This window comes from Neomonachus schauinslandi, chromosome X (genome assembly GCF_002201575.2).
Source record: "Neomonachus schauinslandi chromosome X, ASM220157v2, whole genome shotgun sequence".
NCBI lineage: Eukaryota > Metazoa > Chordata > Mammalia > Carnivora > Phocidae > Neomonachus > Neomonachus schauinslandi.
The window spans coordinates 19,027,898-19,097,348 of NC_058419.1; the positions used below are offsets into that span (position 1 = coordinate 19,027,898).

Below are 69,451 nucleotides of genomic sequence, written 5' to 3' on the forward strand. Positions count from 1 at the left end.
TTACCTTTCGTTTCCTGGTTGGGTTTGGCCAAAGGGAGACATAGGCAGGATATTGGAACATGGGGAGGAATTGAAGTAAGAGTATTTGTTCCTCTGGCTCCTTCCTTGTGGAGTCACTATTGTTGACTTCAGTTTGCCTACTGAAGGCCACAAGCTGTTGTTAAGTTGCCTGAATATATAGCTACCCATTCTGGGTTCCAGTTATCATCCTCATATCTTCAGCCCTAGGTTTGGTAACCTCTTCCCTCTTGTCGGTAGTGGAATACTGCACTAAACCAGGTACATTTCTCTAAATCTTGCCCACACTTTTATTAATGGTCCCTTTATTAAAGTATTCTCAAATTATCCGCTGTGAGTGTGATTTCTGTTTCCCTCAAGGATCCTGACTGATACAATAAGGCATCCAAGGTCAAGAGTAGTCTTGAGCAGTGTATGCACTATTACAAAGTAGAACATAACCCTAGACTGAATGAAAATAGAGTTCAGGGAAAGTGTCACCTAGGGGCCCTTGGGAATCATAATTGGATAAACTTAAGTGTTTGGGTTCTTTCCCCTTCATGTTTGTAGATCATACATTTCCATAACTTGAACATACTGTGCTAGATGCAGGCCACCCAGTCTTTGTACATCACTTGAAAATATTTTGAAATTTAGTTCCTATAACAGTGGCTCTTTCTCTCCCCTCCAGCTTTATTGATATATAATTGACATATAACATTGTGTAAGGTTAAGATGTACAACATGATGCTTTGATACACGTATATATTGCAAAATGATTACCACAATAAAGGTTAGTTAACACATCGATCACCTCACATAGTTACCTTTTCTTTTTTTTGTGGTGAGAAGTTTTAGGATCTCCTGTCTTAGCAACTTTCAACTGTACAATACAGTATTGTTAACTATAGTCACCATGTCATACATTACATTTCCAAAGTTTATGTTTTATAACTGGAAATTTATACCCTTTGACCACCTTCACTCATTTCTCCCCCCCAACTCCTGGCAACCACCAAACTACTCTCTGTTTCTATAAGTTTGTTTTTTTAAGATTCTACATATTAGTGAGATCATACACTGTTTGTCTCTCCCTGGCTGACTTATTTCACTTAGCATAAGGCCTTCAAGTTTCACCGGTGTTGTCACAAATGGCAGAATTTCCTTCTTTATTATGGCTGAATATTCCATTGTATGTGCACACATTTTCTTTATCTGTTCATCTGTTGATGGACACTCAGGTTGTTTCTGTGTCTTAGGTGTTATAAATAATGTGGCAATGAACATGGAAGTGTAGATATCTCTTCAAGATAGTGATTTCAGGGGCACCTGGGTGGCTCAGTTGTTAAGTGTCTGCCTTTGGCTCAGGTCATGATCCCAGAGTCCTGGGATCGAGCCCCGCATCGGGCTCCCTGCTCAGTGGGAAGCCTGCTTCTCCCTCTCCCACTCCCCCTGCTTGTGTTCCCTCTCTCTCTGTGTCTCTCTCTGTCAAATAAATAAATAAAATCTTAAAAAAAAAGATAGTGATTTCATTTCCTTTAAATAAATACCCAGAGTGGGATTGCTGGATCACGTGGTAACTCTGTTTTTAATTTCTTGTGGAACCCCCATGCTGTTTTCCATAATGGCTATACTATTTACATTCCCACCAATAGTGCACAAGTGTTCCCTTTCATCCACATTTTTGCCAGCACTTACCTGTTGTCTTTTTGATAATAGCCATCCCAACAAGTGTGAAGTGAAACCTCATTGAGGATTTGATATGCATTACCCTAGTGATCAGTGATGTTGAACACATTTTCATGTACCTCTTCACCATTTGTATATCTTCTTTGGAAAAATATCTATTCAGGTCCTTTGCTCAATTTTACTTTATTTATTTATTTTTAAAAATATTTTTTGAAATTTAAATTCAATTAATTAACAAATAGTGTATTATTAGTTTCAGAGGTAGAGATCTGTGATTCATCAGTCTTGTATAATATCCAGTACTCATTACATCATGTGCCCTCCTTAATGTCTATCACCCTGCCACCCATCCCTCCCACCCCCTTCCACTCCAGCAACCCTCAGTTTGTTTCCTGAGATTAAGAGTCTCTCATTGTTTGTCTCCCTCTCTGGTTTCATCTTGTTTCATTTTCCCCTCCCTTCCCCTATGATCGTCTGTCTTGTTTCTCAAATTCCTCATATCAGTGAGATCATATGATAATTGTCTTTCTCTGACTAAGCAACTTATTTCGCTTAGCATAATACCCTCTAGTTCCATCCATGTCGTTGCAAATGGCAAGATTTCATTTTTTGATGGCTGCATAATATTCCATTGTATATATATACCACTACTTCTTTATCCATTCATCTGTTGATGGACATCTAGCCTCTTTCCATAGTTTGGCTATTGTGGACATTGCTGCTATAAATATTGGGATGCACGTGCCCCTTCAGATCACTACATTTGTATCTTTGGGGTAAATACCCAGTAGTGCAATTGCTGGGTCGTATGGTACCTCTATTTTCAACTTTTTGAGGAACCTCCATACTGTTTTCCAGAGTGGCTGCACCACCTTGCATTCCCACCAACAGTGTAGGAGGGTTCCCCTTTCTCTGCATCCTCGCCAACATTTTTCATTTCCTGACTTGTTAATTTTAGCCATTCTGACTGGTGTGAGATGAGAAAACCTCATTGAAGTTGTGATTTGTAGTTCCCTGATGCTGAGTGATGTTGAACACTTTTTCATGTGTCGGCCATTTGGATGTCTTCTTTGCAGAAGTGTCTGTTCATGTCTTCTGCCCATTTCTTGATTGGATCATTTGTTCTTTGGGTGTTGAGTTTGGTAAGTTCTTTATAGATTTTGGATACTAGCCCTTTATCTGATAAGTCATTCACAAATATCTTCTCCCATTCTGTCAGTTGTCTTTTGGTTTTGTCGACTGTTTCCTTTGCTTTGCAAAAAGGTTTTATCTTGACAAAGTCCCAAAAGTTCATTTTTGCCTTTGTTTCCCTTGCCTTTGGAGACATGTCTAGCAAGAAGTTGCTGCTGCCAAGGTGACAGAGGTTGCTGCCTATGTTCTCCTCTAGTATTTTGATGGATTCCTGTCTCACATTTAGGTATTTCATCCATTTTGAGTCTATTTTGTGTATGGTATAAGAAAGTGGTCCAGTTTCATTCTTCTGCACGTGGCTGTCCAGCTTTATATGCTGTTCTTTCTCCAGCTTCTTTAGGTGTAGGGTTAGGTTGTGTATTTGAGACCTTTCTTATTTCTTGAGGAAGACCTGTATTGCTATATACTTTCCTCTTAGGACTGCCTTTGCTGCATCCCAAAGATTTTGAACAGTTGTGTTTTCATTTTCATTTGTGTCCATGATTTTTTTTTTAATTCTTCTTTGATTTCCTGTTTGACCCATTCATTCTTTAGTAGGATGCTCTTTAGCCTCCATGTATTTGAGTTCTTTCCGACTTTCTTCTTGTGATTGAGTTCTAGTTTCAAAGCATTGTGGTTCAAAAATATGCAGGGAATGATCCCAATCTTTTGGTACCAGTTGAGACCTGATTTGTGACTCAGGATGTGATCTATTCTGGAGAATGTTCCATGTGTACTAGAGCAGAATGTGTATTCTGTTGCTTTGGGCTGGAATGGTCTGAATATATCTGTGAAGTTCATCTGGTCCAGTGTGTCATTTAAAGCCTTTATTTCCTTGTTGATCTTTTGCTTAGATGATCTGTCCATTTCAGTGAGGGGCATGTTAAAGTCCCCTACTATTATTGTATTATTGTCAATGTGTTTCTTTGATTTTGTTATTAATTGGCTTATATAATTGGCTGCTCCCATGTTAGGGGCATAGACATTTAAAATTGTTAGATCTTCTTGTTGGATAGACCCTTTAAGTATGATATAGTGCCCTTCCTCATCACTTATTATAGTCTTTGGTTTAAAATCTAATTTGTCTGATATAAGGATTGCCACCCCAGCTTTCTTTTGATGTCCATTAGCATGGTAAATAGTTTTCCATCCCCTCACTTTAAATCTGGGTGTCTTTGGGTCTAAAATGAGTCTTTGGCAGACAGCATATCGATGGGTCTTGCTTTTTTATCCAATCTGATACTCTGTGTCTTTTGATTGGGGCATTTAGCCCATTTACATTCAGGGTAACTATTGAAAGATATGAATTTAGTGCCATTGTATTGCCTGTAAGGTGACTGTTACTGTAAATTGTCTCTGTTCCTTTCTGACTCTCTCTTTGCTTAGAGGACCCTTTTCAATATTTCTCGTAGGGCTGGTTTGGTGTTCGCAAATTCTTTTAGTTTTTGTTTGTCCTGGAAGCTTTTTATCTCTCCTTCTATTTTCAATGACAGCCTAGCTGGATGTAGTATTCTTGGCTGCATATTTTTCTCATTCAGCACCCTGAATATATCATGCCAGTCCTTTCTGGCCTGCCAGGTCTCTGTGGATAGGTCTACTGCCATCTAATGTTTCTACTCTTGTAGGTTACAGACCTCTTGTCCCAAGCTGCTTTCAGGATTTTCTCTTTGTCTCTGAGACTTGGAAGTTTTACTATTAGATGTCGGGGTGTTGACCTATTTTTATTGACTTTGAGGGGGGTTCTCTGTGCCTCCTGGATTTTGATGCCTGTTTCCTTCCCCAAATTAGGGAAGTTCTCTGACATAATTTGCTCCAATATAACTTCTGCCCCCCTCTCTCTTTCCTCTTCTTCTGATATGCCAATTATTCTAATATTGTTCTGCTTTATGGTATCACTTATCTCTCGAATTCTCCCCTCATGATCCAGTAGTTATATATCTCTCTTTTTCTCAGCTTCTTTATTCTCCATTATTTGGTTTTCTATATCACTAATCCTCTCTTCTGCTTCATTTATCCTAGCAGTTAGAGTCTCCATTTTTTATTGCATCTCAGTAATAGCCTTTTTGGTTTCAACTTTATTAGATTTTAGTTCTTTTATTTCTCCAGAAAGGGATTCTCTAGTGTCTTCTATGCTTTTTTCAAGACCAGCTAGTATCTTTAAAATCATTATTCTGAACTTTAGTTCCAACTTCTTACTTATGTCTATACTGATTAGGTCCCTGGTATTCAGTACTGCCTCTTGTTCTCTTTTTTGAGGTGAGTTTTTCCATCTTGTCATTCTGTCCAGAGAAGAATAGATGAATGAGAGAACAAAATACTTAAATGGTAACAATGACCCCAGAAAAGTATACACTAAACAAACCGGAAGAAATCTGAAACTGGGAAAAGAAAAAAAAAATAAAAAAAAAAAGAGAATATAATCAGACAGGTGAGCAGAATAGAACAATACACTGGATTCTGTGTGTATTTTGGTCTGTTTTTTTAGAAAACTAGGTCCCAAAATTTAAAGAAAGAAAAACTTATATATGTACAAAAATAAAGTTAAATACAATGAAAGGATAGAATGTAACTATAAAAATGGAAATTAAAAGGCAAGAAAAAACAAAAGAGAAAACAACAATAACAAAAAGGAAGGGATATAAACAAATAGGTGAACAGACAGAGTAATACATTATCTCCTGAGTGTATTTTGGTCAGTTTGTTAGAAAAAAACTACATCTCAAAATTGTAAAGAAAGAAAAACTTATATATACAAAAATAAAATTAAATACATTAAAGGATAGAATGTAAACATAAAGATCAAAATAAAAAGAGAATTCAACAAAACAAAACAAAAAAACAAAAAAAAAAGGAAGAAAAAAAACAACAGAAAAGAGAATATGATCAGACAGGTGAATAGAACAGAGCCATACACTAGATTTTGGGTGTATTTTGATCAGTTAGAAGAAACTGCATCCCAAAATTGTAAAGAAAGAAAAACTTATATGTATACAAAAATAAGATTAAATACAATGAAGGGATAGAATGTAACTGTAAAAATGAAAATTAAAAAAGATTTAAAAAATGAGTTGATAAAATAAGAAATTGGTTGAAAAAGGAAAGAAAAAAATTTAAAAAAATTAATGTTGAAAAACTAAAGAATTATGGGGAAAAAAACCATGAATTCTATGTGCTATATTCCCCTAGTGCTGGAGTTTTGCAGTTCTCATTGATTGGTACACTTGGTCCTGGCTGGAAGTTCTTGCTGATCTTCTGGGGGAGGGGCCTGTTGCATTGATTCTCAAGTGTCTTTGCCCCAGGTGGAATTGTACCGCCCTTGCCAGGGGGCCAGTCTTAGTAATCTGCTCCTTTTTACTCTCTGTGGCTTTTGTTCCCTGAAAGCTTTCTGCACAGCTTTAGAGAATGAGAATAAAAATGGTGGCCTCCCAATCTCTGGCCCCAGGGCCGAGAGCTGGAGCCCCACTCCTCAGTGAGCCCTCAGAGAAAAGCAGTCAATCACTCCTGTATCCCTGGTCTCCAGCAGCACTCTGTGCTCACCCAGCCTGTGACCAAGCATTTCTATCTCTGGCACTTGACCCCATTTGAGCCTCCAAACCCTGCAGACTCCTGCTGCGCATTCCCATGCCACTCCTCCTGGGGGGAAGGTGGGCTCTCACTGGTTTTGCCCCTTGTTGGGCCCTTGCTCAGAGAGCAGTCGCCCATCTGTACTGTGGTTCAAGATTTATGGCAACCCCAAGCTGAGAGTGCACTCCTAGGCTCACTCTTTGCAGCTGGCTTTCCCGCTCTGATGCCTGGGAGCTCTTACGCACTCAGACACCCCCAGTCTTTCTGTGACCCTGAGGATCCTGAGACCACACTGTCCCAGCAAGTGTTCCACCCCTACTTAGCCACCTGAGTGACACCCCTCACTGGAGCAGACTTCTAAAAGTTCTGATTTTGTGCTCTGCTGCTCTATCACTTGCCGGTAGCTGGCTGAAGGAGGCTCCTTCCCCCCGTGGTCTATCTTCCCATATATTACCTCAGAATCACTTCTCCACACCTCCTAACTTACAGAAAGTGGTCGCTTTTCTATTCATAGAGTTGCAGCTATTCTTTTCTTAGATCTCCTGTTGAGTTTGTAGGTGTTCAGAATGGTTTGATAAATATCTAGCTGAATTCCTGGGACCAGACAAAATTAAGGTCTCCTACCCCTCTGCCATCTTGGACCAGGGACTCCTTTGCCCAATTTTAAAATCTAATTATTTGTTTCTTTGCTACTGAGTTGGATGAGCTGAGTGCTGCTTGCTGTAAGCCCTGCCCCCTTTCTCAGTCTATCTCTAGTGGTTGAGCCTCACAGATTCCCCCAGTGATCCCCATGAGGGGATACTTGAGTGGGCCTCCCTGGAAGTGTCATGCAAACTTGGGGAGCTGGATGTCCATCTTGGGCTCTTTTCCCATTGGATAAACTGTAGGCCCAGGGGGCTCTGTCAGTGTACCACTGTGTTAGCCTGTGGGAAGGGTGATGTGGTCAAAGTGAAACTTCTCCTGCTACCTTTCCAATGTGGTATTTCTCAGTCTCTGTGGTCCAGGGACGTGCTTCAGCCTCACCCCTGGGGTTTGGGATTGTCACAATGGAGTCTTTTCTATGGATAGCTGCTAGTCAGTCTTCTTGTAAGGGAGACTGAAATCATGATAACCTATGTCATTATCTTGATGATGTCACCTTGACAGTGGCTCTTTCTAAAGCACTGGGTAGCTTAGTCCCAAGGATGTTTACATAGAAGAGAGGCAAGCACAATATAACAGTGCACCATCTTGCAGATTCTTTTGGCATCAAATTGTCTCAATTATGAATGGATGAGTGGGCCCATGAGTCAGGGCATTTCATGTTTGGGGGATGGGAAAAAAAAGCTATCAATTCTCAAAACTTGTTCCTCTTTGAGAGTTAGCTAGTTGAATAGCAGGGAAGTTTGTGATAATACTGTCAGTTGGTAGTAGTATGGCAAATTGAGAAACCTCAGGGTGACCTTTGATGGTTGACTGGGGAAAAGCAGGTCCATCTAGGACTTAGCCTGTATCACTGTTACTTGAGTCACTTTCACCTGCATCATTCACCATGGAAAATATATATGCCACAGGGACTTGACCTCAGGCTGCTCAAAATGCATACTTTTTCTGGTTTCCATGGAGATGGTTGCAGTGGGCCAGCTCGGGTCATGTATGAGGCTATGTCTGGGGAGTATATTAAAATTGTGCCTGTGACCAATTCCACTCCTTTTCCAGGACAGAGCATACATTACTCTTATTTGGTGCTAGAATAGTTGGGGGTATGGAAAAGGCCAAAGGGCAGGCCTTGGTTTTTGAAATGGCCAAGCCTTCTCTGAATTGTAGGAGAACACTAGCCAGGATACAGATATAAAGCAGGAATAGTGAGAGCTGGAAAGGAGGGTAAATTTTGTCATAAACTGGAAAAGCTAAGCAAGAGGGGAGCCAGAGACTGCAAGGAGCAATGTGAGCAATAAAATACCCAGAGGCTTAGTGATCAAGGGGTTACCCTGTCCGAATTGCCTCAGAGACACCTGCCGCCCACTGGAGAAAGGGACATTCAAGGCACTGCTTGAGTTCCATTTTCAAGATGAGAACAGGAGCTTTCAAGGGGCATAAGATATACCTGGAAGTGGCAATTAAGAAATTGGGGATGGGAGGAAAGAAGGGAGCACCACCTACTGGGGGCAAAGACCCAACTCAGAAGGGAGTTTTGAATGATAGAAAATGGGGATGGTGGGCGCCTGGGTGGCTCAGTCGGTTAAGCGACTGCCTTCGGCTCAGGTCATGATCCTGGAGTCCCGGGATCGAGTCCCGCATCGGGCTCCCTGCTCGGCAGGGAGTCTGCTTCTCCCTCTGACCCTTCCCCCTCTCATGTGCTCTCTGTCTCTCTCATTCTCTCTGTCTCAAATAAATAAATAAAAATCTTTAAAAAAAATTAATAAAAAAAAAAAAAAAAAAAAAAAAAAAAAAAAAGAAAATGGGGATGGTGAAAACTGTGTTCTGTAACACACTGATACTCCTCCAGGTCTATTACGGTTCATGTATTCTAGTTTCCAGTACGATCTCCAGTAAAACCCTTAAATAGGGAAGATCCTGTTTCTGCAGTATTCTCTTGCCATGCTTGAAAGGAGAAATAGAAGACATGGGAGAGAGAGAGAGAGAGAGAGAGAGAGAAGACTAAAAACCCCAAGGCCTTAAGCCAAAGAAGGGAATGTGGCCAGAAGAAGTTGATCAACAAAAACACCTCATCAGACTGCCCTGACACCTGGTTATTAGAAGAACTACGAGGCCAAGCAACTACAAAAGATATAGAAGTGTCTATCAGAAACTAATTTTTATGAACACAAACCAAAAATCTATCCCTTTCATGAATGGCCTATGGTGCTTTGGTGTGCTGAAAAGTAACTTCTTGTAGATCTGTGTGAAAGTAGACACTAATGTGAACCTGAATAGCTTCATATTTGCTAATTCATTGAATTCCAACAACAGTTCCAGGAAATGGGTACTGTATTTATATTATCACTTTAGATATGAAGAAAACATCATCAGACAGGTTAAGAGTCTCAGATAGGTGAAGTGATTTACTGTATGTGATATAATGAATAAGTAACAGAGCTGAATTTCTCTGGACATTTTTCTCGGGATTCCTGGTTAAATGCTCTGTCCTTTTGACCACAGCTGCCTCATACTGTTCCCTGTAGAAATTCCAAATGTAAAAGACACATTTAATGAAAAGACGTTCCAACTGGCATAAGTGGGCAGGTTGGCCACCTAAGACAGGTTACTATAAGAAACCATTACCTTGTTTTTTTCATGTTTAAGACCTTGTCTTACCCCTCAGACTCAATGGTGGGTACTGCTTTTCTGGCTCTGACTTCCAGCTTTCCTCATTGATTATAGTTTAAATTCTTCTTCACTGCTTTGCTTTAGGCTGCTCTGGGTAAACACCTTAATGGATCCAGACAAGTCTCAGAGCTCTACAACCTAAACACACTGGCTCCCTTCGCCATGAGCTCTGCTGGATTCACTCCAAATCCGTATGAAGCACTTGTGAAGGTAGGGCCTTGGTAGACATGCATCTTAGGTGACAGATAAGCTTGAGTTATTCCTGACAATGCTATTGAGGTTTCTTAGAATAATGAGGTAGACACCCTCTCCATAGCTCCTAATTAATCAGGGATATCTGAGATCTAATGTGGAAGTAGTTGGAACTAGCTCATAAACAAGAAATTAAAATAAGATATGATGCTAGAGGGATGGACATGAATGAAAATTGGGGGAAAGAATGTTTAAGGAGGAATGGAGCAGGTTGTTATATATATTTTTAAGTTTTTATTTGAATTTCAGTTAATTAACATACAGTGTAATATTAGTTTCAGGTGTTCAGTATAGTGATTCAACACTTCCATACATCACCCAGTGCTCCTCACAAGTGCCCTCCTTAATGTCCATCACCTATTTAGCTCATCCTCCACCCACCTCCCCTCTTGGTAACCACCAGTTTGTTCTCTGTAGTTAAGAGTATGTTTCAGGCGCCTGGGTGGCTCAGTCGGTTAAGCGTCTGCCTTCGGCTCAGGTCATGATCCCAGCGTCCTGGGATCGAGTCCCGCATCGGGCTCCCTGCTCTGTGGGGAGCCTGTGTCTCCCTCTCCTCCCCACTTCTGCTCTCTCTCTCTCACTATCTCTGTCTCTCTCAAATAAATTTAAAAAAAAAAAAAGTATGTTTCTTGGTTTGCCTCTCTCTCTCTTTCCCTTTGCTCATTTGTTTTGTTTCATAAATTCCACATATGAGTGAAATCATATGGTATTTGTCTTTCTCTGACTGACTTATTTCACTTACATAATACTATCTAGCTCTACTTATGTCACTGTAAATGGCAAGATTTCATTCTTTTTTATGGCCGAGTAATATTCCATTGTATGTATACCACCTCATCTTTATCCATTCATCTGTCAATGGACTCTTGGGCTGTTTCCATAATTTGGCTATTGTAGGTAATGCTGCTGTAAATACTGGGGTGCATGTATCCCTTCAAATTGGTGTTTTTGTATTCTTTGGGTAAATACCTAGTAGTGCGATTGCTGGATCATAGGGTAGCTCTATTTTTAAGTTTTTGAGGAACTTCCATACTGTTTTCCACAGTGGCTGCACCAGTTTGCTTTCCCACCAACAGTGTGAGAGGGTTCTCCTTCCTCCACATCTTTGCCAACACCTGTTGTTTCTTGTATTTTTGAATTTAGCTATTCTGACAGGTATGAGTTGATATCTCATTGTAGTTTTGATTTGCATTTCCCTGAGGGTAAGTGATATCGAACATCTTTTCATGTGTCTGTTTGCCACCTGTATGTCTCTGGGAAAATATCTATTCATGTCTTCTGCCCATTTTTAAATTGGGTTATTTGTTTTTTGGATGTTAAGTTTTTTAAGTTCTTTATGTATTTTGGATACTAACCCTTTATCAGCTATGTCATTTGAAAATATCTTCTCCCATTCTGTAGGTTGCCTTTTGGTTTTGTTGATTGTTTCCTTTGCTCTGCAGAAGCTTTCCCCTTTGATGTAGTCCTAATAGTTTATTTTTGCTTTTGTTTCCCTTGCCTCAGGAGACATATCTAGAAAAAGGTTGCTATGGCCAATGTCAAAGAGGTTACTGCCTACGTTCCCTTCTAGGATTTTTATGGTTTCAGGTCTCACATTTAGGTCTTTAATCCATTTTGAATTTATTTTTGTGTATTGAATAAGAAAGTGGTCTAGTTTCATTGTTTTGCATGTTGCTGTCCAGTTTTCCCAACACCATTTGTTGAAAAGACTGTCTTTTTCCCATTGGATATTTTTTCCGAGTAGGTTTTATATTAACACATGAATACCATAGTGGATTCTGAGTGTGCTGTCCATATTCCCCATTTCCCCTCTCAGGACCAAGGTGCTTATTAGCATAGCTGCCAGTAGTCCTGCATGTTGACAGCTCAAACCTGAATTCTTCCCCACAAATTGCTTTCAAACAAATGGAGTGACTGATTCTAATATTATGACTTCCTCTCCATGGGTAGTCTGTATCCACTGACTGGTTGAAGTAGGAGTCCATAGGCCCAGCCCCCTTGCCTTAATGTATGCCAACTTTCCAAGTCCATCCTAGTTCTAGAGGACCCAATAAAATTGGCTGAGTCCTCATTGTGAGTGTATCACAGTTCAGCTTTTCTCTCTCCTCAATCGATTTTCCTCACTCCTTCACAAGTGTTGTTAAGCACACTCCCCAGTAAAGGTCCTGTGTGCAAATCACCTTTTCAGAATCTGCACTCTGGGGAACCCATCTTGTGGGAGTTAGTTCCAGGTGTGGTCCTGGGAAGCAGCACTAAAGTAGGATTTTCAGTTAGACACTTGCTGGCTATCTGACAAATAAGAACCCATCACTGATGGTAGGTGGAGCACTGATAGCCTCTGTCATGCATTTGTTAAAACTTTTAGCGGTGGTAAACTAGGAAGGGATATCAATGCAAGGCACCTACTAGTAGGTAAAATGTCTTCAATATTTGAGAGATATGGGGGAAATAGTAAATGTGAAGACTAACATTGGATGGCTATTACTGGAGTTACTGATGTTTGGAGAAAGATACTCAAAAGCTGAAAAATGATTAAGCACTAATTAAAGGCTTGGGTGCCTGGGTGGCACAGTCAGTTAAGCTTCTGACTCTTGGTTTCAGCTTAGGTCATGGTCTTGGGGTTGTGAGATGGAGCCCAGCATGGGACTATGTGCTCAGGGTGGAATCTGCTTGAGATTCTCTCGCCCTCTGCCCCCTCTCAAAATAATAATAATTAAAAAAAAAATCTCTAAAGGCTAAGTGTGCAAGCCAGAGATCCTCCTTAGCAGTATATAAAGAAACTCTCATCTCATTTAGCCTGAGGACAGACAAAAACTGAAGATCAGCCCCAATACTGAATTATAAAAGTAATCTGCTGTGGCAGATGGTGAAAAAAGGAATCAAAGCTCAAAGAAATGAGCATGCTAGAGTACATTCTACATATACTCTAGAGTATACATGTTATGTAGGCTGGAAAACTTATCACATAATTATGTTCTTTAGGAGAGCCCTGAGAACATTCTATCAACCAAAGCAAAAGAGTTGCACTGACAGCCACTTTGAAAAACAGTATGGATGTTCTTGAAAAAATTAAAAATAGAATCACCATATGATCCAGTAATTCCACTACTGGGTATTTACCCAAGGAAAACAAAAACACTAATTTGAAAAGATATATGCACCCCTCTGTTTGCTGCAGCATTATTTACAATAACCAAACTATGGAAGCAACCCAAGTGTCCATCCATAGGTGAATGGATGAAGAAGAGGTCACACACAAACACGTACACACACGCACACACACACACACACACACTGGAATATTGCTCAGCCATAGAATCAATAACATCTTGCCATTTGCAACAACATGGATGGATCTAGAGGGTATAGGCTAAATGAAATAAGGAAGTCAGAGAAAGACACATACTACATGATTTCACTCATTTGTGGAATTTAAGAAACAAAACAAATGAGCAAAGTGAAAGAGAGAGGGAGAGAGAGAAATCAAGAAACAGACTCTTAACTATAGAGAGCACACTGATGGTTACCAGAGGGGAGGTGGGTGGGGGGGGTGGGTGAAATAGGTGATGGGCATTAAGGAGTGAACTTGTCGTGATGAGCACCAGGTGATGTATGGAATTATTGAATCACTATATTGTACACCTGAAATTAATATAACACTGTATGTTAATTATGTCATAATTTAGAAAATTAATTAAAAAATGAAAAAAGAATGTGGGGGTGCCTGGGTGGCTCAGTCGGTTAAGCGTCTGCCTTTGGCTCACGCCATGATCCCAGGGTCTTGGGATCGAGCCCCACATCAGGCTCCCTGCTCAGTGGGGAGCCTGCTTCTCCCTCTCCCTCTGCTTCTCCCGCGCTCATGCTCTCTCTCCCATGCTCTCTCTCTCAAATAAATAAATAAATAAATAAAATCTTTAAAAAAAAGGAATGTGTGTTTTGCAATCATTGTATGTGGTGTCTTATAAATAGCAAAGCTACTTCAAGACAATGTTGATCAAGTTTTCTATATCTTAATGAATTCATGTCTTCTTGTTCTATTAATACTGAGATGAGAGTGTTGACATCTCCAAATTTTTTTGGGCATTTGCTTTATCTCCTTTCAGTTTTGCCAGTTTTTGCTAAATATATTTTGAAGTTTTGTTTTCTGGGTGTATACACATGCAGCATTTCTAGATCTTCTTGATTAATTTACTTTTATCATTATGAAATTCCTTCTTTATCTCTGGTAATAATTCTTGTCTTGAACTCTATTTTGTCTGATATTAATACAGGTGCTTCAACTTTTTTGAAAAGATAGGGGTATGAATGTGAATAGCTTTTCCATCCTTGAAGTTTTTTTCTAATTGAGGTATGATTGACATACATTATATTAGCCTTAGGTGTGCAACATAACGATTTGATATTTGTATATACAGCAAAATGATAATCACAGTAAGTCTAGTTAAATATATTCCCATATGTATATGCAGAATTCTTTTCATTGTGATAAGAACTTTTAAGATTTACTGTCTTAGCAACTTTCAAATATGCAGCACGGTATTAACTATAGTCACCATGCTGTACATTATATCCTTGAATAACCTGTGTCTTTATATCTACAGTGTGTTTCTTGTAGATTGCATTAATTGTCTTTTCAAATCCAGTCTTAAAATACCTACCTTTAATTGAAATGTTTAGAATATCTACGTCTAACATCATTTCTACATTGTTAGCTTAATTCTTTTTTTTTTTTTAAAGATTTTATTTATTTATTTGACAGAGAGAGAGAGAGAGAGGGAACACAAGCAGGGGGGGCAGGAGAGGGAGAAGTAGGCTTCCCGCTGAGCAGGAAGCCCGATGAGGGGCTCGATCCCAGGACCCTGGGACCATGACCTGAGCCGAAGGCAGACGCTTAACGACTGAGCCACCCAGGCGCCCCTCTTTTTTTTTTTTTTAAGATTTTATTTATTTATTTGACAGAGAGAGACACAGCGAGAGAGGCAACACAGCAGGGGGAGTGGGAGAGGGAGAAGCAGGCTTCTCATGGAGCAGGGAGCCCAATGCGGGGCTCGATCCCAGGACCCTGGGACCATGACCTGAGCCGAAGGCAGATGCCCAATGACTGAGCCACCCAAGCACCTCTGTTAGCTTAATTCTTACCATATTGCTGTTTCCTTTCTTTTTTTTTTTTATTATGTTAGTCACCATACAGCTGTTTCCTTTCTAATTGTTTTGCATGTTCTTTGTTCATCCTCCTTTCCTTAATTTTTCTTGATTCTTTTTTACTATTCCATTTTATCTCCAGTTGGCTTATTACCTATAATTCTTTTTTAAAAAAAATTTTAGTGGTATCTCTGGGGTTTAAATATGCATCTTTAACTTATCATAACCTACTTTCAAATACTATAATACTATGCCACTTCATGTATAATATAAGGAACTTGAAACAGTACATTACCAACTCTTCCTTCACATATTTTGTGTTATTTTGCATTTTATAGTTACACATGTTATAAATTCAACAATAAACTGTTCTTAGTTTTTATGTAAACAGCCAATGAAATGAAAAAAAACACCCACCTTTTTAAAATAGTTACTCATATAGAGATGACCCCTAATTTCTGATGGTATGACTTAAGATTTTTTGACTTTACCATAGTGTGAAAGTGATATGCATTAAGTAGAATCTGTACTTCAAATTTTGAATTTTGATCTTTTCTTGGGCTAGTGATATGTTGTACAATACTGTCTTGTAATGCTGGGCAGAGGCAGCTAGCCACAGCTCAAGTCAGCCACGTGATCACAAAGGTAAACAACAAATAAACAGACGACCATTCTGCACCCATACAACCATTCTGTGTTTTACTTTCAGTACAGTATTTAATAAATTGCATGAGCTATTCAACACTTTATTATAAAGTAAGTTTTATGTTAGATGATTTTTGCCCAACTGTAGGCTAATGTAAATGTTCTGAGCACGTTTCAGGTAGGTTAGAATAAGCTATGATATTCTGTAGGTTAGGTGTATTAAATGCATTTTTGACTTACAATATTTTCAACTTATGGTGGGTTTATCAAGACGTAACCCCATCAAAAGTTGGGGAAAATCTGTGCACTATTTCTGGTGCTGTTCATTCCTTTGTATGTATCTGAGATTTTAATCTGCTATCATTTCCTTCAGACTAAAGGCCTTCCTTTTATCATTCTTATAGCTCAGGTCTTATGATATCAACTGATTCAGCTTTTGTTCATCTGAAATATTTCTTTCTTCTTGCCTTCACTTTAAAAAATCAATTGTATTGACATATAATTTACATATCATAAAATACATTCAAAGAGTTCAAAGAGTTTTGATGAATGTATATGCCTGTGTTACCAACCCTGCAATCAATACATAGTAAATTTCCATAACCCCAAAAGTGGCTTTGTGCCCGTTGCAATCAATAATACCTCCCAACCCCAGGAATGCATATCCATTGATCTACTTTCTGTTACCATAGATTGTCCTTATTTTTTCTAGAATTTTACATAAGTGAAGTCTTTCTGTATGTGAATTTTTCTTTTCATTAGCTTCTTCTACTCAGCATGTTTTTGGATCTACCCACATTGTCAAGCCTATCAGTACTTGTGGTATATAGAATTCCAAGATGGACCCCAAGATTCCTGGCCCCTAGTGTACATACAGCTTTTTCCAAGTTCTGCAATCAAGCCCTCATCTAGGTGCTATTTTCAAGGGATTTTACAGATGCAATTAAAGTCCCAAATTAATTCACCTTAAGACAGGGAAATAGGGGCGCCTGGGTGGCTCAGTTGGTTAAGCGTCTGCTTTAGGCTCAGGTCATAATCCCGGGATCCTGGGATCGAGGCCCGCATCGGGCTCCCTGCTCAAAGGGAGGCCTGATTCTCCCTCTCCCACTCCCCTGATTGTGTTCCTTCTCTCGCTTTGTCTCTCTCTGTCAAATGGATAAATAAAATCTTAAAAAAAAAAAAAGACAGGGAGATAATACTAGATGAGCCGGCATTTTATTTAAATTCCACTTTGATTCCAATTGACTGTTGTTAGTATATAAAAATACCGTTGATTTTTGTATATTCAACTTGTATCTTCTGTCCTTACTAAAGTCACTTGTTAATTCCAAGAATTTTTTTTTTTTTGGTAGATTCTCTAGGATTTTCTAAATCCACGATTATGGTGTTTGCAAATAAAGACATTTTGCTTCTTCCTTTCCAAACACAATGACTTATACTTCTTTTTCTTGTCTTGCTGCCCTGGTTAGAATGTCTTGTTGAATGCTGAAAGGAAGCAGTAAGAGTGAACATCTTTAGCTTTTCTGATAGGTGGACAGCATAAAGTCTTTTATCATTAAATACGATGTTAGCAATACGTATTTTATAGGTATTCTTTACAAAGTTGAAGAAACCTCCTTATATTCCTAGTTCACTGAGAGTTTTTATCAGGAATAGGTGTTGAATTTTGTTAAATGACTTTTTTAATCTTTAGAGATGTTATTTTTTTCTCTGCCAATGTGGTTGTCATAGTTTGAGCTGCTATGACAAAAATATTACAGACTCCATGGCTTATAAACAACAGAAATTTATTTCTTATAGTTCTGGATTTAATTACCTTTCAAAGTCCTCACCTCCTAACACCATCACAATGAGGGTTAGTTTTCAACAAATTAATTTTTGGGAAGCACAGACACTCAGTCTATAGCAATGATGAATTACACGGATTGATTTTTTTGTTGAGATATAATTCACACACCACAAATTAACCATTTTAAAGTGTACAATTCAATGCATTTAGTATATTCACAATGTTGTGCAACTATTACAACTAATACCTAAACATTTCATCACCCCCAAAAGCAATTCCATACCCATTAGCAGTCACTCCCCATTGCCTCCATCTCCCACTCCTTGGCAACCACTAGTTTACTTCTTGTCTCTCTGGATTTGCCTATTCAGAATATATCATATAAAAGGAATCATATAATATGTGGTCTTCTAAATTTGTGATTTCAATTTACGTTTTAAATTTTATCTTGACATATAAAAAGATGCACATGATTAATATATATACCTTCATGAGTTTAGAGGTAATTATACTGTGAAACAATCACAACAATCTATCCAGCTCATCCTTAACCATTTATCTGTTGATGGACACTTACGTTGTTTCCATATCTTGACTGTTGTGAAAAATGCTGCAATGAACATGGGAGAGCAAAATGCTCTTTAAGATACAGATTTAACTTTCTTTGTATAAATACTCAGAAGCGGGATTGCAGGATCGTATGGTAGTTCTATTTTTAATTTTTTGAAGAATTTCTATACTTTTTTTTTTGTAAAGATTTTATTTATTTATTTGAGAGAGAGAATGAGATAGAGAGAGCATGAGAGGGGGGAGGGTCAGAGGGAGAAGCAGACTCCCTGCTGAGCAGGGAGCCCGATGCGGGACTCGATCCCAGGACTCCGGGATCATGACCTGAGCCGAAGGCAGTCGCTTAACCAACTGAGCCACCCAGGCGCCCATTTCTATACTGTTTTTGATAACAGCTGCAGCAGTTTACATTCTCACCAACAGTGTGCAAGCATCACCTTTTCTCCATGTCCTTGCCAATACTTGTTATCTTGTGACTTTTTGGTAAGAGCCACCCTAACATGTATGAGGTGATATCTCATTATAATTTTGATTTACATGTCCCTGATGATGAATGATGTTGAGCATCTTTTCATAAAGCTGTTGGCCATTTGTATGTCATTTTTGGGAAAAAAATGTCTAATCAGGTCTTTTCCCCATTTTTTTGATTGGGGGAGATTATTTCTCTTACGTATTTTTCTTGCATATGGTTGATTAACCATAACAACCATTACATTAGTATTTAATAACCAATGTATTCTGGTTGCAAATGTGGAAAAATATAAGCAAAACAATCTGCTAGGCAGTCAGCTCAGTATATCATTATACTACAGATTTCATTATGGATTATTTTGAATGAAAATGGATACTCAGAAATTCTCCGTTAACTTTGGCTTTCTTACTAGAGTACAGTTGACCTTATTTTCCCCCCAGCTTCATTGAGATATAACTGACATATAACATTGTGTATGTTTAGGGTGTACAGTGTGTTGATTTGATATGTGTATGTGTTGCAGAATTGTTACCACAGTAAGGTTAGATAACACATCCATCACCTCACCTCATAAAGTTACCTTTTCCCATGTTTGGTAAAAACTTTTAATATTTATATCTCAGGTCCATAGTCTCTCATGAGAAACAAACAGAGTTTTAGAGGGGAGGTGGGGAGCGGGGATTGGTTAGCCTGGTGATGGGTATTAAAGAGGGCACGTACTGCATGGAGCACTGGGTGTTATATGAAAACAATGGATCGTGGATCACTACATCAAAAACTAATGATGTATTGTATGGTGACTAACATAACATAATAAAATTAAAAAAAATATTTATACTCTTAGCAACTTTCAAGTGTACAATACAGTATTGTTGACTATCGTCACTATGCTGTATATTACATCCACAAAACTTACTCATCTTATCACTGGAAGTTTGTACCCTTCAACCAGATCACCCATTTTCTCCACCCCTATGCTCTGGCAATCCCCCATCTACTCTCTGATTCTATGAGTTTGATTTTTTAGATTCCATATATAAGTAAGATCATAACCTTATCTGTCTTTCTACATCTGACTTATTTTGCTTAGAATAATGTCCTCAAGGTCCATCCATGTTGTCACAAATGTCAGGATTTCATTTTTTTAATGGTTGAATATTTTACACACACATACACACACATGCATATGTGTATAACCACATTTTCTTTATCTATTCATCTGTCAGTGAACACTTAGGTTGTTTCCATGTCTTGGATATTGTAAATTATGCTGCAATGAACATGGAGATGCAGATACCTCCTTGAGATAGTGATTTCATTTCCTTTGGATATATATTCAGAACTGGAATTGTTGGATCATATGGAAATTTTATTGTTAATTTCTTGAGGGACCTCCATAATGTTTTCCATAGTGGCTATACCAGTTTACATTCCCACCAACAGTGTACAAAGATTCCATGCCCATTTTTAAATTGGGTTATTTGTGGGTTTTTTGTTGTTATCGAGTTGTAAGGGTTACTTATATATTCTGGTATTAACCACTAATCAAATATATGGTTTGCAAATACTTCCTCCCATTCTGTAGGTTGCCTTTTCATTTTGTTGATTGTTTTCTTTGCCATGCAGAAACTTTAAGTTGGTATAGTCCCATTTTATTTATTTTTGCTTTTGTTGTCTGTACTTTCGGTTTCAGATAGAAAATTGAGGGGGTGCCTGGGTGGCTCAGTATCTTGAGCTTCGGCTCAGGTCATGATCTCAGGGTCCTGGGATCGAGTCCCACATTGGGCTCCCTGCTCAGCAGGGAGTCTGCTTCTCCCTCTCCCTCTGCTCCAACCCCCTGCTTGTGCTCTCTCTCTCTGTGTCTCTCAAATAAATAGAAAACTTTTAAAAAAGAAAATCGAGTGAATTTTTTTAGAGTGATAAGTGTTTATCCCAAGTTCAAAGGAATGAGTTAACTTTTGTATAAAGTGTGAGTCTTTGGTTGAGGTTCACTTTTTTCCCTTTGGATTTCCAATTGTTCCAATACTATTTATGAATTGCTTTTGCACCTTTGCCAAAATCACTTGGGCATATTTGTGTATATCTATTTCTGGGTTCTCTATTTTGCTTCATTGATCTATGTGTCTATCACTCTGCCAATACCACACAGTCCTTATTACTATAGTTATATAATAAATCTTGAAATTGGATAGATTGATTGTTCCCATTTTGTACTTTTTCAAAACTGTTCTTAAGCTATTCTAGTTCCTTTGACTCTTCATATAAATTTTATAATAATTCCTACCAAAAACCTAGGCAAGATATTTTTGTAGATATATTGTTTATATCTTTATATACAGTAGATATAGTCTACGAAAGATCTTGCTTGGGTTTTTGGTAAGAATTATGTTACATATGGATATCAGTTTGAGGAAGATTGACACCTTTATTCTTTTGAGTCTTTCAATTCATAAACATGCTATATTTTTCCATGTTTCTAGATTGCTTTTTATTTCCTTTCTTGTGTAGTTTTTAGCATACAATTTCTTTACATGTTGTTAGGTTTACATCTAAGTCTTTCACTTTTTTCATGATGGTAAATGATATTATATTTTTAAATTTAAATTTTGATATCCACTTGTTCACTAGCTGTTTGATAGGAACAGTGTTTTGTCCTTACTGGAATAGACATTCTGGATAGGGTTTGCCTTCTCTGTATGCCATGCTTCTGCCAAAACTACCATTCATGGACTTAGAATTCCTCATGTACCATAATGGTATTCCACACATCATTGCTTCTGATCAAGGAACTCACTTTGCAGCGAAAGAAATGTGGCAATGGCCCCTGCTCATGGATTTCACTAGCCTTATCATTTCCTCACCATCTTGAAGCAGCTGGCTTGATAGAATGATCAAATTGCCCTTTGAAGCCTCAATTGCAGTGCCAACTAGGTGGCAATACCTTGCAGGGAGCAAGGTTCTCCAAATTCTCCAGTAAACTGAATATGCTCTGAATCAATGTCCAATATATGGTGGTATTTCACTGATAGTCATGATTCATGGGTCCAGGAATCAAAAGGTGGAAATAGGAGTTACACCACTCATTATTACCCCTAGTGATCCACTAGCAAAATTTTTGCTTCCTGTTCCTGTGTGCCAAACCAGGAGGGAAAGCTATGGCATTTGCCAACCTAAGCTGCTGTCTGTGTTCTCCCTAGCCTACTAGACTGTGATGGACCCACCCAAATTCCAAGACTGGCAGGGCATAAGTCAGTCCTCTAGGGAGGCTTCTCAGGATTGGGGTGCTGGATGTGCAAACCATCTTTTTTCCTTCCCCCAGAAAAGCCGGGAACCTGAGGGTCTCTTTTTGATCATATGGCATTGCACCAGGGGCAGGGACTTGGGCAAGGTGTCTCAAATCTCCCCACCAGCTTCGATGAGTCTGGTTTCACAGTCACTCAGAGTACAGTAACCTTTCACTTCATTTCGGGATTTCTCACAAATCAAATTTATCCATGAATTGTTGCTAAATTGGTATGTTTGTCAGGGGAAGGATGGTCCAGGGCTTCCTACTCTGCCATCTTGCCATCACTCTCAAGGCTTTTTTAAAGCTTTGTTAGGCTGGATCAAATATAAGCCCTACTCTAGATTTATTTTACCCTTACTACTAGGGTAGTATAGGCTGAAAAATGCTGCCCTTTCCAAAGATATATTCACTTCTAAATCCCCAGAATCCATCGATATTACCTTTTATGGTAAAAGGGTGAATATTACTGTATATGTAAAATATGTGATTGAGTTTGGGATCTTGAAAGGAGGAGCTTATCTTGACTTATCTGGAAAGATTCTAAATGCAATCACATGTAGCCTTATAAGAGAGAGACAGAGGAAGTTTACACACACACACACACAGATTGAGAGAGAGAGAGAGAGGAGAAGGTGATGTGAAGATGCAGGCAGAGATTGGAGTGATGCAGCCACAAGCTAAGGAAAGCCAAATCATCCATTAGCCACCAGAAGCTAGAAAAGGCAAGGGACATACTCTATAGAACCTCTGGGGGGAGTGCAGCCCTGATGGCACATTGATTTTGTGCTACTGGCCTCCAGAACTGTGAAAGAATAGATTTCTATTGTTTTAAGCCTGCAAGTTTGTGATAATTTGTTACAAGAGCCATAGGAAACTAATTCTTCTGAAATCTGAGTGCTCCAGGTTTCAGTAAAATTTATCCACTTTAGCTGGATGGAAGTCAAATGTGTCCCATCCCTGTGTGTGAGCACTAGAAATTATTCAACTGAAATCTCTCTATTAACTGTTATTTGCCTAGCCTTTTGGCATTTCACCCTATGCACGCACATCTTAGTATTCAACAGAATAGTCCCAGGGAACCCTTAGATTTCTGGTATGATTTCTCTGCTCTCATACTCTGCTTTGAAAATTCTAGCTGCCTTAGCTTCTATAAAATACAGTCTCTGTCTTCTCAACTTATTTGTACTATTTCACTCTACTTGGCTTCCCTCTACGTATGCCACACTTCAGAAAGTGCCTGCAGACAAAAAATAATGGTGTGATTATAAGGCTCATCTCAGGGTCAGTTGGGGAACTTAATATTATAGCTTAAAAACTAGCACATAATGGAATTATAGCAGAGATATGCAAAGTCATCTTAAAGTGAATATAGGCAGAAAACTTACTGAAGGCATTAATAAGGAAAATAAGGAAAAAAAAATGTGTCAGCCCAGAGTTGGTTTGATCCTGTTGAAAGCACCCAAAAGAAGATGAATTAAAAAGGAAACTGTTGGCAGGGACAATTCTAAACTTGTTCAGGAAAGAATGTGTCCAAGAGTTATATATCTTAACTTTTGGTAGTTGTAACCAAAATGAAAAACCAAGAGCTTCAGGGACCAAAGATAGCTAATGCAAGAGGAGGTTATTTGAACTAGAATTCAGATGCTTGCTGTGTCTTTTTTTCCCAGAGCTCTTTGATGCAGGTACAGACATGGTAGGTAGGTAGCACTGAAATATTTTGACATTATCACACTACTTCATTACCTTTTTCTTTGGAAGAGGCAGGTCAGAAATTTGACTTGTGGAAAAACAGTGCCTTTTGGAAGATTTTTCTGAAAGTATGTTTCTATGGCTCCTTCTGTGGACCATAGTTTTCTCAATTGGTTTGGTAGTTTTCCTGCTAAAAGTCTAGCCCTTTCTCTGTGATGTACTCTGGTTCTCCTTGCGGTTTGTTAGATCTGTTTGGGGGTGGGTAGTAAGCCTAGGTTCCCAATGAACAGACATTCTAGAAAATGGTGGAAAGTAAAATGTATGCAAATGAAGAGGGCAGTTAGCATCAAAAGAGCATGGCAGTTGACTATCACCTCAAAATTCTGAAGTAATCATCCTTCAGCACGGATGGTAGGTACTTGCTTATATGCAGTTGTATAGAATTTCTCATATGAATATCCTCCCCCAATATATATATCAGCCCTTGGCTTCAAGCCCTTGTGAAGATCTTGCAGTTCTCATAGTACTGACCAGTTAGTGGGTATTAGTTGTTTTGGGGGTAGAAAACACGGTTGCTTTGTAGGAGGTGTTTCATGTAAAAGAATGTTTTATGTTGCAGCCAAACTCTTCTGAGTTGTCAGTAGATAGAACATCAGAAGTTATTCCTCAAAAATTTGTTGTGCTCCATTTAGTCATTAATAGTGGATGCCATTATGAAGGACTTTCAATAGTACTCTTCAAACTTGATCTTAGAGTCAGAAACTTCAAAGATCCTGGAAGCTAAATAGATCAATAATTTAAATTATTATAGATGCAAAAGGATTGAGAACCAGAATAGGGATAAAGTGTACCATCTTTAGTGAGGAATTCCATAATCACCAGATTGAAGTTATGGCAGTGGAAAGGGAGCAAGTTAAAGATAAATTCTAATGTTGTGGAATCCTAGAGACACATATAGGGGTTGTGGGTGGTATATTATAACCTTGACTTACCAAAGGTATTTCTTGTTTTAGCCACAGGACTCCCAGATGCTATTATATTGGAGGATGTTATAGTAGATATAGATCCCTCCAGAAGTCTATGTAAACTTTAATCAATATCTTGAGTGATCACTGGACATAAAAGTGTCTTTGCACAGTCACGGTATTTGAGGACAGGCTTTCTTTCTTTTTCTTTTTTTTTGTTTCTTCCCCCCCCCCCAGCTTTATTGGGGTATGAGGGACAAATAAAAATTATATATATTTAGGTTGTACAATGAGATTTATTTTCAAGGTTTACAATGTGACGATTTAATATACATATACATTGTGAAACAATCACCACAATTAATTAACACATCATTGCCTCACATGGTAGCCTTTTGTTTTAAAAGCTCTAACCCCTGCAAGGTATTCTGCTAAACCCTCTATATTGTATGATGTTATTTACTCCTTCATATTATATTACCCATTTGCATCTTTTATGTTGTCTCATTTACTCTTCACACCAATCTATGAATTAGGCACCATTCTTATGCCCATTTTGCAGATAAGGAAACCGAGGTACAGAGTGCAATAAACTTGCCAGGTACTGTGTTAAAGATTCTATACCAGTGGCTATCAACCAGCAGTGATTTTGTGCCCCTGTTCCCCCCAGGGAACATTGGACAATATCTGGAGACATTTTTTGGTTGTCACATGATGTTGGGAGTGTTGCTTCTGGCGTCTAGTGGGTAGAGACCAGGGATGTTACTAAACATCCTACAATGTACAGGACAGCACCCTCAGACCTACCCCTGACAAAGAATTACCCAGCTTGAACTGTCACTAGTGCGCAGGCTGAAAAACCCTGCTATATACAAGTGATCTACTTTACTTCAAAAATTTTTTTTGTGCCAGTCATAAAAGGCTCTTTATTTTTTTCTTCCAAGATTTTATTTAAATTCAAGTTAGTTAACATATAGTGTAGTATTGGTTTCAGGAGTAGAATTTAGTGATTCATCACTTACATATAACACCCAGCGCTCATCACAACATGTGCCCTCCTTAATCCCTATCACCCATTTAGCCCATCACTCACCCACCTCCCTCCATCAACCCTCAGTTTGTTCTCTATAGTTAAGAGGCAAACCATAAGAGACTCTTAACTATAGAGGACAGGCTTTCTAAATAGAGGGAAGCCTATTAGTCTGTTCTTTCCATTTTTGTTTTTGGGTATACCTGACTTTTAGTCCAGCACCAGCATGGATTTCTTCTGCCAGATCATTTTGTTTAATTATAGCTGGAGATGGATGCCCCCTAAAGTTATCAGTTTGGGTAATCTACCAGGGCATGCTTGTTAGGGCAGATGATCTGACCTCAAAACCTGATGATCTGGGCTGTTTGGTAAAATCAAAGGATTCCAGGAATGTGATCTACCTAGCATTGGCACAAGCTGAGCTTCTGGGTCTGCCTAGTACAGGGGCCTGACGTACTTCTGCCACAAGTTGTTATCTATATATAATTGGAAGGACTTGCTCTCAGGCTTAGGGAAACAATTCAAGTGTTTGTTGTAACAATGAGTCCTAGATCCCAGATTAACCATATTCCCATAGCGTTTTGCCTTAAATTCTGAAAATGCCTTCTGGCAAGTGGCGTATTTGTCAGGAATCCCACGTAAGGAAGAGACAGATGGTGTAGGGCCATAGTGAGCATAGCTAGAACTTAAGGTGGAAGTCCAGTATAAGATGAAGAACATAGATTTCCTTACGATATAGTGAGGTACTTGGATCTTACTCTGTAAAGGCAATAGACCAAGGAAGTGGATATGAGCAGTAACACACTGATAATACTATTTTTTCATGTTATCTCATGAGCATGTCAATTCAATTATCTCTGTCCCTCCCAACATGGGACATCTAAAAGAGTGTCCATTTAAACTAGGATGACCTTGGTATCTGGTTACCAGTATAAAGGCCAGAGCATACCACCCAGAATTCTGTTATAAAATGCCCTCCTCACTGCCTTTCACAGGTAAGGGTAAAAGATGAATCTTCCACTCTCACCTGAGACCCTAGTTAGTATACCAACAAGTTTCCAGTGGTGGAGGTGATACCTGTGAACAAAGTGATTAGCCTTGCTTTAGTATGCATTCAGAGGCTAGTGTGTCCAGGGGGCCTGTGGCATGGGTTCCTTTGTTTCTCTAGTTTTGCAGACACATCTGTGTTCATGCCACAAGGCTTGTTATTTCTGAAAAAATAATAGGACTCTGACCAATCCATCTTGTAGTTTCCCCTGAGACTTGCTGAGAACCCAGACCTGCAGGGTTTATTCTTTCCACTCAACAAATGGCATTATAGGTTATCTTCTACCTGGTGAGGCTACTGAAAAAAATATATTGCAAGCTCAACTCTCCTCATTCCCTGCCAGAATCTGAAGTACCTACAGTCTCTCCTAATCTGGGGTTCCATGTTGTTTGTGAATTTCCCCCAAAAGCGAGAGAGACAGGGCAACAGTGCTGGTAGAGAGCAAAGGTCCCTAATTCTGTTCTCTTTGCCCCTGAATGCATCATGCTGAACACTGGAGGGCACCCTTGTGCCATTAGAAGTTCAGAGTTCCAGGTAGCAGTAGAACCTGCAGTAACTGTGTGGAATGAGAATTTTCCCAGGTTTCCTGAAGGATTTATCAGATGGTGCCATTGAGGCCTGGGCTGGGTTTGGTAACATGAGGAAGAAGATTACTGCTTAGGAATTCAGGAAATGGTGGCCTAACTTTTTAGGCAGAGCTCCTTGGGCCACGGGCATGAAAGGAGACATTAAAGGAGCCAATTAACAGGGAGATATATACTTTCAACTACCATCTGCATGCAGATTTCAAGATATATATTTCCAGATTTTTCTTCTGAGCTTCAGATATATATGCAATCAGCTCCTGGATATTTAGTCACCTGAATGTCTATCAGACATCTTCAACTCAAAGTTTCCAAAATGAAATTAGTGTTTTCCTTACTCCCCTCCTCACACTTACACCCCATGCCAAACCTTACCTACCATACTCCTTCTTTGCCTCACAGACTTGTTCATTTTCCAGTATTCCCCAACTTAGTAAATAATACCACCTTGTTCAAGTCATCAAACTGGTGGTATCATCTTTGACACATTCTTCTTTCCATCTTCTTTCTCATCAGATTACCCCATTCATTTCATTCTATTTCCTAAATATCCCTTGAATTCACAGTTTTCCAAATTCCTCATCACTGGCTACCATCTTCTCTCACCTGGATTACTTCTATGGCCTTAAAGACATTCTCCTCCCATGCAGTGTTGACTTCTCCCATTTATTCTTCACCCAGCAACCAGAGCTTATCTCAAACGTAAATCTAACCATGTTACTTCTCTGCTTGAAATCATTTAATGGACATTCTTAGCCTTCAGGATAATGTTTAAATGCCTTAGCATGAGATTCATTCATATTTCTTTGGGAGCATCTATTCCGTGCTGTGTACTATGTTAGAGACATTGAGGATGAATTCATGAACGAAACATACAATCTCTGCTTTCACAGGCTTCATTATTATGGTCATAACGTGTGGAGCTTACAGTATAGTGCCAGTGAAGGCCACATGTGATCTGGTTCCTGCTCCCTGCTCCAGCCTCTTGTCTTGCCATTCTTTCTTCTGTCCTATCTTGCCATCTCCTCACTACTCCTTCAAACTCTGTAGTCCAGCCAAGCAGAGCTACTTGGAGTTTGTACATGCTTCTCCTCTTTCATGCCTTCACTCCTTTGGACAGGCTATTTTCTTTCTATGTGGAATACCTGCCACAAATTCTCTATCAGATAAAATCTTATTCATCCTTCAAAGCTCATTTCAGATGTTATATCTTACAGGAAGCCCTCCTTGGTTACCCTTATCCTCCAAGCCCCTGTTGGATGTCACTGTAATCCCATAGAATCTTGTGTTTACCGCTGTCATAGCATTTTCCATACCACATTGTAATTGTTTACTTCTTTTTCTGTCCCCTTTTTGTGAGAACCTATTTCACACAGACCTTACCCCAGAGTATATGTAGAGGGCTACTTTAAGTTTCTCATGTTTGCTATCTCTCTCTTTGTTGCCAGCTAGTACTTGGCCTTATCCAACTCAAGCTCTTTGACCTAGTTGTAACTTGTGGCCCTGTGTTCAGTGTCTTTCATTTTAAGTTACTTCCCCCAGCACTGTTTTTTAGAAGTGCAAAGGATAAACCAATAACAGGCTATGGAAAAGATTTATCTGCCTGCTTTTCAACACACCAGGCTGGGGATACTTTTCCCAACAACTAGAAATTGAACAATGATGATGTAGGACTGAAAATGGTACTCCTTCATCTCTGACTTTCTGAACAAGCTCTGGGAGACCCAGTTATTCTTCAATTTGGAATTTTAGGTAGACATACAATGACTTCCTGTACTCAAAAGACTACAGATGAAAGCAGACTTTTCCATTTCAATTACAGTGTCATACCCTTTGGCCTATGCAGGGTTCCAGTCATATTTTAGTATTTCTTGAATGATATTCTGTATGACCTCCTAGAATTGGGACAAAAGTTATGTTTGAATGACATGCTCATTCAAACTTCCATGTATAGCCTCACACCACCTTCTACTCCAGTTGGTTTCATCTAGTTCACCATTAGAGCAACTAATTTTAAGTCTGCTACCAGAAGTAAATCTTTCAGTGTCCCAGTAGTTGAATTTCTGGGGTCCAGCTACTGAAGCCAATATATTCAGGAAATTCTAGCAAGTGTTTGATGACTCTGGAGTGGAAGTGCTGTGTAATTTCATAGATATTAGTGGTTATTTAACTTTGGTGCACAGGAGGGGCACATGATTCACCCTGGAGTGAGGATAGAGAGTCATACTCAGTAGAAACTCACTGCTCTAGTTCCTTTAGGATACTGCCTTGTTTTTACTTGTTAGTTACTATGTACACACATGCATGTCTACATACACATATCAAACACCCATGCAGATACCAGAAAAGCCTGAAGGGCCCATTTTATAGTGAGTCACAGCTATAAGGTTGTGCCAGAGTTGTTGACTAGTGTGCATAAATGCTTAAAACTCATTATTATGTCCAGATGCTTTGCACTGTACACTAGCAGGAGACAAAATGAAATGATCTGTACTGAGGAATTGTTAGGCAGTGACAGACTAGGCCTGATGTACCTCAAGGGCAAGGAAACACTGGGGGCTGAAAGAAAGCAGCACAAACCTTCTTAGGACTAGAATGGAGACCTTCCTTGCCATAGCTACGTGTCCTTGCCCCTGAGAGTAGCCTTGTGGATTGTTTTTTGGTTGTTGTTTATAGAAATGCATTCAAATTAATAAAAGTTTCTTTGAATCTTATATTCTGTAAACATTTATTCAACCTCTTCAAATAGTAAGATGACTGGGTGCTGCTGTCATAAATATCCTTGAAATCTCTAGGTTTACAGAAGGTCTATTTGCTTTTACCTGTACATGTATTCCTAACTTGTTGCTGAAAACTCCTTGTTCCGCAGCAGGGATGTCCACTATCACCACTGCTATTCAACATAGTATTGGAAGTCCTAGCCACAGCAATCAGACAACAAAAAGAAATAAAAGGCATCCAAATCGGCAAAGAAGAAGTCAAACTCTCACTCTTTGCAGATGATATGATACTTTATGTGGAAAACCCCAAAGACTTCACCCCAAAACTGCTAGAACTCATACAGGAATTCAGTCAAGTGGCAGGATATAAAATCAATGCACAGAAGTCAGTGGCATTCCTATACACCAACAACAAGACAGAAGAAAGAGAAATGAAGGAGTCGATCCCATTTACAATTGCACCCAAAACCATAAGATACCTAGGAATAAATCTAACCAAAGAGACAAAGGATCTGTACTCAGAAAACTATAAAATACTCATGAAAGAAATTGAGGAAGACACAAAGAAATGGAAAAACGTCCCATGCTCATGGATTGGAAGAACAAATATTGTGAAGATGTCAATGCTACTAGAGCAATCTACACATTTAATGCAATCCCTATCAAAATACCATCCACTTTTTTCAAAGAAATGGAACAAATAATCCTAAAATTTGTTTGGAACCAGAAAAGACCCCGCATAGCCAGAGGAATGTTGAAAAAGAAAAGCAAAGCTGGCGGCATCACAATTCCGGACTTCCAGCTCTATTACAAAGCTGTCATCATCAAGACAGCATGGTACTGGCACAAAAACAGACACATAGATCAATGGAACAGAATAGAGAGCCCAGAAATGGACCCTCAACTCTATGGTCAACTCATCTTTGACAAAGCAGGAAAGAATGTCCAATGGAAAAAAGACAGTCTCTTCAACAAATGGTGTTGGAAAAATTGGATAGCCACATGCAGAAGAATGAACCTGAGCCATTTCCTTACACCACACACAAAAATAGACTCCAAATGGTTGAAAGACCTCAATGTGAGACAGGAGTCCATCAAAATCCTAAAGGAGAACACAGGCAGCAACCTCTTTGACCTCAGCCACAGCAACTTCTTCCTAGAAACATCGCCAAAGGCAAGGGAAGCAAGGGCAAAAATGAACTATTGGGACTTTATCAAGATAAAAAGCTTTTGCAAAGCAAAGGAAACAGTCAACAAAACCAAAAGACAACCGACAGAATGGGAGAAGATATTTGCAAATGACATATCAGATAAAGGGCTAGTATCCAAAATCTATAAAGAACTCATCAAACTCAACACCCAAAGAACAAAGAATCCAGTCAAGAAATGGGCAGAAGACATGAACAGACATTTTTCCAAAGAAGACATCCAAATGGCCAACAGACACATGAAAAAGTGCTCAATATCGCTTGGCATCAGGGAAATCCAAATCAAAACCTCAATGAGATACCACCTCACACCAGTCAGAATGGCTAAAATTAACAAGTCAGGAAATGACAGATGCTGGCGGGGATGCGGAGAAAGGGGAACCCTCCTACACTATTGGTGGGAATGCAAGCTGGTGCAGCCACTCTGGAAAACAGTATGGAGGTTCCTCAAAAAGTTGAAAATAGAGCTACCCTATGATCCAGCAATTGCACTACTGGGTATTTACCCCAAAGATACAAAAGTAGGGATCCGAAAGGGTACGTGCACCCCGATGTTTATAGCAGCAATGTCCACAATAGCCAAACTGTGGAAAGAGCCAAGATGTCCATCAAAAGGAATGAGATCTTGCCATTTGCAACGACGTGGATGGAACTGGAGGGTATTATGTTGAGCGAAATAAGTCAAACAGAGAAAGACATGTATCATATGACCTCACTGATGTGAGGAATTCTTAATCGCAGGAAACAAACTGAGGGTCGCTGGAGTGGGGGGTGGGGTGGGAGGGATGGGGTGACTGGGTGATAGACACTGGGGAGGGTATGTGCTCTGGTAAGCACTGTGAATTGTGCAAGACTATTGAATCTCAGATCTGTACCTCTGAAACAAATAATGCAATATATGTTAAGAAAAAAAAAGAAGAAGAAGAAGAAGAAGAAGGTAGCAGGAGGGGAAGAATGAAGGGGGGGGAATCGGAGGGGTAGATGAACCATGAGAGACGATGGAGTCTGAAAAACAAACTGAGGGTTCTAGAGGGGAGGGGCGTGGGAGGATGGGTTAGCCTGGTGATGGGTATTGAGGAGGGCACATTCTGCATGGAGCACTGGGTGTTATGCACAAACAATGAATCATGGAACACTACATCTAAAACTAATGATGTAATGTATGGGGATTAACATAAGAATAATAATAAAAAAAAATTCCTTGTTCCTCCTATCAGCCAATCAAACTCTTCAGCTTTTTTAAAGGTTTCCACCATATGGACTTTTTTCTCTATGCCTTGTGAATATTTGAGAGTGAGATGAGGGTAGGACCATAGTTTATAGAACACTTTTATCCCCTCTTCTTACATCCCCATTTTGCCCCATATTGGGGAAATTGCAAGTGGTTCCACAGTACAATGAGGAAAATGTGAGCATGGAGAAAGACATTAAGCCCAGTTTTAGCTTGGGCAAAGGAATATTCTAGAATATCTGCCTGATTGAAAACATTGTCAAGAGCACCTAATAAGGTGCTCTTCTTATCTATCAGAGGTCTTCTTAATTGAAGGCCTTAGGGGTGATACTGAAGGAAGATTTTTTAAAAACCCTAACATTTTTGTCTCCTTTCATGCACAAACTGTAACCTCTAACTTAGGTTGTAATTTGAAGTTGAAACTTAGTTCCAGAAAAATCATCCTTTAGAGCAACATCCCAGTAGATTCCTGAGGAAAGAACCCTGAACACACTACTTCTGTTAAAGGAACCATAGTGGACTTATTTAGAAGAAAGCAGTAAACTATTTTGATTATGTCTGTACATTTGGCAAGATTTCTGTCATTCACAGGGTGTAATTAGAGGCACAACTTATACCAAAGGTTATGTGAAGGATAGTCTCTGAAGGCAGCCACCCATTTGGCAGATGTTATTTCAGTGACAGCTGAACATGACACAGTTCAAAGGGTCTTGGATGTTAAGATTTTGCTTTTGGAGGATCTCCTCACATGATGGGATTGGAGAGTCTTCTTGCACTTGGTACTTTTTCAGGTAGCTGTATGTGAGGCACATCTGGGAAAATATGGATACAACATATTCATATATGACATATAGGATGACATGAGGTTTATTTGTACATACAGGATGGCAACCATTAAACACATGATTTGAGAAGCAATTTATGTGTGGTATGGTTTTATTTGCCAGGCAAATGCAATCTTATTTGAGGGACAGCCTCTGCCATTGGTGTAAATCTAGTGCCAGTTGGCTCAGTGGTGGGACAAGAGGTAGGGCAGGTCCTCCACACCATGTGATCTAAAGCACACGGGGTACTTAAAGCACAGTGGCTTATTTAGCGATATTTGGGGAGTCACCTGTCTGCAATGTGGGTTGGTATGACTTCAGTGCAAAGGCAGGAGCAGGTTGTGACATTATAAAACCAGCCCTGGAGGGGGGCAGCCAAACCTGGCAAAAGCAGTACATGAACACTGAGATAATAGCAAAATGTTGTTAGCAACAAAACAATGGAAACAGAACTAGCTACCACTTATTGAGCATTTACTATATACCAAGAAGTGTTCAAACCACCTACCTCCTATACATGTTTTCAGTATTTCACTTAAACCCAACAATGGCTCTTTTTACACAGGTAGAAATTGAAGCTCAGTGAAGTTAACTATGCCAAACCATGCAGTTATTAAGTGGTGGACGTGGGTTTAGAACCCAGGACTCTCTTACTCCAAAGCCCATGCTCTTTCTGTTAGACTGTACAAGTTTCAAGAATACTCTATGAGTTTTAGATGCATTTAGTTCTAATTTTTTTCTCTTGGCTTTTACCAGAAGAAGGATCACTTACTAGCTGCAGAGCAGAGTAATAAGGATCTGTAGGAAGAAATACAGCAATTCAAATAAACTAAAATCCCATTTGGTCACCAAAGTTTCTCAATTATCCTCAACCAAATGTCTCTGTAGTTCTCTTCAATCCATTTCCTCTTCTCTGTGCCCACCTATGTGTAGGTCCTCTTATCTGTACTATTAAAATAACTTAAGTAGCCTCTCTGCCTCCAACATCTCCTCCTATTCTACCCTCCACACATATTCCCTAGTGATATTTTCAAATCAAGTCATTCTCATCCTCAAAACCCTTCAATGAATACCTCAAAACCCTTCATGAGTTTATGAGGTTCCTCATAAACTTTTCGAGCCTCATATACTATGTTTTCAGCCATAACAAACTCCTACAGTTTTACAAGCACAACGTACTCTATTGAGACATTGGAATCCATCTCTATCTTAATTTCACCTGAATTAATTAAACTCTCTTTCTATATTTAGACTTATTCAGGCCATTGTTTCCTACATGTAGGCTTCTAAGTATTGCTAAGATGAGATATCACAACTATATGGATTTGTGCTTCTAAATACTTATGGCTTTCAAGCTGTCTTTGACCCTCCATGCTGTGTGATAATCTGGAGTTTTCCTAGAGGACTCTTCTCCATTTCCCACAATAGCTTGTTGGAACCTCCACAAGCTTCCTTCCATCTTCTATTTCATCACTTCTACCTTCATTTTCAGTAATTGACTTCCCTACTATTCCAGAGAATAGAAGTCTTTCCCTTCTTTCTACAAACCTGTAATCATTGGACCCATCACTAACTCTTTCCCTCCTGCCTCAGTGGAAAAGTATCCTCATTATGCCTAAGAAAAATCCTTCTACCTGTGCTCTGGGTTTCATATCCTCCCATTTGTTCTAGACTCAAACCATTTGCTTTGTCTTGTTTTGTTTTTAATACCTCACTTCCTTTTCTATTGATTCTTATCCTATAAATATGTTCAAGTTTTTCCCCACTATGCTATCCCTTCTCTGGCATTCACTTTCTATCACAGTTCAATCTTTTGAAAAATGTAGCAGTCACTAGCTATAATCTTCACTAATCAGAAAAGGTCTATGAGAAGGAGTTAGAGATTCAGGAACTAATATGTGTGGATCATGTGTTTATGTTGAGGGACAGAATAAAACTGGGTGTTAGGTAAGGATAGAGAAAGGAATAAAGGAAAACAATAAAAGTGGAAGGGCAGCAAAAAAACAGCTGGAGTAAACTAGTAGTTACTGAAAGAAAAGGACAATGTGGGTTTGCTACATAAAACATCTTCAGAGCAGGAAAGGAGGAACACAGACTTAAGAAAATAAATACTACAGGTTCCCTGAAGATGGAGTCCAAGACACAGAAGTAGGAGGAACAGAGAAATGGGTAATAGAAATTCAGATTGATTAGAGAGGAATGTCTATTTGTTTCCTTTTTCTCCATTAACTTTAACTCTTTCCTGTATCTGAACCTATTCTTTTTTTTCTGCCTCTGAGGAAGAAGCTGCCACCTGCCTTCCTGCCAGAGCTAATTACTGCATTTACATGGTTAGATGATTCCACTGCTTCTTGATTTTTCAGGATCTTGCTTCAGTAGTTATCCTCACTTCACATGCTTCAATTTTTACCCTATATTTTTATTCCCCTCCCTCTTTCCTGTCCCTTCTATTTCCTTCCCTTCCCTCTTTGCCTCCCATTCTCTTTGCCTTTCTTTCTCTCTCTCTAAATACACACATACACACATATGTTCATATATCCATATATGTACATATGTGTGTGTGTGTGTGTATCCTACTTTGTACCAAACTCCGTTCCTTATGCCTACAATCACACAGAGGATTCTCCAGTTCTAAAAACATTCATCCCTTAATCTTGATAAATTCATGAGTTGTCTCATTTCTTACCTTCCCTTTATCACCAAACTTCACTAAAGAGTAGTCTACAATTGCTGCCTCTACTTTCTCACACCTACCATCTAGTTTCTGTACCATCCAGTCTAATGAAACATCTTACTTGAAGATTACTGATGACTTCCTATTTGTCAAACTTAATGCTTCTTAGAACTCATCCTCCTCTGTGTCTTGGAAACATTCGGCATTGATAAACACCCCCTTCCTTTAAATTCTTTATTTCTTTGACTTCAATAATATTTCAGTCTCCGGATTCTTCTTCAAACTCTCACAGGATACCTTTTCTCCTTAACTTGCTTCTTTCTCCCCCTACCCCATAAGTGTGGGTATTCTCCTTAGATACTCCTTCTGATTTTTTCTCTGACTTTGGGCTTGGTGATTTTACTCACCTCTACAATTTTAACTATCCTTTCTATGTAGTAGACTTCCAGTTTTTATATGTATGTCCAACCTCTCAGCCCTGCATCTCCATGTATTTGATGAACAGCTAGATTTGGATGGCTTTCAAGCACCTTACATTCAATTATATCCAAAGCTGAGTCCTTTGACGAAAGCCAGCATGTCCCCTTCTTTCTTTCCTTTGTTAAGAGTTTTGCTCTCAGTCACCCACATAAAACATTTGGAATTATCTTTGATTCGTTCATTCATTCTTTCAGTAAAGATTTGAGAATCTATTATGTTACCACCAGTTAAAAAACTTCCAGTGGTTTACTCTTTACTATACGATAAAACTGAACTTCTTAGGTTAACAATATGCTCTACAACATGCCCCCACCTTATCTTTCTTAATTTAGAACACTTGCAGCCTATCTTTCAGGCAATGGGAACTAGCCATTCTGAAAATGCACCCTATGACAAACATTTACAATTCGGTGCATTTTTTTCTTGCCATTTGGAATACGATAATTTCCCATACATTTTGCTTATTAAAATCTTATTTATGCTTTTTGTGTGCCCCTGTGTTAGCCTTTAAAATCTTATTAAAAAATCTTATATTTATTTATAAAATCTTATTTATTTATTCCAAAACTATCTCAAATTCATCTATCATATAAGTAATCCATATTTTTCTTACAAATAATTTGTCTGATTTCTCTGTCTCCACAACATACTGTTGCTTGCTTATAGTACTTGTCCATTATTCTTATGACATGGCTTTGAGTTTTCCTTTATTGAAAAGGAGAAAGAGTCTACAACAGAGGGTTTTTGGTAAAATATCATCATGTAAATGTTTGGAAGATAGGAGATCTGAATTGGAAGACATGATAGAGGATATCAGTTACAGAAAAGAACAGCTTGGATTTGTAAATTAAGGATGCAGTGTCCTTTCTTCATTCTTCATAAAGTAGAGTGGTTTTGGAATAGAGGGACATTTCAATTACATCTCAGAAAAGGGAATAAGGCCAGAGATAATTGGAAATTGACCAGTGAAGCTGAATACTTAGAAAATTGTGTGCAAAAATGTAGACTTGAGAGATTATTTGGAAGCGTATGCTAGTACTTTGCAGTATGCTTACATAAAAGGGAAGTAATCCAGTAGGGTTGACAGGATTTATATGCGAGAGAGAGTAGAGGTCCAACATATAAAATGAAAGATAGCACTTTTTCTGATCATGCAATGGTAATACTGAAATTAATTTCTTAAAAGCTTGGAAATTTGGCAAAGGTAAATGGGAGATGAGCAAATTCCTATAAGTAAGAAAAAGCATTGAAAATGATGAGGAATGGTCAAGGAGAGAGAAGCCCAGCTTTCACTTCAAGCTGTCAGAGAGGATTGGTACAGATGAAAAAATAATTTGAGGAAAGCTCTCAAGGAAAGAAATGAAGCCAAATGCTTTGAAGAGAAAAATAGATATTTTCAATTTTAGAACAAACTAATGGAGAGCAGAGAAAAGGAATAAAGAAATTAGAACAGAAATAGGGAAATCAAAGAGCAAATGACAAACGCCTGCAATAGATGAAGAGTCTGAGTGATATAGGGAAGAAGCAAAAGCAAGCAAGGCTACTGACATTTTCTCATGCACAGGAAGGGAAGATGGTTGTCATGTGTTTGAGAGATTATAGACAGATAGGTTAAGGTGACTTGAAGTCAGTTATAAGAGTCCTTTATGGAGCTGTAATGCAGGAATGGATATAAGCTAACACAGGGGCACACAAAATCAAGCAGAAAATGAGAGTGACTCAGCAACAGACTTCACAGCTCAAGTGTGAGTGACTGTCATGAACAAGATGTTGAGAAAATCTGAATCTGCTTGTGGTATGGATGTGGCATAGTGGAAAATCTACATGCTCTTGGGTTAGAGATGGTTTTAGTCCCACTTCTACCACTTACCAGCTGTGCAAACTTGGGAAAATCTCTCAGCTTCCAGATCCTTGAATTTCTCATCTGTAAGGTGACTTCACATTGTTGTGAAGCTCAAATGAGACAATATTTGTGAAAATACCTTGAGCAAAATTTAGATATTATTATTCTAGGACTTTTTTTGCATGAGCTGAGCAAATATTTGTTTGTGGTTTCCTTTTCCCCCCAGCTTTATTGAGATATAATGGATATGTAACCTTGTGTTCATTTAAAGTTTATGACACTGATTTTATATATTGATATATTACAGAATGATATCTGTGGGTTTCTATAGTAGATAGAATAAGAAGGAAATCACCAATATGATAAAAAAAGAGAGTGAGTGATATATGAGCAAAGAAAAACTTAGAAACTGGAAGTCACTGACATTACATATATATGTGTTATATATATAAGCAGTTTTATATGTTATATATATAAGCAGTTTTATACATATACATATTTTATCACAAGTTGCCAATGGCACTTTATTTTTCTTTTCAACATCCTGTTCTACAGCTTCCCTGGCCCTTTTTGCCCGGATGCCAAAGAGCAGGACATTGGCAATGCCATTCGAAGACTGGCGAATGCCTTGAAGTTCCTCTCCTCCTCTGTAATGACTGGCTTTCTCCTTCTTACAGACATTCCATATGGGCATGACTGGTCCTGTCAGCTGGGTAGTCAGTTTGAGTTCTTCATCAGAGCTGTCTCCCTTCTTGGGGGCCTAGGGCTTCCTGGGGAAGAGGATGAGCTTGGAGCCATACTCCTTCAGCCACTTTACATTGGCCTGCAGGAATTCCGTGGACTTGTTTTGCCTTCTTGGATTCACTGAGATTCCAATGGTCCATGCCACCTTCTTGTGGAGGCCATCCACCCATAACTTCCATGCTGAAGCCCCTGACAGCTTGCACTTTGGTGTGATACCTCACCATGGGGCTTCAGGATGGGCTGGATGGGTCTGGATGCGGGTGCTCCAGGCCATGTGGTGTGCCTTGGCTTGCAAGCCTTGAGTCTGTGGATCTTCTCTGCTGGCTGGTTGAACCATGTGGCTATGCTGCTGCCAGTCCTTGTGGAAGTGGGGCTTCAGCATCATGCCATTTGGTCTGGGTGCCATGGCTGCGGCCTACAGGCCTCCTCTGAGGGAGGAGAAAGGCCAGCAGGAAAACAATATATGTATTTTTAAAGTTTTTATTTTAATCACCTGGTGCTCACCAGGACAAATGCAGTCCTTAATCCCCATTACCTATTTCACCTATCCCCTCCCCCCTCCCCCCTGGTAACCATCAGTTTGTTCTCCATAGCTAAGTCTGTTTCTTGGTTTCTCTCTCTCATTTCCCCTTTGCTTGTTTGTTTGGTTTCTTAAATTTCACATATGAGTGAAATCCTATGGTATTTGTCTTTCTCTGACTGACTTATTTCACTTGGCATAATATACACTCTAGCTCCATCCACGTTGTTGCACAGGGCAAGATTTCATTCTTTTTTATGGATGAATTATATATATATATCTTTGTCCATTCATCTATTGATGGACACTTGGGCTGCTTCCATATCTTGGCTATTGTAATACCATAAATATATACCTTTGAATTAGTATTTTGTATTCTTGGGTAAATACTTAGTAGTGCAATTGCTGGATCATAGGGTCGTTCTATTTTTAACTTTTTGAGGAACCTCCATACTGTTTTCCACAGTGGCTGCACCAGTTTACATTCCCACCAACAGTACAAGAGGGTTCCCGTTTCTCCACATCCTTGCCAACACCTGTGTTTTGATTTTAGCCATTTTGGCATGTGTGAGGTGATATATTATTGCAGTTTTAATTTGTATTTCCCTGATGATGAGTAATGTTGAGCATCTTTTCTCTGGATTACTCATTTTTAAGGTGCTGAGTTTGTTAAGTTCTTTATGTATTTTGGATATTAATCCTTTATTGGATATGTCATTTGCAAATATCTTCTTGCATTCAGTAGGTTGATTGTTTTGATTTTTGTTGATTGTTTTCTTTGCTGTGAGGAAACTTTTTATTTTGATGAAGTCTCAATAGTTTATTTTTGCTTTTGTTTCCCTTGCCTCAGGGTACCTATCTAGAAAAAAGTTGCTATGGAGAATGTCAGAGAAATTACTGCCTGTGCTCTCTTCTAGGATTTTTTATGGTTTCAGGTCTCATATTTAGGTCTTTAGTCCATTTTGAATTTATTTTTGTGTATAGTATAAGTAAAGTGGTCCAGTTTCATTCTTTTGCCTATTGCTTCCAGTTTTCCAGCACTATTTGTTGATAAGACCCTCTTTTTTCCATTGGATATTCTTTCCTGCTTTGTCAAACATTAATTGATCATATAATTATGGGTTTATTTTTGGATTTTCTATTCTGTTCTATTGACCCGCATGTCTATTTTTGTTCCAGTATCATACTATTTTGATTACTATAGCTTTGTATTATAATTTGAAGTCCAGAACTGTGACGCCTGCAACTTTGCTTTTCTTTTTCAAGATTGCTTTGGCTATTTGGGGTCTTTAGTGGATCCATACAAATTTTAGAATTGTTTGTTCTAGCTCTGTGAAAAATGCTGTTAGTATTTTGATAAGATTGCATTAAATGTGTAGATTGCTTTGGGTAGATATTTTAGCAATATTTGTTCTTCCAATCCACCAGCATGGAATATCTTGCCATTTCTTTGTGTCATCTTCAAATTCTTTCATCAGTGTTTTATAATTTTTAGAGTACAGGTCTTTCACCTCTTTGGTTAGGTTTATTCCTAGTATCTTATTTTTGGTGCAATTGTAAATGGGATTGTTTTCTTTTTTGTTTGTTTGTTTTTATTATGTTATGTTAATCACCATACATCATTAGTTTTTGATGTATTGTTCCATGATTCATTGTTTGCGTATAACACCCAGTGCTCCATTCAATACATGCCCTCTTCAATACCCATCACTAGGCTAAACCATCCCCCCACCGCCCTCCCCTCTAGAATGCTCAGTTTGTTTCTCAGAGTCCATAGTCTCTAATGGTTCATCTCCCCCTCCAATACCCTCCCCTTCATTTTTCCCTTCCTACTACCTTCTTCTTTTTTTTTTTTAACATGTAATGTATTATTTGTTTCAAAGGGACAAGTCTGTGATTCAACAGTCTTACACAATTCACAGCACTCACCATAGCACATACCCTCCCCAGTGTCTATCACCCAGCCCCCCCATGCCTCCCCCCCTCACCACTCCAACAACCCTCAGTTTGTTTCCTGAGATTAAGAATTTCTCATATCAGTGAGATCATATGATACATGTCTTTCTCTGATTGACTTATTTCACTCAGCATAATACCCTCCAGTTCCATCCACGTCGTTGCAAATGGCAAGATTTCATTACTTTTGATGGCTGCATAATATTCCATTGTATATATACACCACATCTTCTTTACCCATTCATCTGCCGATGGACATCTTGGCTCTTTCCATAGTTTGGCTATTGTGGACATTGCTGCTATAAACATTGGGGTGCACGTACACCTTTGGGTCCCTACATTTGTATTTTTTGGGTAAATACCCAGTAGTGCAATTGCTGGATCATAGGGTAGCTCTATTTTCAACTTTTTGAGGAACCTCATACTGTTTCCCAGAGTGGCTGCATGAGCTTCCATTCCCACCAACAGTGTAGGAGGGTTCCCCTTTCTCTGCATCCCTGCCAACATCTGTCATTTCCTGACTTGTTAATTTTAGGCATTCTGACTGGTGTGAGGTGGCATCTCATTGAGGTTTTGATTTGGATTTCTCTGATGCTGAGCAATGTTGAGCACTTTTTCATGTGTCTGTTGGCCTGGCCATTTAGATGTCTTCTTTGGAAAAATGTCTGTTCATGCCTTCTGCCCATTTCTTTTCTTTTCTTTTTTTTTTTTTTTAGGCTTTCTAAATTTTACTATGTTATGTCAGTCACCATACAATACATCATTGGTTTTTGATGTGGTGATCCACGATCCATTGTTTTCATATAACACCCAGTGCTCCAAGCAGTACGTACCCTCCTAAATACCCATCACTGGGCTAACCAATCCCCCCTTCCGCCTCCCCTCTAAAACTCTGTTTGTTCCTCAGAGTCCATAGTCTCTCATTGTTCATCTCTCCCTCCAATTCACCCCCCCATTTTTCCCTTCCTTCTCCTAATGTCCTCCATGCTATTCCTATGTTCCACAAATAAGTGAAACCATATGATAATTGACTTTCTCTGCTTGACTTATTTCACTTAGCATAATCTCCTCCAGTCCCATCCATGTTGATGTAAAAGTTGGGTATTCATCTTTTCTGATGGCTGAGTAATATTCCATTGTATATATGGACCACATCTTCTTTATCCATTCATCTGTTGAAGGGCATCTTGGCTCTTTCCACAGTTTGGCTATTGCGGATATTGCTGCTATGAACATTGGGGTGCATATGGCCCTTCTTTTCACTACATCTGTGTCTTGGGGGTAAATACCGAGTAGTGCAATTGCTAGGCCATAGGGTAGCTCTATTTTTAAATTTTTGAGGAAACTCCACACTGTTTTCCAAAGTGGCTGTACCAGTTTGCATTCCCACCAACAGTGTAAGAGGGTTCCCCTTTCTCCACAACCTCTCCAACATTTGTTGTTTCTTTCCCTGTCCATTTTTGCCATTCTAACTGGTGTAAGGTGGTATCTCAATGTGCTTTTGATTTGGATTTCCCTGATGGCTAATGGTGATGAACATTTTTTCATGTGTCTGTTAGCCATTTGTATGTCTTCTTCAGAGAAGTGTCTTTTCACATCTTCTGCCCACTTTTTGACTTGATTATTTGTTTTTTGGGGGTTGAGTTTGAGAAGTTCTTTATAGATTTTGGATACCAGCCCTTTATCTGTAGTGTCATTTGCAAATATCTTCTCCCATTCTGTGGGTTGCCTCTTTGTTTTGTTGACTGTTTCCTTGCTGTGCAGAAGCTTTTTATCTTGATGAAGTCCCAAAAGTTCATTTTTGCTTTTGTTTCACTAGCCGTTGGAGATGTATCTTGAAAGAAGATGCTGTGGCCAATGTCAAAGAGATTACTGCCTATGTTCTCCTCTAGGATTTTGATGGATTCCTGTCTCACATTGAGGTCTTTCATCCACTTTGAGTTTATCTTTGTGAATGGTGTTAGAGAATGGTCGAGTTTCATTCTTCTGCATGAAGAGACTGTCTTTTTTCCATTGCAAGTTTTTTCCTGCTTTATCAAAGATTATTTGACCGTAGAGTTGAGGGTCCATATCTGGGTTCTCTATTCTGTTCCATTGGTCTATATGTTTTTGTGCCAGTACCATGCTGTCTTGGTGATCACAGCTTTGTAATAGAGCTTGAAATCGGGCAACGTTGTGCCCCCAGCTTTGTTTTTTTTTTTCAACATTTCCTTGGCGATTCGGGGTCTTTTCTGATTCCATACAAATTTTAGGATTGTTTGTTCCAGCACTTTGAAAAATGTCATTGGAATTTTGATCGGGATGGCATTGAAGGTATAGATTGCTCTGCGTAGCATAGACATTTACACAATGTTTATTCTTCTGATCCATGAGCATGGAATATTTTTCCATCTTTTTGTATCTTCTTCAATTTCTTTCATGAGTGTTTTGTAGTTCCTAGAGTATAGATCCTTTACCTCTTTGGTTAGGTTTATTCCAAGGTAGCTTATGGTTTTTGGTGCTATTGTAAATGGAATCGTTTCTCTAATTTCTCTTTCTACAGTTGCGTTGTTAGTGTATAAGAAAGCAACTGATTTCTGTGCATTGATTTTGTATCCTGCCACATTACTGAATTGCTGTATGAGATCTAGTAATTTGGGGGTGGAGTGTTTTGGGTTTTCCACATAAAGTATCATGTCATCTGTGAAAAGACAGAGTTTGACTTCGTCTTTGCCAATTTGAATACTTTTATTTCTTTTTGTTGTCTGATTGCTGTTGCTGGGACTTCTAGTACTATGCTGAACAATAGTGGAGAGAGTGGGCATCCTTGATGTGTTCCTGATCTTAAGGGAAAGGCTCTCAGCTTTTCCCCATTGAGGATGATCTTCGCTGTGGGTTTTTCATAGATGGATTTTATGAACTTGAGGAATGTTCCCTCTATCCCTATACTCTGAAGAGTTTTAATCAGGAAAGGATGTTGTATTTTGTCAAATGCTTTTTCTGCATCAACTGAGAGGACCATATGGTTCTTCTCCCTCCTCTTATTAATGTGTTCTATCACACTGATTGATTTGCGAATGTTGAACCACCCTTGCATCCTGGGGATAAATCCCACTTGGTTGTGGTGGATGATCCTTTTAATGTATTGTTGGATCCTATTAGCTAGGATTTTGTTGAGGATTTTGGAATCCATATTCATCAGGGATATCAGTCTGAATTCTCCTTTTTGATGGGTTCTTTACCTGGTTTGGGGATTAAGGTAATGCTGGCCTCATAGAATGGGTTTGGAATCTTTCCTTCTGTTTCTATTTTTTGAAACAGCTTCAGGAGAATAGGTATTATTTCTTCTTTGAATGTTTGGTAGAATTCCCCAGGAAATCCATCAGGCCCTGGACTCTTGTTTTTTGGGAGGTTTTTGATCAGTTCCTCAATCTCGTTACTGGTTATTGGCCTATTCAGGTTGTCAATTTCTTCCTGTTTCAGTCTTGACAGCTTATAGGTTTCCAGGAAGGCATCCATTTCATCCAGATTGCTCAGTTTATTGGCATATAGTTGTTGATAATAATTTCTAAAAATTGTTTCTATTTCCTTGGTGTTAGTCGTGATCTCTCCCCTTTCATTCATAATTTTATTAATTTGGGTCCTTTCTCTTTTCTTTTGGATAAGTCTGGCCAGTGGTTTATTGATCTCATTAATTCTTTCAAAGAACCAACATCTAGTTTCATTGATCTGATCTACTGTGTTTCTGGTTTCTAATTCATTGATTTCTGCTCTAATTTTAATTATTTCTCTTCTAATGCATGGCTTAGGCATCGTTTGTTGCTTTTTCTCTAGTTCTTTAAGGTGTAGAGTCAGCTGGTGAATTCAGGATTTTTCTAATTTTTTGAGTGAGGCATGGATGGCTATGTATTTCCCCCTTAGGACCACCTTTGCAGTATCCCATAGGTTTTGGACCGATGTGTTTTTGTTCTCATTGATTTCCATGAATTGTTTAAGTTCTTCTTTGATTTCCTGGTTGACCCAAACATTCTTGAGCAGAGTGGTCTTTAGCTTCCAAGTGTTTGAATTTCTTCCAAATTTTTTCTTGTGATTGAGTTCCAGTTTTAGAGCATTGTGGTCTGAGAATATGTAGGGAATAAGCTCAATCTTTTGGTATCGGTTGAGACCTGATTTGTGACCCAGTATATGGTCTATTCTGGAGAAAGTTCCATGTGTGCTTGAAAAGAATGAGTATTCTGTTGTTTTAGGGTGGAATGTTCTGTAAATGTCTATGAGGTCCATCTGGTCCAATGTATCATTCAAAGCTCTTGTTTCCTTGTTGATTTTCTACTTAGATGATCTGTCCATTGCTGAGAGTGGAGTATTGAGGTCTCCTACAATTAATGTATTGTTATCAATGTGACTCTTTATTTTGGTTAACAGTTGGCTTATGTAGATGGCTGCTCCCATGTTGGGGGCATAGATATTTACAATTGTTAGATCCTCTTGTTGGATAGACCCTTTAAGAATGATATAGTGTCCTTCTGTGTCTCTAATTACAGACTTTAGTTTAAAATCTAATTTGTCTGATATAAGAATTGCTACCCCAGCTTTCTTTTGAGTTCCGCTGGCATGGAAGATGGATCTCCATCCCTTCACTTTCAGTCTGGATGTATCTTTAGGTTCAAAATGAGTCTCTTGTAGACAGCATATGGATGGGTCCTGTCTTTTTATCCAATCTGCAACCCTGTGCCATTTTATGGGAGCGTTTAGGCCATTCACATTGAGAGTGATTATTGAAAGATATGAATTGTCATCATGTTGCCTGTGAAGACATTGTTTTTATGGATTGTCCCTGTAAATTTCTGTTGTATATCACTCTTGGGGTCTTTCTCCTTTTATAGAACCCCCCTTAATATTTCTTGCAGGGCTGGCTTAGTGGTCACATATTCTTTCAGTTTCTGCCGGTCGTGGAAGCTCTGCATCTCTCCATCCATTCTAAATGAAAGCCTTGCTGGATAAAGTATTCTTGGCTGCATGTTCTTCTCGTGTAGTACCCTGAATATGTCTTGCCAGGCCTTTCTGGCTTGCCAGATCTCTGTGGATAGGTCTGACGTTATTCTGATGTTCCTCCCTCTGTACGTAAGCAATCTGTTCCCCCTAACTGCCCTTAAGATGGTTTCCTTCGTTCTAAGATTTGCAAGTTTTACTATTATATGCCGGGGTGTTGGCCTGTTTTCCTTGATCTTAGGAGAGGTCCTCTCTGCCTCTAGGACACGAATGTTTGTTTCATTCTCCAGATTAGGGAAGTTCTCAGCTACAATTTGCTCAAATACATCTTCTAGTCCTCTCTCTCTCTCTTCCGGGATTCCAATTATTCTGACATTGGAACGCTTCATGGTGTCACTTATTTCTCTGATTCTATTTTCATGGATTCTGAGTTGTTTTTCCCTGGCCTCCTCTTTTCCCTTTTTATCTATTATATTGTCTTCCAGGTCGCTTATTCGCTCTTCTGCCTCAGTTACCCTAGCTGTTAGATTATCTAGATTGGACTGAATCTCATTGATAGCATTTTTAAGTTCTGCCAATTCACCTTTTATTTCTGCCCTTAGAGACTCTATGTTGCCATTAATTGATTTCTCCACTCTAGCCATTGTCTTCACACTTGCTAGCCTGAATTCCATGTCCGACATCTTGGTTATATCTGCATCCATTTGTAAATCTGCAGCATAAGTCATAATCTCTGAATCTTTTCTATTTTGGGGGCTCCTCCTCCTAGTCATTCTGTTGATGGGTGTTTGAGGGAATGTATAGAGTCCAAATTATTGACCGGAACCCAAGCAAGATGCACCTGTTTTTTTGGGACCTTAGGGTTGCTGGCCTCTTGTTTTCCCAGCCTGTCTTCTGGGGGAGGGGTCTGCTGTGGTGTTACTCAGGCAACCCTGTTTGGGCGGAGTTACCCTGCCCCCCTATGGCGGGGGATGGGCTCAGCGGGAATCAGTCTTTGGGGCTTTTGTTCTCTGGCGGCTTTCCCTGGAGGCTTTCCGTGTCTCTTCTGAGTCAGAGCAGAAGAGACCGTTTCCAACCTTCTGCCTCAGACCAGAGAGATCGCAGTATGTTCTTCAGTGAGCTCTCCAGGCCACACCGTCTCTGTTTCTGTCCGTGCTGCTATAAACTGCAGCATCCTGGGTTGTGTGCCCCTCCGCAGCGCTCCCAGTCCTGCCTCCAGGTCGGAGCATGTCTCTGCCCTTTGTGCTTCTAAAACCACCAGCGCTCCCAGTTCGTGCGCGTGACCCCGCTGCTCTGGGTTTCCGGCCCGGGGGCTGCCCTAAAGTCCTTTCCCCGCCGCTACCGGTCTGCGAGTCTGTGCCCCGTCGGTAGCATGCGAGCCTGTTGCTCATCGGCGGTGCAGGATCCCCACGTCCAGGCACCCTCCTGCTGCCGTTTATCCTCTGATATCTGCCCACAGAATCATGGCTCCCCGCTTCATACCTCGGAACCAACCACCTGCAATATTCTCTTTGTAGAGATCCAGATGTTCTTTCATCGCAGGCTGGTTTCGTGGGTGCTCAGAGTGGTCTGGTAGATATCCAGCTCAATTCCGGGGACCAGTTGAAATAGGTCCCCTACTCCTCCGCCATCTTTCCCCTTCTGCCCCTTTCTTAATTGGATCATTTGTTCTTTGGGTGTTGAGTTTGATTAAGTTCTTTATAGATTTTGGATACTAGCCCTTTATCTGATATGTCATTTGCAAATATCTTCTCCCATTCTGTCGGTTGTCTTTTGGTTTTGTTGACTGTTTCTTTTGCTGTGCAAAAGCTTTTTATCTTGATGCAGTCCCAATAGTTCATTTTTGCCCTTGCTTCCCTTGCCTTTGGCTATGTTTCTAGGAAGAAGTTGCTGCGGCTGAGGTCGAAGAGGTTGCTGCCTGTGTTCTCCTTTAGGATTTTGATGGACTCCTGTCTCACACTTAGGTCTTTCAATCATTTTGAGTCTATTTTTGTGTGTGGTGTAGGGAAATGGTCCAGGTTCATTCTTCTGCATGTCGCTGTATAATTTTCCCAACACCATTTGTTGAAGAGACTGTCTTTTTTCCATTGGACATTCTTTCCTGCTTTGTTGAAGATTAGTTGACCATAGAGTTGAGGGTCCATTTCTGGGCTATTCTGTTCCATTGATCTATGTGTCTGTTTTTGTGCCAGTACCATACTTCTTGATAATGACAGCTTTGTAATAGAGCTTGAAGTCCGGAATTGTGATGCCACCGGCTTTGCTTTTCTTTTTCAACATTCCTCTGGCTATTCGGGGTCTTTTCTCATTCCATACAAATTTTAGGATTATTTGTTCCATTTCTCTGAAAAAAGTGGATGGTATTTTGATAGGGATTGCATTAAATGTGTAGATTGCTCTAGGTAGCATTGACATCTTCACAATATTTGTTCTTCCAATCCATGAGCGTGGAACATTTTTCCATTTCTTTGTGTCTTCCTCAATTTCTTTCATGAGTATTTTATAGTTTTCTGAGTACAGATCCTTTGCCTCTTTGGTTGGATTTATTCCTAGGTATCTTATGGTTTTGGGTGCAATTGTAAATGGGATCAACTCCTTCATTTCTCTTTCTTCTGTCTTGTTGTTGGTGTATAGAAATGCCACTGATTTCTGTGCATTGATTTTATATCCTGCCACTTTACTGAATTCCTGTATGAGTTCTAGCAGTTCTGGGTGGAGTTTTTTGGGTTTTCCACATAAAGTATCATATCATCTGCAAAGTGTGAGAGTTTGACTCCTTCTTTGCCAATTGAAATGCCTCTTATTTTTTTTGTTGTTGTTTGATTGCGGAGGCTAGGACTTCTAGTACTGTGTTGAATAACAATAGCAGATAGTGGACATCCCTGCCGTGTTCCTGACCTTAGGGGGAAGCTCTCAGTTTTTCCCCATTGAGAATGATATTTGCTGTGGGTTTTTCATAGATGGCTTTTAGGATATTGAGGTATGTACCCTCTATCCCTCTACTCTGAAGAGTTTTGATGAAGAAAGGATGCTGTACTTTGTCAAATGCTTTTTCTGCATCTATTAAGAGGATCATATGGTTCTTGTTCTTTCCTTTATTAATGTAGTGTACCACATTGATCGATTTGCAGATGTTGAACCAACCTTGCAGCCCAGGAATAAATCCCACTTGGTCATGGTGAATAATCCTTTTAATGTACTGTTGGATTGTATTGGCTAGTATTTTGGTGAGAATTTTTGCATCCATGTCAGAGATATTGCTCTGTAATTCTCCTTTTTGATGGGGTCTTTGTCTGGTTTTAGGATCAAGGTAATGCTGGCCTCATAGAATGAGTTTGGAAGTTTTCCTTCCATTTCTACTTTTTGAACAGTTTCAGAAGAATAGGTATTAATTCTTCTTGAAATGTTTGATAGAATTCCCCTGGGAAGCCATCTGGCCCTGGGCTCTTCATTTTGGGGAGATTTTTGATTACTGCTTCAATTTCCTTGGTGGTTATAGGTTTGTTCAGGCTTTGTATTTCCTCCTGGTTCAGTTTTGGTAGTTGATACATCTCTAGGAATGCATCCATTTCTTCCAGATTATGTAATTTGCTGGCATAGAGTTGCTCATAATATGTTCTAATAATTATTTGTATTTCTTTGGTGTTGGTTGTGATCTCTCCTCTTTCATTCATGATTTTGTTGACTTGGGTCATTTCTCTTTTCTTTTTGATAAGTCTGGCCAGGGGTTTATCAATCTTTTTAATTCTTTCAAAGAACCAGCTCCTGGTTTTGTTGATCTGTTCTGCTGTTCTTTTGGTTTCTATTTCATTGATTTCTGATCTGATCTTTATTATTTCTCTTCTCCTGCTGGGTTTAGGCTTTATTTGCTGTTCTTTCTCCAACTCCTTTAGGTGTAGGGTTAGGTTGTGTATTTGAGACCTTTCTTGTTTCTTGAGAAAGGCTTGTATTGCTATATACTTTGCTCTTAGGACTGCCTTTGCTGTATCTCAAATATTTTGAATAGTTGTGTTCTCATTTTCATTTGTTTCTATGAATTTTTAAAATTCTTCTTTAATTTCCCAGTTGACCCATTCATCTTTAGTAGGATGCTCTTTAGCCTCCATGTATTTGATTTCTTTCCAACTTTCCTCTTGTGATTGAGTTCTAGTTTCAAAGCATTGTGGTCTGAAAATAGGCAGGGAATGATCCCAATCTTTTGGTACTGGTTGAGACCTGATTTGTGACCCAGGGTGTGACCTATTTTGGAGAATGTTCCATGTGTACTAGAGAAGAATGTGTATTCTCTTGCTTTGGGATGGAATGTTCTGAATATATCTGTGAAGTCCATTTGGTCCAGTGTGTCATTTAAAGCCTTTATTTCCTTGTTGATCTTTTGCTTACATGATCTGTCCATTTCAGTGAGGGGAGTGTTAAATTCCCCCACTATTATTGTATTGTCATCAATGTGTTTTTTTGCTTTTGTTATTAATTGGCTTATATAATTGGCTGCTCCCATGTTAGGGGCATAGATATTTACAATTGTTAGATCTTCTTGTTGGATAGACCCTTTACATATGATATAGTGTCTTTCCTCATCTCTTATTATAGTCTTTGGTTTAAAATCTAATTTGTCTGACATAAGGATTGCCACCCCAGCTTTCTTTTGGTGTCCATTAGCATGGTAAATGGTTTTCCACCCCCTCACTTTCAATCTGGAGGTGTCTTTAGGTCTAAAATGAGCCTCTTGCAGACAGCATATCAATGGGTCTTGTTTTTTAATCCAATCTGATACTCTGTGTCTTTTGGTTGGGGCCTTTAGCCCATTTACATTCAGGGTAACTATTGAAAGATATGAATTTAGTGCCATTGTATTGCCTGTAAGGTGACTGTTACTGTATATTGTCTCTGTTCCTTTCTGGTCTATGTTACTTTTAGGCTCTGTCTTTGCTTAGAGGACCCGTTTCATTATTTATTGTAGGGCTGGTTTTGTGTTTGCAAATTCCTTAGATTTTTGTTTGTCCTGGAAGCTTTTTATCTCTCCTTCTATTTTCAGTGACAGCCTAGCTGGATATAGTATTCTTGGCTGCATATTTTTCTCATTTAGTGCTCTGAATATATCCTGCCAGTCCTTTCTGGTCTGCCAGGTCTCTGTGGATAGGTCTGTTGCCAATCTAATATTTCTACCATTGTAGGTTACAGATCTCTTCTCCTGAGCTGCTTTCAGGATTTTCTCTTTGTTTCTGAGACTTGGAAGTTTTAATATTAGATGTAGGGGTGTTGACCTATTTTTATTGATTTTGAGGGGGGTTCTCTGTGCCTCCTGGATTTTGATGCCTGTTTCCTTCCCCAAATTAGGGAAGTTCTCTGTTACAATTTGCTCCAATATGCCCTTCTGCCCCCCTCTCTCTTTCTTCTTCTTCTGGGATCCCAATTATTCTAATATTGTTTTGTCTTATGGTATCACTTATCTCTCAAATTCTGCCCTCGTGATCCAGTAGTTGTTTATCTCTCTTTTTCTGAGCTTCTATATTTTCCATCATTTCATCTTTTATATCACTAATTCTCTCTTCTGCCTCATTTATCCTAGCCGTTAGAGCCTCCCTTTTTGATTGCACCTCATTAATAGCCTTTTTGATTTCGACTTGGTTAGATTTTAGTTCTTTTATTTCTCCAGACAGCTTTTCTCTAATATCTTCCACACTTTTTAAAAGCCCAGCTAGTATCTTTATAATCATCATTCTGAACTCTAGTTCCAAGATCTTACTAATGTCCATATTGATTGGTCCCTGGCAGTTGGTACTGTCTCTTGTTCTTTTTTTTGAGGTGTTTTTTTTCCATCTTGTCATTTTGTCCAGAGGAGAATAGATGAATGAGAGAGCAAAATGCTAACAGGGTAAAAATGACCCCAGAAAAATATACACTAAACAAATCAGAAGAGACCTGAAACTGGGGGAAAAGAAAGGGAAAGAAAGAAAAAAGAAAAAAGAAAAAAGAAAAAAAAAAGAAAAAGAAAAAGATAAAAAAAAAGATTATGATCAAATATGATCAGGCTGGTGCATAGATCAGTTCCACATACTAGATTTTGGGCGTATTTTGGTCTGTTAGAAGAAACTGCCTCCCAAAATTTTAAAGAAAGAAAAGCTTATATATGTACAAAAATAAGGGAAAATATGATGAAGGGATGGAATATGACTGTAAAGATGAAAATTATAAAAGATTTTTTAAAAGGAATTGATAAAATATGAAGTTGGCTGAAACAAGAAGGAAGAGAAATTTAAAAAAAAAAAGGGAGAGAATGTGATCAGGCAGGAGACTAGAACAAAGCCATACACTAGAGATTTAGGGTATATTTTGGTCTGTTTGAAGACACTGTATCCCAAAATTTTAAAGAGAGAACAACTTATATATATATATACCAAAAATAAGGTTAACTACTATGACGGGATAGAATATGACTCTAAAAATGAAAAACAAAAACGGTTTTTAAAGAAGGGATTGATAAGATGTTGGTTGAAAAAGGGAAAAAGAAAAATTCAAAAAAAAAAAAAGTTAAAAAAAATTAACTTTGAAAGACTAAAGAATCATGGTAAAAAAGCCATGAATTCTGTGTGCATTATTCCTCTAGCGCTGGAGTTCTGCCGTTCTCATTGATCGGTAAACTTGGTCTTGGCTGGCTGTTCTCGCTGATCTTCTGGGGGAAGGGCCTGTTGCCGTGGTTCCCAAATGTCTTTGCCAGAGGCGGAATTGCCCCGCCCTTGCCAGGTCGGGCTAAGTAATCTGCTCGGGTTTGCTCTCGGGAGCTTTTGTTCCCTGCAAGCTTTCTGTACAGCTTTGGAGGCCGAGAGTGAAAATGGTGGCCTCCCAATCTCCGCCCCGGAGGAGCCGAGAACTCGGGGCCCCGCTCCTCAGTGCACCCCCAGAGAAAAGCAGTCAGTCACTCCCGTCTCCCCGGTCCCCGGCCGCACTCTGCGCTCACCCAGCCTGTGACCGAGCATTTCTATCTCTGGCACCCAACCCCGTGTGGAGTCTCCAAACCCAGCAGATCCCTGTGGTGGGCTCCCGCGCTGCTCCTCCCGGGGGAGGAAGGGGAGTCTCCCCGGATCTGCCGCTTCTTGGGTCCCTGCTGGAGGAGAGTGGCCCGAGTGTGCCGTCGATCACAGTTTATGACAACCCCGAGCTGAGAGCCCTCGCCTCGGCTCCATCTCTGCAGCCGGCTTCCCTGCTCTGATACCTGGGAGCTCTGCTGCACTCAGGCACCCCCGGTCTTTCTGTGACCCCGAGGGTCCTGAGACCACACTGTCGCACGAGGTTTCCACCCCCCGCTTAGCCACTGGAGTGACGTCCCTCAGCAGAACCGACTTCTATAAGTTCCGATTTTGTGCTCTTCTGCTCTATCACTTGCCAGAAGCGGCCGACGGAGGCCCCCTCCCCCACCGGCTATCCTCCTGAATATCGCCTTGGATTCACTTCTCCACACATACTACCTTCCAGAAAGTGGTCGCTTTTCTGTTCAGAGAGTTGCTGCTATTCTTTTCTTTGATCTCCTCTTGAGTTCATAGGTGTTCAGAATGGTTTGATCCCTATCCAGCTGAATTCCTGGGACCAGATGAAATTTAGGTCTCCTACTCCTCCGCCATCTTCGGGATTGTTTTCTTAATTTCTCTTTCTGTGGCTTCATTATTGGTGTATAGAAATGCAACAGATTTCTGTAGAATGATTTTATATCCTGTGACTTTGCTTAATTTGTTTATCAGTTCTAGCAGTTTTTTGGTGGAGTCTTCAGATTTCCTATATATAGTATTATGTCATCTGCAAATGGTGAAATTTTTACTTCTTCCTTGCTGATGCCTTTTATTTCTTTTCTTTTCTTTTCTTTTTAGAGAGAAAGAGCATGTGTGTGTGGAGTGGAGGAGGGGCAGAGGGAGAGAGAGAGAATCCTAAGCAGCCTCCACACCCAGCACAGAGCCCAACATGGGGCTTGATCCTACAGTCCTGAGACCATGACCCGAGCCAACTTCAAGAGTCAGTGCTCAAGCAATTGAGCCACCCAGTCGCCCCTACCTTTTATTTCTTTTTGTTGTCTGATTGCTGTGGCTAGGACTTCTAGTACTATGTTGAATAACAATATTTTTAGAAAAAAATTTTAAGGCTCATAATGGTACTATTCATGATGCATGAAATGCAACAGTATGTCTAAAGGAGTAACAGGTGATGAGTGAACTTCAGAAATCATGAAAGGAACACTACATCAAAAACTAAGGATGTATGGTGACTAACATAACATAATAAAATAAAATTAAAATTAAAAAAACTAATGTACTCTATGGTGACTAACATAACATAATAATAAAAAAAAGAAATCATGAAAGGAGCCAGAAGACATTCATTATATTTAAATAAACAAAGTGCAATTTTATATACCACACAAAGTTATACTGGGTCAGAGAATGGGGCTGTCATACATGAATAAAACATAACTATGTGACTCTAGACCCGACTCTCTCCATATCTCTATGTGCTCATTGAATGTTGAAAAGAAGTGAATGATGTTCAGGATGAGATCACCCAACTTTTGAAGCCCTTTATTATATCTGTGCTAAAGACCCTGCTTCTGAGAAAATACATATTGAATGTAAATGAAATTGCATGTAAAAATGAAAAATGAAGGGGTACCCTAATGACCCAAGTTTCTTCCAAATCCTTATTGCTAAATCCTTAGTTCAGTTCTGCATTACGTCTCAGATTATTAATAGCCTCCCAATTGACCCTATGTCCAATCTTATACCTCTTCAATCAATATTATACTTTTGTTTTAAAAGTGAGCTTTTAAAAACACAATTCTGAACATGTTACTGATCTGCTCAAAAAATCATTAATGGTTGCCCACCACCTATAGCAAGGCTCAGCAAACTTTCTTCTGTAAAGGGCCAGATAGTAAATATTTAAGCTTTCCAGGCTACACACAGTCTTTGTAGAATAGGCTTCTTAGTTGTTGTTGTTTTTCTTACATTAGTTAACAATTTAAAAACCAATCTTAGCTCATGGGCTGTACAAGCCAAGAGCTGGATTTGGCCCTTTAGGCCATAGTTTGTTGACCTGTAGAGTAAATAAAGTGCTAGCTCCTTAATATAGCATAGCATTCTCCCCATAATCTGGCTTACTGCTTTCTTCTCAAGTTTTATATATTGCCAAAACACTTCCCACACCTTCTGCTGTGGGAATTAAATTGTTGGCAGTATCTGGAAGTACACCAAGCTGGGTTTTGTACCTCTGTACTTGCTCATATTGCATCCACTAAAATTGTCCTCCTTTATCCAACTGGCAGGCTACTCCTCTCTCAAGACTCTACTAAAAGTGTCATCTCTTCTATTAAATATTTCCTGACTGCCCATTTAGAATTGGTCTCTGTAACCTGTACAAATATGGATCACAGTATCTACAGCACTTCACTGTGCTTATTTACTCCCCAACTCCAATGTGAGTCTCTCAAAGGCAGAAAACGACATACTTGGATTTGTATCTCTAACATACAATAGCCATTTAGTAAATGTTTGTTAAATGAATGGCCCCAGGCATTGTGTTAGCGAGTCATCCGACACCAGCAACAACATAAACAGACATGAAGAGAGATCGGCAGCCCTCTGAATTGTGCATGACCCACACACAGAAGCAAGCTATTACTTTTGTTGTCTCTAGAGAAGCTCCCTGATTCCCACTCTTAACATCCTGTGGAGATTTCCCCATACACTCATCAGGACATGGTTACACAGATCATCATGGCAGACTTTTTCTTGAAGCAGTAATGCCATCTAACAGTGCCTGTGTTTTTAGAATCCATATGTGGGCTCAAAACCTATCTTCCAATAAACATACTTTAAAAAATGTTCCTAGGGCTTTTAGTATTATTAGTGATAGAATGGTGACCTAAATAGGTGTTAGTGAGCTGCCTTTGGAATGTAGCTACTGTGTCTCAGTGGGGAAAACGTGCTCTGAGTTCCAAGCTGATGACTTATGAGTTAACTTTTGCACATAACTCATTCCTAAGTTTGGGGCTGTCTCTACTTAAAATATATCAAGCATAGGTCAGAGGAACTGGAATAGGAGTCAACCAAATTAAAAGTAAAGCCATAAAAGTGAGAGCCAAAGAGAAATATGATATAACTGTGTTTCTAAAACTAGAGAATGGGGTGGTGAGGCTCCTTGTTGTACACTATGGAGAGGACAATGCATAAAGGAAATTGACTTTGAAAAACAAATTATAGGAGTATTTGGGAACTTTCAGAAAATTGCGATAATATCTTAGCAATTTATAAAAAATTGCTATTCAATAAATAGCAATTTATTGAATTCTTACTATGTGCCAGGAACCACTCTAAGAATTTTTTTTCTTTTTTTATTATGTTCAGTTAGCCAGCATATAGTACATCATTAATTTTTGATGTAGCGTTCAGTGATTCATTAGTTGCATATAACACCCAGTGCTCATCACAACACGTGCCCTCCTTAATACCCATCACCCGGGGCGCCTGGGTGGCTCAGTCATTAAGCATCTGCCTTCAGCTCAGGTCATGATCCCAGGGTACTGGGATCAAGCCCTGCATCGTGCTCCCTGCTCAGTGGGTAGCCTGCTTCTCCCTCTCCTCCCCCTGCTTGTGTTCCCTCTCTCGCTGTGTCTCTCTCTGTCAAAGAAATAAATAAAATCTTTAAAAAAAGAAACTTTAAAAAATAAATAAATAAAATAAAATTTACAAAAAAAAAAATACCCATCACCTGGTTACCCCATCCTCCTACCCCCTCCGCTCTGTAACCCTCAGTTTGTTTCCCAGAGTCCAGAGTCTCCCATGGTTTGTCTCACTCTCTGATTTTTTCCTGTTCAGTTTTCCCTCCCTTCCCCTGTGGTCCTCCGTGCTATTCCTTATGTTCCACATATGAGTGAAACCATATGATAATTGTCTTTCTCTGCTTGACTTATTTCACTTAGCATAATCCCCTCCAGTTCCATCCATGTCGATGCAAATGGTGGGTATTCATCCTTTCTGATGGCTGAGTAATATTCCATTGTATATATGTACCACATCTTCTTTATCCATTTATCTGTTGAAGGGCATCTTGGCTCCTTCCACAGTTTGGCTATTGTGGACATTGCTGCTATGAACATTGGGGTGCATGTGCCCCTTCTTTTCACTACATCTGTATCTTTGGGGTAAACACCTGGTAGTGCAATTTCTGGGTCATAGGGTAGCTCTATTTTTAATGTCTTGAGGAACCTCCATACTGTTTTCCAGAGTGGCTGTACCAGCTTGCATTCCCACCCATAGTGGCGAGGATGTGGAGAAAGGGGAACTACTCTAAGAATTTTATATAAATTATCAATTACACACACACACACACACACACAATGATCAACCTTCAGAAAGTAAAGAAAGAGGTCAAGGATAGAAAATAGTGTGACCAGATATTCATCTACCCAAGAGAAGAGTGTAGGAGGAAAGAAAACTTTAGAAGCAAGACATAACTACCTTCGCAATGTGTTATGACAGAAAAATTCCAGAATCAGTCAAAGTTAAGATGAGAAAAAGAATCAACAAATTACCATAACACAAAGTGTACAATACATGTTAGCTGCCAACAATAGAAAGTGCATATAGCATCTTATTAAATGGGGAAGAAGGAGAAAAATAATCACAGTCTTGGCCATGAAGACTCTTGGGTAGAGCAGAAATGCTAAAGCTCATTAATGTGTATGAGAAGTGGGAGTAGAAACGGCCAGAGGGTCGCTAGGGCACATCATGGAAGAGAAGGCAGAGAAATAGGAGAAGGCAGAAGAATAACAATTTCAGTTTATACATTTTTGTAAGAAATTGATGTGATGGAAATTTAATATTTGTAGAAGCAATGTTGCTTGGGAAAAGATTTATTAATATGTATAATATGCAAACTAAAATAAGAAATTATAAGTATAAACTAGAATAATTTATTTAAAAATGCTTTTTAAAGGATAAAGTGCTTTATACATACAAAAGATACTTCTTGCCATGAGATGTTATCATCTAAATATGGGAATTAAGGGGTTATTTGTCCATTAGGTTCAAATTGGGGTAGACACCTACAAAATGTGATATGAGGAGCAAATGCTATACAATGATTGTATAACTAGTGTGCTATATATGAATTTTATCCACTTTGTGTGGCAAGAAAGATGTTTGGTCAAAAAAAACTTGCTCTTTATTCCTCAGGAAAGAACCTGTCCCTGATGGACTACTATAGCTGTAACATTCACCTTTGCCTATCTCCTACTATTATTCTCTCTCTCAACTATTTTGGTCACATTCATGGCATTAGGTCATAATGTGACTTGACAAAATGTTAACATTTATGGTAAATTTGTTAAAGAGTGTCTAGTAGTGACCTTAGAATGTTCACCTAGATTTTTGATGTTGTTTGTTTTAAAAAACTTAAATTGAAATTTTATGGGCCAAGTTTTCATTGCTTTTCCTGCACATTGTAAAGAGAGCCATTAGGATTTTTCGTTTTCTTTGGCTAACTTCCTAAGTGAAGCTTTTACGTCCTTGTTTCTCAGGGTGTAAATGAGGGGAATTAACATGGGAGTAACAGCTCCATAAAATATTGAGAAGAATTTCTATTGTTCCTGAGATTCCTTTGACTGAAGTTTCAGGTACATGTAGATGGCTATACCATTAAATATGGTGACCACAGTTAGCTGGGGTCCACAGGTAGAGAAAGCTTTGAGCCTGGCCTGAACAGAGTGGATCCTCAGCATGATAACCACAATGTGCAAGTAGGAAATGAGGACAAAAGTGAAAGGCAGGGGCAGTGTGAATATACTGACAACCAGACCCAGACACAGACTGACAGGAGTGTCAGAGCAGACGAGCTTCAGCAGGGCCTGAATCTCAAAGGTAAAATGGTTGATGATATTCTGTCCACAATAACAAGCAGGTCTTGCAAAGATTGGTAAGACTGCTACTAAAAAGGCACTGGCCCAGGTTCCCAAGGCCAACTGTATTCAAACTTGATTATTCATAATAGTGGTGTAATGCAAGGGATTGGAGATTGCAACAAACCTGTCACGAACCATGACAGCAAGGAAGAGACATTCTGTCTTCCCTGGATAGAAGGATGTGGTCGTCTGGGCATAACAGCTGGTATAGAAAATGATGAGGAAGTACCTGAAGCATTGGGCCAAGATATATGGTTCCTAGCTTGTGGAGTAACAGATACCAAGGAAGGATAAATTACTGAGGAAAAAATACATGGGGATATTAAGTTGAGAATCCCATCTCAGTACAACAATAAAGCTGTTCCCAACTATTGTGTTAAGGTAGAAAAACAGCAGTCCCAAGAAGGCACTCTGGATTTGAGGCTGTTGGGAAAATTCAGTGGGCAGTCACCTCAGAGGCATTATCTCTAGATTGCCCATTTAGTCATCTCAAGTACTGGGAAAGACAACAAAATGTAATGTCACCTATGTTAGGAAGTAAGAGGAATAGCATCTTAGTAGCCTGTTAGAGTTCATGTTCTAGACTTCTGATTAATTATTGTGTGTCATTTGTTTTACTGGGTCAGACTCAGCAGCTCAAGTATCCAAATGATGAAAATACAGGTTCTCTTTGCTTTTCTATCTTGTAGAAACTTATAAGGTTAAGTTGTTTGGACTGTGTTAGATCCCACTACAGGTACTTAATACCTGATCAAGTAAGACAGTCATTAACATTGAGTTAAACAAAATTATTTTGCTCATAAAGGGGCATTACTAGATGATTGACTTTATTCTTGACAAAAAAAGAGGCAAATATGCTACATCTCCCCACCAAGCATGCTCATTTATAGACAGCTTTATTGAAGTCGGTTCACCAATTACAAACAATAATTTTTAACTTTAAGCTCAGTGATCCAATTGTGAATGCTTGAAATACTTACTTGCTTTTCAACTCTTTTTTTGCTTCTTCTATGTCATACTAAAACCACATATGGATGGCAAATTAGAAAGTGTATATGTAGGTAAAGCAATCAGTCAATTCAATGGAAAAACACCACCAGACAAAATGACATGAAATAAATGAAGCGACTTGTGGATTTATGAAAATCTCACTCTTTGTTCAGTTGTTCTGACATCTGTCTTCAATGACAGAAGCATACTATGTGCAGATCCTACCATCTCCATATAATTTCAAACAAGAGCTTAAAGAATGATAGGAAAATTTTATTAGATAAAGGATTTTATGAAGACAATGGTTACCAGAAATTCTGAAGAGAGACAAGTCAAATTTTGGAATACATGTTTCCAGAAGTGTAGAAAGAGAGAAAGAAAGAAGGAAGGAAAGAGAAGGAAAAGACAGAGCCCTGTCAGTTTTGTACGATTTCGGTAGGGAGTGAAACAGATGACCCATTGAAATCTATCCTGGCTTTAGGATTTTCTTACTTACACACAGAATCAAATCTCTCCATACTGTAATGTTGTATTAGTGCTGCATATAATTGAGTAATTCTTCATACCTGAAAAGCCAAATGTTAAAATACAGAAAGAAAGTGAGGAAGTCAGTGGGATCTAAGCCTAAATCCTGGTTCAGCCACTAATAAGCTGAACAATCTTGAGAACGTCAGTTTCCTCATATATGAAATGGGAATATCACCTAGCCTCTTGCAGGATTGTTTCAAGAATTAGATAAGATTATGTCTATAAAAACCTAGCACAGTGCCTGGCACAATAATTAGCCACACAAGCTATGTTAGCTCTGTTCTCACTTTCACATCCCAGGTAGACCTTTCCTTCAGCTTGAATTTCATCCTCGTAAACATGTACCAAAATGTCATTTCATCCTACCTTTCTTTGTGAGATTATCATGTTATCAGAAACAATACCACCTGAAGTTTTAGGTTTGAGTAACAACTAAAGAAAGTTTGTATAAGTCATTAAAATTTGTTCCTGATGGTAAGCAGGAGAAGACACATAAAAATATGAAAATTACTCACTAACTTAGGGCTGGAGGACAGCAACAGAGAAGTGCACCTCATTCATAACAGAAGCATTTTGCAGTTGGCAACACCCCCACAAATGACTAATCTCCAAGAATAAATTTGATTCCTTCAACTGCAAGGAAAAGAAGTTTAATACAAGCAGCTGTGATAATAAATCTTCCTATCAGCTGTGGTTATAAGGCTGGAAAATCTTGAGTTAACTGTGCTGGTGAATCATGCACATTTATTTCAACTTGTTAAATATATTTTTCTTTTATTTACACAGAGATGGCTTGTAATAAGGCTACCATGAAAGGTTGGTGTCCAAAAAACAATAAAGAAATTCATTGTCTAGCATACATAATGATAATATAGTTCATGCCAGTTCATGACATGCAATTTTTCTTTGCCTGTACAAATATGAAAATGAAATTTCTTCTTGAGGTGTCCAAAGTTCTGTTACTTTGTTCTCAGCCACAGAAAAATAAATTGAGATGTCCTTTCTGAATACATCTAGATATTTTTAAAATATTGGTGTTTGCTAAAAATGTATAGTGTACTTACAGACTGAAAATATTTAAATAGCATTAAAAGAAGACACAATTCAAATGCAAGAAGGAACTTTGGAAATTTGGATAATGGTGTGGTGGTTGAAGAATTCATGACCTCAATCTTGAAGAATAGTTTCCACTTTGGGGATTTAGGGGATATCCCTGCTTTGTAATTTAGTTGCCTAATACAAACATGGAGAGAGAAAACAAAGAAGGAGGAGGAAGCTTCTGCTATATTTCACTTATTAAAATAATGTTCACTTTCCTCCTAACCTGGTTAATGAGAATTTCAGTGAATGTTCCGTATGGCCATGATTCTGGTTGGTAAACATGGTGGTGTTGGGTAACCACAGCCAGTCTTCCTCAAAGAGAAACTTTCTTCTGTCTGACCAATTCTTCATTAATTTACTTTCTTTTCTGCTAGCAAATGAAATGTTCAGGTAGTGCTATATTGAGGAATTTTGGAGAACAAGATGTACATCATAGGATGATTGCATAACTTTTGTGTTCGCTGGGTTCTGCAAATGATACGTTGTGTCGGTCAATCCAGTTCTCTTCCAAGTATGATTGTGGGTTCAACAGAGATTAGATGAAGTTTTATTTTTATTGTTTTTTTTTTTAACTTAAGAGACTTTAGACCTCGTATAATAGAAGTAAGACTGAGCATACAATTTAGAGGCTGTAAACCCCTGGATTTATTGACCATATCTGAGTCGCCTCTGCTTTCTCTGGCATTCTACTTTGCACAGAGGAAAGTCTTGAGAAATGTTTGTTGAAATAAAAGCTCCTGATGTCACTTTGACTGAATGGATTCTCCCATTAAGGTATTTTTATATTGCATTTAATGATATTGTTTGGGGCCATCTGACCATGAATAACTTTTTTCCCTGAAATTTGTACTCATCAATTTTTGGTACCAAAAAAATGTGTTGACTGATAGAGCAGTGCTCTGTAGAAAGACAACAGAAGAGGAGGACTTTCAGCCAGATAGTCACTTCTTATTGGGCATTTGTGGTTCACTCCTTCCATACAGGGTTGATGGTAAGGGTCTGCCTATGTGAGATACTCAGTCCTCAAGAATTTTCTTTGTGATTCTATCCAAGGGACCTTCTCACCCCCAAATATTAAAAATATATTAAACTTGTGTGGAAATCCACAAAATATGAAGGAGGATTAGATGGAGAACATTTAGGAGAGCATACAAATTGGGAGAAATCGTAGTGCCATCCAGGAAATATTTCAGAGGCCACGCTTGATGCTTCCCTAATGAAGATTACAGAACTGGCATAGAGGCAAACTACAGTAGGAATGGAAGGCTTCAGCTGTCCAGGCATCTGATGGAAGTCTCATTCTGCTACAAGCAGAGCATCTGATAAATTTGGGATTTGCCTTACTGACAATTTCATTTCTCAGAAGGTTAAAGAAGCTTTGAGGGGAAATGATGTTATGGACTTACTTATGATAGAATGGACCAGAATCTTGGGAGAAAATAATCATATCACCTAGGAGTTCATAAAATAAAGAAACTCTATGGTTAATATTTCTAAAAGGGAAGTTGGCAGTGAGGCCATAGATCTCTTTTCTCTAAATCTTTTAATTTCAAATTTCTTAAAGTCTCTGATGATAGTTTGACCAGAAACAGAATCACAAGAGATTTAAGATGAGAATAGACTTTTTCACTTTAAGTACACAGCACAGAACATGGAAACAGCACAGACTCAGCTCTCCTGGGTGTAGACAGTACTTATCTAGCAATCTCATAAGGCCTAATTGACAGCAGCTTTCTTGCCTTATAATCAGAGTCTACTAGACCCATCCCTATTGCATACTGATCTGTGCAGCCTACTCTGAAAGTTTACTAGGTAACTGAATTTTACTTATCTTGTGGATATTTTTTCTTCAGAGCTTTTTGATGTGTATATGGAAGGATTCAATCTAGGCTTCATGGTCATGCAGAATAATTCATTCACTTATCCATTCAACAAATATTTATTGGTTTCTTACTATGTGTCAGTTCTGCTCTATTTGCTGAGGATATAGCAATGAACAAAAGAGACAAGACTTCCCTTCTTATTTAACTTGTATTCTGTGGGGATGAGACAAAAAAGAAGTAACAAATGAAGTAATTCAGATAGTAATATCTGTTAAGATGAAAATGAAATGGTTATATGAAAGAGCAGTGGAACAAGATTGTTATTATAAGTGTTTGCTTTCAAAGAAGGTGATGTTTAATTGGGACCAAAATGACACAAAGTAACTATGTGAAAATTTAGGGGAATAGAGTTTGAGAGAGAGAGAACAGTAGGTGCTAAGACTCTAAGGCAAAAACAAGTTTAGGGGTGCCTGGGTGGCTCAGTCCTTAAGCATCTGCCTTCAGCTCAGGTCATGATCCCAGGGTTCTGGGATCAAGCCCCGCATCAGGCTCCAGAGCAGGGAGCCTGCTTCTCCCTCTCTCACTCCCCCACTTGTGTTCCCTCCTTCACTGTCTCTCTCTCTCTGTCAAATAAATAAATAAAATCTTTAAAAACAAAAAAACAAAACAAAAAAACAAAAAACAAGTTTAACTGTTTGCCAGATAGAGGTGAGTGTAGTTGAAGCACAGTATAGGGGACCAATCTTCCTGGTTTGTCCTGGGCTTTCTTGATTTTTACCACTGAGAGTTTCATGTCCCCAGAAACTCTTTAACTCCTGTGTCAGGTTTAGGATTACCACAGAAACTCATTAATGATATCAACCTCACAGAATATTTTTCTCCAAGGTAACCATGCTGTGGTCCTTTCATCTCAATTCAGATGATTTAGTTCATTCCAAGATCTCTCAATAACAGATCCAAATTCACTCCTGAAAATACGTAGATCTACTCCTGATTTTTTTCCCATTGTCCTCTTGAAGAGTGGTCCTTAGAACCAGACACCCTTCTGAAAGCATGGAACGACCAATGTCCATCATGGAGAAACTACAAATTGTGGCAGCATTTTTGTACTAATCTTGTACATCCTAGGATAGCCAGTTATTTTTAATAGTATTATGTTTAGCAAGGAAGTAAGGCCCCTAACCTTGATTTTTCCACACAAACTACTCTCAAACCAGTTATCTCATTTCCTCTGTGACTGTACAACTAATTTTCTTTTAACCTCAAGGCTCAGCTTTATGATTTGCTAAGCAATGCTTCATCTTGTTCAGTTTGGCTTGGAGTTCCCTTCCACTGAGGTCATTTTGGATGCTAATTCTGGTATCCAAAACTTTACCTAAGCATGTCTTACTTTCTTTGTATCACTCAAAATTTGGCAAATTTGTCTTCTGGGTTTTTATCTAAGTCATTTGACAAAAGTGTTGAACAGAGCAGGGCCCCAGGCATGTCACTGGAGACATCCTTCCAACATAGCATTAATCCATTAATCAATATGTTAAGGGAAATTTGTTTAAGCAGGTATTTAAATCTTAAAATTTCAAGCCTACTATGTTACCCATGATTTGGGATATGGCATGTAATCATGAGGCCAAAATATTGCCTAAAGATAAAGTTCTTCTCATTTGTTCTTGCAGATTACTGGCAATAAAAGGTGATAAGACTGGAAATGTGGCTGGAACAGGTAAAGGACAGTAGGTACACCTAGGAGGGAGAAAAAGAACCCTCAAAGCTGGTTCACATGGGCTTAACAATTTGGGAAGGACCAGAAGAAGGGGGACTTGAGGAGAAATGAAGAGTTAAATGTCTTAGCCTGTTATTAAAGTTTTTTGTAATAATGCTACAGCTATAGAAAATATATAAACAAATGCGTGTGATTGTCTTCCAGTGAAACTTCAATTAAAAAACCACACAGTGCACCAGATTTGATGGCCAGGCTGTAGTTTGCCAACTTCAGCTTTAGATGATTCAGAATCACCTTTACAGAAATATCCTCATCCATGTCTATGTGAATCCAGGAACACAGCTTCCACCTGCTACCCTTCTTTCTCCTCTGTTAAGTTCTCCCAATTCCAAGATTGCACACATAGGCTGGGATCCCCTTAATCTCTCTTCTGTCCTGTCTTCCTTTCAGGATTCTTTCTTTAAAAAAAAGACTTTATTTATTTGAGGGAGAGAGAGAGAGCGAGCACAGGAGTGGGGGGAGGGACAGAGGGCAAGATTCTTTTTTTCTTTTTTTAAATTTTATTTTATTATGTTATGTTAGTCACCATACAATACATCATTAGTTTTTGATGTGGTGATCCACGATTCATTGTTTTCGTATAACACCCAGTGCTCCATGCAGTACGTGCCCTCCTTAATACCCATCACTGGGCTAACCCACCCCCCCACCCCCCTCCCCTCTAAAACCCTCAGTTTGTTTCTCAGAGTCCATAGTCTCTCATGGTTCATCTCTCCCTCGATTTCCCCCCTTCATTTTTCCCTTCCTTCTCCTAATGTCCTCCGTGCTATTCCTTATGTTCCACAGATAAGTGAAACCATATGATAATTGACTTTCTCTACTTGACTTATTTCACTTAGCATAATCTCCTCCAGTCCCATACATGTTGATGTAAAAGGTATTCATCCTTTCTGATGGCTGAGTAATACTCCATTGTATATATGGACCACATCTTTATCAATTCATCTGTTGAAGGGCATCTCGGCTCTTTCCACAATTTGGCTATTGTGGACATTGCTGCTATGAACAATGGGGTGCATATGGCCCTTCTTTTCACTACATCTATGTCTTTGGGGTAAATACCGAGTAGTGCAATTGCTGGGTCATAGGGTAGCTCTATTTTTATTTTTTTGAGGAACTGCCACACTGTTTTCCAAAGTGGCTGTACCAACTTGCATTCCCACCAACAGTGTAAGAGGGTTCCCCTTTCTCCACAACCTCTCCAACATTTGTTGTTTCTTTCCCTGTCCATTTTTGCCATTCTAACTGGTGTAAGGTGGTATCTCAATGTGGTTTTGATTTGAATTTCTCTGATGGCTAATGATGATGAACATTTTTTCATGTGTCTGTTAGCCATTTGTATGTCTTCTTCAGAGAAGTGTCTGTTAGTGTCTTCTGCCCATTTCTTGACTTGATTATTTGTTTTTTGGGTGTTGAGTTTGAGAAGTTCTTTATAGATCTTGGATACCAGCCCTTTATCCATAGTGTCATTTGCAAATATCTTCTCCCTTTCTGTGGGTTGCCTCTTTGTTTTGTTGGCTGTTTCCTTTGCTGTGCAGAAGCTTTTTATCTTGATGAAGTCCCAAAAGTTCATTTTTGCTTTTGTTTCACTAGCTTTTGGAGATGTATCTTGAAAGAAGTTGCTGTGGCCAATGTCAAAGAAGTTACTGCCTATGTTCTCCTCTAGGATTTTGATGGATTCCTGTCTCACATTGAGGTCTTTCATCCATTTTGATTTTATCATTGTGTGTAGTGTTAGAGAATGGTCAAGTTTAATTCTTCTGCATGTGGCTATCCAATTTTCCCAGCACCATTTATTGAAGAGACTTTTTTCCATTGCATATTTTTTCCTGCTTTGTCGAAGATTATTTGACCATAGAGTTGAGGGTCCATATCTGGGTTCTCTATTCTGTTCCATTGGTCTATATGTCTGTATTTTGCCAGTACCATGCTGTCTTGGTGATCACTGCTTTGTAATAGAGCTTGAAATCGGACAACATGATGCCCCCAGCTTTGTTTCTCTTTTTCAACATTTCCTTGGCAATTCGGGGTCTTTTCTGATTCCATACAAATTTTAGGATTGTTTGTCCCAGCACTTTGAAAAATGTCATTGGAATTTTGATCGGGATTGCATTGAAGGTATAGATTGCTCTGGGTAGCAGAGACATTTTAACAATGTTTATTCTTCTGATCCATGAGCATGGAATGTTTTTCCATCTTTTTGTGTCTTCTTCAATTTCTTTCATGAATGTTCTGTAGTTCCTAGAATATAGATCCTTTACCTCTTTGGTTAGGTTTATTCCAAGGTATCTTATGGTTTCTGGGGCTATTGTAAATGGAATCGTTTCTCTAATTTCTCTTTCTACAATTGCATTGTTAGTGTATAAGAAAGCAACTGATTTCTGTGCATTGATTTTGTATCCTGCCACATTACTGAATTGCTGTATGAGATCTAGTAATTTGGGGGTGGAGTGTTTTGGGTTTTCCACATAAAGTATCATGTCATCTGTGAAAAGACAGAGTTTGACTTCGTCTTTGCCAATTTGAATACTTTTATTTCTTTTTGTTGTCTGATTGCTGTTGCTGGGACTTCTAGTACTATGTTGAACAATAGTGGTGAGAGTGGGCATCCCTGACGTGTTCCTGATCTTAAGGGAAAGGCTCTCAGCTTTTCCCCATTGAGGATGATCTTCGCTGTGGGTTTTTCATAGATGGATTTTATGAACTTGAGGAATGTTCCCTCTATCCCTATACTCTGAAGAGTCTTAATCAGGAAAGGATGTTGTATTTTGTCAAATGCTTTTTCTGCATCAACTGAGAGGACCATATGGTTCTTCTCTCTCCTCTTATTAATGTGTTCTATCACACTGATTGATTTGCGAATGTTGAACCACCCTTGCATCATGGGGATAAATCCCACTTGGTTGTGGTGGATGATCCTTTTAAAGTATTGTTGGATCCTATTAGCTAGGATTTTGTTGAGGATTTTGGAATCCATATTTATCAGGGATATCAGTCTGAAATTCTGCTTTTTGATGGGGTCTTTGCCTAGTTTGGGGATTAAGGTAATGCTGGCCTCATAGAATGAGTCTGGAATCTTTCCTTCTGTTTCTATTTTTTGAAACAGCTTCAGGAGAATAGGTATTATTTCTTCTTTGAATGTTTGGTAGAATTCCCCAGGAAATCCATCAGGCCCTGGACTCTTGTTTTTTGGGAGGTTTTTGATCACTTCTTCAATCTCGTTACTGGTTATTGGCCTATTCAGGTTGTCAATTTCTTCCTGTTTCAGTCTTGGCAGCTTATAGGTTTCCAGGAAGGCATCCATTTCATCCAGATTGCTTAGTTTATTGGCATACAGGTCTTTTTTTTTTTTTTTAAAGATTTTATTTATTCATTTGACAGAGATAGATACAGCAAGAGAGGGAACACAAGCAGGGGTAGTGGGAGAGGGAGAAGCAGGCTTCCCTCAGAATGAGGAGCCCGATACGGGGCTCGATCCCAGGACCCTGGGATCATGACCTGAGCCGAAGGCAGACGCTTAACAACTGAGCCACCCAGGCACCCCGGCATATAGGTCTTTTTTAAAGGTTTTATTTATTTGAGAGGGAGAGCACACACATAAGGGGGAGGGTAGGGGCAGAGGGAGAAGCAGACTCCCCCCTGAGCAGGGAGCCCAACACAGGGCTCCATCCCAGGACCCTGAGATCATGACTTCAGCTGAAGTTGGACCCTTAACTTACCGAGCCACCCAGGTGCCCTGGATTATTTCTTCCAATCTTTCTCTTTTATGATCTGAAACAGGGACTGGCTAACTTGTTCTGAAATCAGTCATTTAAGAGATAGTTTAGATTTTGCGTGCCATAAGTCTCTGTGGCAACTACTCAGCTCTGCCATTGTAGCACCAAAAAGCAGCCTTAGACATGATGTAAACAAATAGGCAG

General features: G+C 39.1%; 1 pseudogene; it reads right to left on the bottom strand.

Annotated features, from left to right (window-relative positions):
* Positions 1-38,661: 38,661 nt before the first annotated feature.
* Positions 38,662-39,328, bottom strand: LOC110575220 (annotated as a pseudogene).
* Between the last annotated feature and the right edge of the window lie 30,123 nt (positions 39,329-69,451).